We start from the raw sequence: 72,089 nt of genomic DNA, 5'->3' as shown, positions 1-72,089 counted from the left end.
CTCCCCCCCTCCCAGTAGCAATTTTCTCTTATGACTCTTCAGGAGCATCCCTTGGTTGATTCACATATATTTTACAGAAGTGTTTGTTTTACTGAAAATATTCCTCAAATTCCGGGAATTTATCAACTAAGTAATCTTGCATGTACTTGTATTTACATGTCAATGTTAACTCCAGAGTCAGTCCCAGGAGCCTGGAATTAGAGCTGAATGTCAACAACACATCAAAACCTGAAACACATCTGTGAAACAGTGAAGTCAGGTGACCTTACACCTCTTTTTTGGGGGGAAGGAGAGGAAATGGTGTGGGTGTGAGGAGGCTTAGAGTTTTATTCAGCAGTCTCAGTGACAAAGCACCAACTGATACAATTAGAAATCAGTTCTAGTGTTAGTCTGATAAACAAAAGCCAAGATTATGGGGCAGTAGGATACAATGAAAACTTCACAAACATTAAAACCCTGAGAAATCTTTCAGTAGCTGTTTACACTGCACTAATGACGAGAGGTTGCCAGGCTGTTCCAAAGAGCTTGAAGAGAGTAGATGGAAAGATATTTATCAACAAAACTGTCATTTAGCTACTGAAAGTTAAGTAGAGACTTTGGTACGAGATGGGAAAAACGGACAATTATTCCCAAAGGCAGAATCAAACTCTATGGGGCTCTTCCAAAAGGATTGGAATGCTTGCCTGTATCCATGGGGTGCTGCTGAACCCCATTATAATCTAAATGAAAGCACAGAGTAGGACTTCATTGAGATGAAGTCCAAGCCCCTCACTTCACATCATCTCACCGAGGATGTGCGTGACTTATCACTGGGGTCCTGTGCCCTTTCCTTCTGGGACATTGATGTTTCTCTTTAAGTTTCTTTTTGCATATTTGTTTTCAGACAGGACCTCACTCTACAGCCCAGTGTAGCGTAAGCTGTTCTAGAATACATAATGGTGCCATGTTCTGGTCTCCAACTCAAGCAATCCTCTTGCCTCAGTCTTCCAAGTGCTAGAACTATCAGGATGAACCAACACTCCAGGATGTTATAATTTTTTATTTATTTTTGGCTGAAGAATTCCTTTAGAGAATAAGAAAATAAATGCCTGGCTTGATTTTTATGCTTCTTAAATTTCAAGATATTTAAATGTGAAAAAATTAAAATCTTGTAATTTCTGATTTCATATTAGCAACTCCTAAGAAACCAGTACAAAGGGATGTTATCTTAGAAAAGTGCCTGACAGATAACTAATACCGAGTAAACATTAGCAACGACAGTATCTCATTTCTGTGATGGGGAGATTGTGGAATGGATTTAGTGTGTCTGCCAAGGTCACATGGCATAAAACGGATACAAATTCAGGCTGCTACATTCTAAGTGCTCAATTATTATTCCAAACTGTCTATTTTTGAAGCAGTCTTGGTCTTTAACCTAAAATGACACTGGGCATTCACACTGCTCTTGGGATATCATCGTTAGTAGGCTCTTTAGGGAGAAGCTAGAAAACATAGTAGTACGCGCACGTGCACACGCGCACACACACACACACACACACACACATGCACACACACACACACACACACACGCACGCGCGCGCGCACGTGCGCTCACACACACATATACAATGTTCTTGTGTCTTACTCTTTCTTTTCTCTACTGTTTCTTTAGCCCTTTCTTTCCTCCAATCCTCCCTCCCTCCTCCTCCCCCTTCTTCTTTTTGACAAAGTTTCACTATGTAGCCCAGGCTGGCCTGAACTCCTTATCCTCCTGCCTCGATTCACAAGTGCTGAGTTTACATCAAACTCAGCCTCTTATTTATTTGTCAGCTTCCATGTATTTTCTTCTTCACTGAGCACTCTAGCTCTCAACATTAATTTTCCTTTGAGCTCTTCCCTACATTAAATATGAAATACCAAATTAACTGTGTTTGAACCATACTTATCCACAGCTTACCTAAGCCCTCTGCATTCACTGCTAACAGTCAGGTACCTACCACCAAACATGTACAAAGCAGATCGCTCTTTCTAAGATTATTTAAGTGCATTGATTTTTTTGTATGCTTTTATTTGAAGTTTGAAATACATCAATTTGTTTATATTTAGATGCAATTTGGAGTTGATCTCTTAAGATTTTGTTTTATTGTTCAGGATATGAAATTTTAACATCGTTCAAAAGTCAGTGGCACACTAAAATGCAACGGTCAGCAAATCATTATCTCAACTGTATTCCACCAACTTCTTCCTGCCCTCTCTGGAGAGTGGTTATCCTTGTACTATAGATTCTTCCTGATTCCACAAAAAACTACTTTCTTATTTCTTCTCTGTTTTTCTTACTTATGAAAAACAAAATATTGGAGTATATGCTATTCTTTGAACGTTATTTTTTTTTTAAATCAAACTGGAAGTCCAGTTACAATAAACTAGAAAATGGAGAAAATAAGATATTTACAAAATAGCCTTGCTTGGTGCACCAGCACTCCCGAGGAACAAGAGTCCTGAGTTCAAGGCCATTTTTGAAATGTTAACTGGAAGGTTAGAGAGCTCTCCATGTCTACTCATCTTAATGTTTCCATAAAAGCCAAGTGCAGTGTTTAACTAAATAATATTGTTATGACAAAATTACTACACGCCTGTGAAATTTTACAAACTTAAATGTTAAAAAACATAAAATAATTGTGGGTAGTTTTGTATTTGGTTTGAAGGTGAAAGTGAGCATCTGGTAAAACTGAGCATATTTCGTGATCCTTAAGGAAGTGTTACTCATCAGTATGTCAATGACCTGTTCCTCACTACTGTGTGGACCAAAGCTGGCCTTGAACTCATGATCCTTCTGCCTCTAGAGTGCTAGGTTAGCAGACCTGCATCACCATGTTGTTTATTCTGTGAAATGTCACATTTTCTCTGTTTTCTATTTTGTCATAGCTGGATTTTGAGTACTTTTAAGAATGTGCTACCTACATATATTGTGTCTTTTTATTTAATGAGTTATCATTGCCTTCTGCCTAAGAACTCTTCTGGCTAGCAGCCTTCAAGGCTGAGCAGAGCTCCTTAGAAAGTAAGTCAGGCTCTATTGATCCAACCTTAGAGTTTCCAGTGTGATTCAGGACCTTCTCAAAAAACCAAGGCCATGTAGGTTCTTCTCTTGCTGGTCCTACATGATGACTAATGTCTACATCAGTTATTGATTTTATTACTTAACTGCAAGTGAAAGTTCCTCTGTTTCTTTAACACAAACTGTTTTCTCATCCCATTATCCATGCCACATCTTGTATGTGTTGGAAAATACTATTGTCCCGTGAAAGAGCTCCATATTGTCAAGTCATTTTAGTACTAAGTGTGTATTTTGATATTCTGCTTCTTTGCTGTTAAACAAGGGATGAGACTCAGCATGTACTTCTGAAGATCTGAGCTGCTGAATGTGTGTCTTTATTTTTATGTAATTATAAAAAGCTAATATTCTGTAATAATAAATAATAAATTATTTTAAGCACATTAAATGGCAGAAGCAGGAACTAAGTAGAAGACTCAGAAGTTAAAAGAAAAGGAAATTGGTTCCCAGCACCCACACAAGGTGTCTCATGGTCACCTCTAACTCCATTTCCAGGAGAATCTGGTACCCTCTTCAGGCCTCTGTTGGTACCTACATTCACATACCAATACACCACACACACACACACACACACACACACACACACACACACATACACACAGAGGCACCATAAATAAAAATAAAATAAATCTTTAAATGGTAGAACTAGCATAAATTTTTATAGTCATCATTAGTTTAGAAGAAAAGAAATAGTCCTTACAGTAAATGTCATCATCCGCACCAGAGCCTCAGTGAATTTCCAGAGTGAGGGGGATGATAAATCCTGGCTGAGAGTTTTTTGTGTACTGAAGTTAACCCTGAGAGTGTCTGATAAAAAACACTTTGTTGTTTTCCCTAGTAATCCAGTGTCCTGTTTGTAACAGTGAATTCCTGAGGCACTCATGAAAGCTCTCTAATTAACATATAATTTAAAGATGCAACCTCCAGTGCCAGAAAGGGCAATCCAGTTTCGACACCGAATGTAGCGCCAGTAAGGGCAATCCAGTTTCGACACCGAATGTGTTGAGCCGGGCTCCCGTGTGAATGTTGTTTGCTCCTAGGTGCAGGGGTAGATGCTGCTTTAATTTAGACCTCCTTCTAGCATTGCTGTCATCCTGATGAAGGATCTGTGTATTTGGAACAGGGAGTTTCTTTAAAAGGCCTTTTCTGTGGACCGATGAGGGATGGATGCCCTTAGCAGGGTCTGGGGAGTTGAAGGCTTGGCTTAGCCTCAGGCCCTCCCTTTGAAAGCATCATCTGCACGCAGCCTATGAAGCCACAAAGCAGCAACCAGCCAGTCTTTTCTATTCCTCTCTTCAACTCCCCCCCGTTAGGATGCCAGGACATTTCTATCAGGTTTCGTCCACAGGGCCCTTTCAGAGCACAAAGAAAGGAATGAATACTGGAGCTGAGCTCTCTCCCATTCAACTTTCAGCTCTGTTAGCTTTCAATGCCAGAAACGGACTTAAAAGTGGCTGAGGTTAGGTGCCTCTTACATAGCAGTGTCATTCAGCTGCGTAGAAGAGAATACACCCATATATGTGAAAAGATTTGCATTACAAATGAAACCAATTTACTACGGAAATGTTGCAGTAGGCTGGAGAAACAGAAGGCCAGAAGAGGGTTCGCTGTCACCTCTCCTGAGGACAGTGAAGTTGGAGTTCTGAGACACTAGCTGTATGATTTGGGTGCAGTCTTTAGTGTATACTGTAAAGAAGCGCTTTCTGATGAACCTGTGCTTAGATTAGACTACAATGGTACTATGTCACAACAGCTTTGAGGAAAAAATCCACCCCCACCCCCCCAATACAGGGTTTCTCTGTGCGACAGCTCTGGCTGTCCTGAAACTCACTCTGTAGACCAAGCTGGCCTCGAACTCACAGAGATCCACCTGCCTCTGTCTCCTGAGTGCTGGGATTAAAGGCCTGTGCTACCACTGCCCAGCTAGGAAAAGTCCTTTTAAAGAAACTGTTTTTTGAAAGTGTGAAATCCACAGAAATAAAGCTACATGAAGATTTTTCAGGTGTTTGCTGTACATTTCTACCCCGCCATGCTAGGATAAATGTGGGGTTGATAGGTCATCTTCAGCCAGGAACCTAGGAAAGATCATAGATGTGGAAGATGCCAGACACCCTGAGGTGGGACATTTTTCTCCCTCCTGGAGGCCTTCTTGATGATGCATTTTTCCTTCTTGGGAATGGGCTGGCTCCAGAAGAACTATCTATAACTGGTCCAGATTTATCAGGCAGGGAAGATAGTGGCTTTCACGCCTTGCTAAGGTGACTAATTATGTATAATTCTTTAGGACATGCTTAAGGAACTTGTCTCCCTACAGAGATCAGATTAGTGTGCAGTTACAGTAAGCTGTTATTTGCCTTTCTTTGAACTTATTTCCCAACAGCTCCCAAGGTGAACGTGCAAACAGCTCATTGTTTATAAACAAACCAAACTTTCTCTTTGACAAACATAAACTTTAATGAGTTAGTTCAGCAGTAGCTGGGTTAGGAGTAAAAAAAAAAAAAAGTCATAAATGAATTTATTTGGCTCCGTATTTATTAACAGAACTTTTGGTCTATGTTTTTAGATCTTTTGGGTTGAATTTGGTTTGATTTGCTGCTAGTTAGTGTTATACTGGAGGAGCAGGAACTAGAAATGGAAGGTTAATGCCAAGGGCTTGGGGCTGGGGAAACGGCTCAGTGGCTACAAACAAGCATTTGGTGCTCTTGCAGAAGACCTGGCACCCATACGGTGGCTCACAACCATCCGTAACTCCAGTTCCAGGGCATCTGCCACCCTCCCTGGCCTCCTTGGTCACCAGGGATGCAGACGGTTCACAGAAATACACGAGGGCCGGGCGGTGGTGGCACACGCCTTTAATCCCAGCACTCGGGAGGCAGAGGTAGGCGGATCTCTGTGAGTTCGAGGCCAGCCGGGGCTACCAAGTGAGATCCAGGAAAGGCGCAAAGCTACACAGAGAAACCCTGTCTCGAAAAACAAAAAACAAAAACAAAAAAAAAAAAAAAGAAATATACGAGGGCCAAACAGTCATAAATACAAAATAAAATATATAAATATTTCTTAAATGCATGGGGTTTATTTAAACCTATATTTAAAATCATGTAAAACCTGTGTGCTGCACATCAGGCATTTGTAAGTATAAATACATGTATGAGGTGTGTTCATGTATACAGGAATTTTGTCTCTGGTTTGCTCCTTTCTACAGTCTTAGCCATCATAGTTATCAAAACTGACGTGCTGGTGAGATGGGCTAGTGGGTAAGACTTTTGCTCTGCCTGCTGCAAAGACCTGAGTTGGAATCCACATACCCATGTAAAAGGCCAGGCACCTGGTTTTAGTCCTGCTTTGGGCAGTGACACAGGAAGATGCTGAGGGCTCCTTGGTAGCCAGCTTAGCCAAAGTGGTAAATTTCTGGTTCAGAGTGAGCCTCTGTTTCCAGACAATAAGGCAGATAGTGCTATAAGAGGACACCTGACATCTAGTCTAGCTTCTACAAACACACACACACACACACACACACACACACACACACACACACACACACGCACACTCACAAGATAATGGATTTAATTATAGGAATATTTCTGTTTCCTTCAGAAAAATAAATGATTTTCCTAGGGAAAAAAGAAATTTGTGAATATATTCAGTGTAATTGTCAGTGAACATGCAAATACTTTTTGCTAAACATGAAACATAAAATTCAGCATATTAAAAATTATGCACTATATATTAATCTCAGACACTTGGCAAAGCCTAAAGACAAAGCCTCAGGTGTGTGGCAGTGGTGATATTCCACAGTCTATAATATTTGAAGTGATTGTATATGCCTCAGTCAATGCTACTTTATAATGAGAGCTGAAAGGTTAGTCTGTTTGCCATCCACCTATGGAATCTGAATTTTACAAGGCAGCCTTTTCTCCAGGAACACAAAACCCATTATTCTACAGCAGGAAACACTCAAGCTTGAGATTTCAGCCTGAAGCATGGGTTTGCACACACAGATCTCATGTCCTGCTGCAGCCTGAAGCATGGGTTTGCACACAGATCTCATGTCCTGCTGCAGCCTGAAGCATGGGTTTGCACAGACAGCTCTTATGTCTTGCTGCAGCCTGAAGCATGGGTTTGCACACAGCTCTCATGTCCTGCTGCAGCCTGAAGCACGGGTTTGCACACAAAGCTCCATTGTCCTGCTGCAGCCTGAAACATGGGTTTACACACAGATCTCATGTCCTGCTGCAGCTCTCTCTTATTCCTGAAGGATGAGAATAGCTGCCCTGTCTCCCAGAGAGATGGGGGTACTGTGCAGAAACAGATATTCTAAATACTTCCATGAACTTCAATTAATATATAATTTGCATCTGTTTCTCAGGCACCATAATAATTTTAAAGCAGCAATAAAAGCATTGAATAGAACCTTCTCATTGTGAGTAATGCTTGAAATCAGTTTGTCCTAAGAACAACAGTGGAAATCGTGGCTATGGAAGCAAGAGACCATGGGCGAGTGCTTGGAATCACCTAAGTACAAGGTTTCTGCAGAGCCTCCTCCTTTTGACAGAGGCACTTTTTAAACATGGCAAAACGAAAATGATATTTTTGTTTCTTATAAAACATGCATGCTGACTTACTAATTTTATGCTATATTACAAACACAGCAAGTCTTCTTTCCTACAATGATATACTGTTTTGTGTGAGCCATTTAATATTAAAGGCTTCTTATGCATGCAGATCCCTTCTGTGGATTACAAATAAAGATACAGTGAAATTAAGTTATTAATAGCTCAAGGACAGGAAAATAAATGCTTGATGTTTTAGCTGCCTTTACCATGCCCTTAAATTTATTAAACTAGTGTCTAAAAGCACATAATGAGGAAGACATGCCATAGCTACCAATCTGCGCCCTCGAGACAACCATGAATAAGAAAAAAAGCGCTCATATGTCCTATGGAAGATGTTTTAAGAGGATATGTGCCGCTAAGTTAGTGCAATACATCAGGCAGGCAAATTGGTATAAATAAATAAAATGATCAAGGCAGCAGAGCCCACCAAACAGAATGCTACATTAGGTAGGGCCAGGGAAAATCTCTTGGCAGAGAAAATATTTGGTGGAGATGTAAACGAGAAAAGAGGGGACTTTAGAAAATCTCAGGGGAAAGCATTCCAGATACCAAGCAGAGAAGTCTGGATGCTCTGAGGAGGGGCATCCTCACGTGTAGAGGATGGAAAAGGTGTATGTTCTTAAACAACCGAAGTAGAGATGAGGCAGGCAAGGGGAATGTGGGAGGTAAGGTACCTACTGTGGGACAGCGCTTTGTGACCACAGGGGCGATGCTGTAGAGAGACAATGAAACAGGTTATCACCACAGACAAGATACCTCACTGTCCACAGGACAAAGGGAAAACGTTCAGAAGTCTTGCTTCACGGTCTAGCTGCCAAGACCTCACTCACCAAGGCCCCCAGCTGGATTCCTTAAACAAAAGCTCATCATCTCAGGGTCCTGGGAGCGGCGTGAAGATCAGAACCAGGAGCACCAAATTACCCGCTAGAAGCTACAGAGAGAAGTGGGCCAGCATCTCCCTCTCAGCCCTCAGAGGGGATCCACCTGACTGGGCACCACCTTGGGACTTCCTGAAACCACCGCTCATTTTGACGATTGTCCTCACCTGCGATCAGCTTCAAAAGATCTGTCAGGTTCTTAGTGACATCCCTCTCCTCCTCCTCCTCCTCCTCCTCCTCCTCCTCCTCCTCCTCCTCCTTCTCCTCCTCCTCCTCCCCAGTGACATCATGAATTCCTTTGAGATCCAGCTTATCACACTGCTATCCCACCCTCTTCCCTGTATGTTCCATGCCAGCAATGTTTGATCACACTCACAGAACCTTCAGGTTCACTGTTGACATCTTATCTGATTATGGGACTTTGAAAATCAGAGTCTAACCATGTGCCTGGGGCATGTGCTCCCCAACTTCATCACAATTGAGAAGGTCCGTGATGGAGTTGAGATAAATAGGTTTGTTTGCTTAGAGCAAAGATAGAAACACAGGAGAAAGGTATATAGTTTTCACATTAGAGTATTAGGATTATCTGCACATGAACTATAAAATGTATATGGTGCAAGCTGTCATTGATACAGTATGCTTTGTGAGATTATTACTTTACTGTGAAAGTGATTAAGATTTTAATCAAATAAGATGAGTAGGAGAGTTGGAGTCTTGCTGTCACCCACTTCTTCCTTCATGTCCATTTGTTACTTTAATTATTAACATTATAATATTATCTTTCCCTTGGTTTTCACACTGTGCTATATCCATTCTGATCTTCACCAGAGTAGGATATTCCAAGGATCTTATATCTTGTAGTTACTTTTAAAGTTCTTCAAGATTAGATTTCAAGAACTGAATCCTGACACACAAACTTCTATTTCATACTTGTTCTTAATTTGCTAATGCAATTTCTGCCAATGTGGATGGGCAAATTCTCATAAGGCTTCCCCTCTAGATGGAGAGCTACAGGTAGCTGATGGTTCCCGAGAGGGACAGTCACCCTGTTAGTTAGCCAATCCCAAGGAGCCAGCTCTGAGCACATAGGAGCAATATTAAATGACGTCAGCAAGTTGTGTTTATAAGTGCAAATCTATATGTATACATATATGTACAGACACATATGTGTGAAATAATTATCATTATAGAATAAGAGAGCATGGATTTGAGAAGGAGTTGGAGGGACATGAAGGTGAGAGGAAAGTGTAGTTCATTTCATAGTTGAAATTTATCATCAAGTATGGAATAGAAAGAAGTCCCAGGTATGATGCAGAAAGCTTTGAAGCTAGAATTATGAATCCTTCTACAAATAAAAGCTTTAAGTGCAGATAATATTATAATTATATTAATATATAAATGCACTAAGATTATACTAACTTACTAAAATATACTAATATTATAATATTAGTATAAAATGTTGGTTTCTTGAAGGAATGTATTAAGAGTCCAGTGTGTTAAGTGTGGGGTGAGATTTAGAAACTAGCATTTTAAAAATAACTAGAGCTGGACCATGGTGGTGCACGCCTTTAATCCCAGCACTCGGGAGGCAGAGGCAGGCAGATCTCTAAGAGTTTGAGGTCAACCTGGTTTACAGAGTATGATCCAGGATAGCCACCAAAACAACACAGAGAAACCCTGTCTCCAAACAAACAAACAAACAAACAAAAAACAAAAATAACTAGAAGTTATTTTAGTTCAATTGGTGATTGCAGACCACACTTACAGTCAATGACAAAACAACTTTCATGTTCAAAACCTGGTTGAAAGTTTAGAAGAAAAGAATCTTGGAAAACAAGAACATAAACATTATGCTCTTCATGATGATAATCCAGAAACCAGAGTTTATGGACTATCTCCACATCACTTATCTTGAAGTCCCCTTAAGAACCCAAGCCATGTCCTCATCACTACCTCCTTACTGGCATATCACTAAGTTGAGAGAAAGTTGGCTTTACAGAATTTGGATTTAAAAACTTTACTGAATTCTATAAATTTCACTATCTTGCTCATGACACTTTAAATGATTTCTAATGCCTGTGTTCACAAACATGTAAACAGAAGGTTTTATTTTAGTTTTGGGGAATTTCTCATACGAGTGCTGCATTTGCATCATTCCTCTCTCCCCCTACTCTTCACTCCATGTCTCTCTCTCTCTCCTCAAATTCACAGCCTCTTATTTTCTAACCATAATTGTTATGTGTGTGTGTGTGTGTGTGTGTGTGTGTGTGTGTGTGAGTGTGTGTAAGTGTGTCACTTATAAACAATTTGCTGACATCATCTAATGTTGCTCATATGCATTCAGGGATGACTCCTATTGGATAACCACCAGGGACATTCTTTTCAGGAACCATCAGCTGCCCATAGCTATCCATCTAGAGGAGAAGCCTTGTGAGAATTCCGCCATCCATGTTGGCATGTAAATTGATGTCACTTTTTAGAATTCTTTTTAGTTTCAATTGTATTATTAAAATTATCTGGGTGTATTTAAAGTTTTTCAGTGCTATATTGGTAGACAGAAATATCACATGAAACCTTTGTGTGTGAACAAAGATAGGCCTCTGTATTCTCTGGCACCATGTTGGAGACCCAGATGAGTGTCTTCCTTCCAACATGACTGGTTGGGATAATATATAAATGTAAGAATCCAAGTTAGTCAGCTCAACTCTACTTGGCCTACATAGACCCTCCCTAGGGATTCTAAAGCATTTTTAAAAGATGCAAAGACAGCTTATCCCTCTTTTCAACTTATATCCTTGGAGGTGCTGCTCTTTCTCTGGTAGACATTGAAATACAGTTTTAACATATGGCCCATGTGCATTTCTAATTAAAATGTTTAATGTCAAGTACCAGGGATTTCTCTTTCCATAAATCACTTCACATTGTCCTTGGGTTCCAAGCTGAGAATTCTTGGAAACCACCACCTGAATGTGTACTTTCATTAGGGAACAATATTTTTGGCTCAGTGTTATTTTTATTGATGTTAAATTCTTGGCTTTTACTGAGGGTAAGAAAGTCAAAATTGTTATCAGTAGTGTATATGAATCTGGGAAAATGTACATGGCCAACCACACCACCATGATGCTAGAGGAAGGGGATTGAAATGGAATAGTGTGAGCAGAAGGAGGCTGAGTTATTTTAGAATTAGAAATGAAAGCTATGATCTCATGAAAGATGTAATCTTAGAACTGAGTGTGGACTTGTATTTACAATGTAAAAAGTTAATCTCCATAGCAGTTGTGAACTCTCTACTTTAAATTTACATTCTCTACTTATTTGTTCTTACTACTTTTTCATCTCAGCTGCTACCAAGGAAAACATATTAGCCTTAGCTGTATATTATTTTAGAAAAGTAGTCTTGTTTCCTATTACTTTAAGCAATGGGCATGGGTATAAGAGTAAATTGTTATTCAAACTCTAAAGGATGTTACAAAACTCTTTAATTTGTTTTAAACTCATCCACTAAAGTAGGAGAGGTACAGGAATTGAGAAGAGCAAAGTGAGAGGAGATATATGGGAAATGACAACATTAAGTACGAAACAGGATGGCAAGACATCAGGAAGAGCCGTGGCCACTGACAGGGGTACTCATTCAGTCACTACTTAGAATAAAATTATATTTCAAAATTTAAACCATGTGGTGTGTTGAAATCTAATCAATTAAAAGAGTAACAGGAACTTCTTATGGCCTCTTCCTCTGGATCTTGGTGAGCACTCTTCTCTGTTCTGGAAATTAGATTCATTTTTCCTTCCATGTTAGATCCTGGTTTCTGCCCAGATTCTGTTTAAATGTCCTTCCCTGATCTTAGAGTTTGAACGCACAATGGACCTGCGTGGTTCTGTTATCAAACTTCCTTAATGTGGGTCTTTAGAACAACATTGCCAGTGACACAAAGCATGGAATGCTGGGATTGCTTCCCAGTCACAGAGGATGCCCTGATTGCTTCCAGAGGCTTGCCCTTCCCTCACACTGCCTTCTCTGCAGGAGACTTCTATTCCTTGTGTGACATTAGAGTTCTTGTTTTGTTCTCTGTTAAACTTTAGAAAATATCATTAGCATACATTAATATTATCACACATTAACTGTACGAAGTGTCTGCAGAGAGCAGTCTAGAAACAGCTACAGATTGGATCAAGGCCCTTTTCTCTCTCTCTCCTCTCTCTCTCTCTCTCTCTCTCTCTCTCTCTCTCTCTCTCTCTCTCTCTCTCTCTCACACACACACACACACACACACACACACACACACACACACGACCATTACAACTTCTGTCAGTTTCATTTCTGTAATTTTCCTAATAATGCCTTCAACTGGGAACACTCGTGACATTTCCTCACAGCTCAAGTATCTGCTGTCATGAACTGGATGGAGGCTTCTAAAATGCTGGTGTTGGAAATCCTGGAATCTGCAGGTGGCCTGTGCTTGAAATTTCAGTTTATTTAAATTACACATGGTGAGTTTTAATTTTTTCCAGTTACATCAGTGGGTCACAGTGACTACTGCCATTTTAGAGACAGAGAGGAAGCTGTATCTCCAGGCAGAAGCACACGTGGCAGAGGGAACAGCAACTGAGGTCGTGTGCACACACGTTCCTGGAATAGAAACTGACAAGACTAAGGAGGTTTGTTCCTAGAACCTTTAGGGAGAGCGTTTTCCTGCCAACACCTTACGTTCTCAGATTTTTGGTTTCCACACTGGTCAGAGAATAAATTTCCATTTTTTTAATGACACCAAATCTGTGGCAACCAATTGCATTCACCTTGATGGAGAGATAAATCAATGCACTGAAACAATCAAGAGTATATAGGGAAGAAGTGTTATTGGGGAAACCATCATTTTAATAATATAATTAAATAATAATGTAGTTAATATTTGAAGTTAGGCACCCAATAAGAAAAAAATTGTATGGATTAAGCAGCAAAGGGTTTTACTTGCATTTTGCTTTCTTTCTTAGAAGTTTTTATGGAGAAAAAAATGTTTGAGAAATATAGCTGGAAAAGAATATTGATAGTAGATATAGTTAAAAATTGTCTCGTGGATACCTGAATAAATACAGACATATCACATGAATTAGATCACTTATTCTCTGCAGTTACCAGGGAAAATATTTTGTTATTCAGGATGCTGGTGTTTTGAGCAGTCATGGTAAGATTACCTTTTTAGGAGAAATGCTGTAAAATATATATCCCTCTAAACTGTCCTGTGTATTTTCATGCACACTCCTTCATGTTCATCTGTGAAGATGAAGGCCAAAGGTTCAATATCCCACCAAGGTTCTACTTGGTGCTAAGTCTTGGATGTAGAATTTAAGTGCCAGTCTAGCGGACTTTCTGTTAGATCAAGGTTTATTTTAAGCCCTGATCACTTTGCTTTCTTTACACGTTCACTTTTAAAGGGAATACTTGGTGGTTTATTAGAGGTTGCTATAAAAATTACCAACGGGATCCAGTGAAATGGCTCAATAGCCAAGAGCAGCATTCAGTTGCCAGCACCTGTGTCAGGTGGCTCACAACGCCTGGTAACCCCAGGGGACCTGATGCCTTCCTTTAGACACATGCACACATTACAAACATATAAATACAAACAGAATAAATGGTACAATGCTCTGTTCTCTGAGACATTTCCTTATTTTTATAGCTATATAGATGTAATTCAGATGCAAAAGTCAAATCAAACGTGTTTATTTAGCTTGAAAGGGATTAATGGGATTCCTTTCTGATTATTTGAAAAAGTATATGAAGAGACTGGGCATGGTGGTTGTGTGCCTTTAATACCAGCACTTGGGAGGCAGAGGCAGTAGGATCTCTGTGACTTAAAGGTAAGCCAGGTCTATATAGGGAGTTCCAGGACAGCCAGGACTACATAGAGAGACTTAGTCTCAAAGGGAAAAAAAACTCAAGATAAAAGTATATGAAGTGAATCTTCCAATATTTTTTAATTTTTTATGAATATATCATTCTTTCCTTTGCATACCACACAGGTGGAAAACAAGTACGACTGTACTTTGTATGACTGACATCACTAAAGATGGTCTGTATTTTTTTAAGTAGTTCAGATAGAGAACCTGGGTGTATTTATTGTGTTAGAGTATTTGCAGTGTGTGGAAGCCAACCTGCCCCAGAATGCTTCAGAACAAAAGGCAGAACCGGGCCTGGCATTCTCTGACAGAGCAGAATTACAGGCAGATTCATCAGCATCTTAGTATTTTAGGCAAAGAACAAAACTTCACATTTTTTTTTCAGTAAATACCAAGGACAGGTGCCAATCATTCAAAAACACTTAGTCAACAGACATTAAAGAAATATGAATGAGAGGCGATAACCTGTGGATTCTTGACTCTTTCTCTCACTCCCCATCACTCCATTCCCTTACCCCTTCCCTCTTCTTCTCCATTTCTTCTCTTCCCCTTCCTTCTTTTCCTCCTGCCCTCCTCTCCTCTCTTCTCTCTCCTCTCTCTCCTCCATATATATGCAGGAGATTTTTTTCTTCTAATAACCAAGCCTTTGAGCCTGATGCTACCAGCATCTGCCACAGGCTAAACAATTTTGAAACTTAAAAACAATCACACCTCACTTTTGTCTGCAGGATAAAATAGATCTCATCTCCATATCCCTTTTCTGGTCAGCTTTAGTTTTTACTATTTGATCTGTTTTAAATGGTATTGTGATAGGAAATAAAACATTTAAGTAAAGCAAGTGTTGTCAGTAGTGAAGAAACCACAGTGGAAGCAAGCAAAAGTAGTCATTAGCATTTGTGAATCCTGAGTAAGTCCGAGGTACTTTGTTATATATTGTATATGGTCATAGTAATTTTCAACCAATTTCAAAAGGACCCAGAGGGCCCAAAGAGATGACTCCAAGGTGAAGAGAACTTATCATTCCTGCAGAGGACCTGGCTTAGTTCTCAGTACCCATATAGTGGCTCATAATCACCTGTAACTCCAGTTTCAGGATACCCAACACTCTTTTCTGATCTCCTGGGTACCAGGCACACATTTGATACATAGACACACATGCACACAAACAATTCATACAAATAAAACAAAAATAAATCTAACAAACATTTTTAAAGGAGCAACAGTCTAGCATATTCAATGACAAATTCAAAGCTGGGCATGCTAGCTCAGCAGGTAGAGTATTAGCTTAACATTTATGAATCCCTGGTTTGATTGCCCGCACCCTGTAACCTAGGCATGGTAGAGCATATTTTCCACACCAGTACTTGTGGAGGAGAGCCAAGAAGATCAGAACCTCAAAGCCATCCTCAATAGATACTGAGTTCAAGGTAAGCCTGGGCTAAAAAACATGTGATGTTCAAGGTCATGTAGCAGCTAATTGCTTAAGAGTCCATGATTGGCCATTAAACTGGGGAAGCATATGGGATTTTATAGCATTCATGCCAGACACCACTAGGTATAACTGTAACTAATATACCTCATATCTAAGTCTGAGGACTGTCCTGGTGGTCCCCTGAGCCATATGAAGATATTCCCAAATAACATGAGAGCCAATTGTCCAGAAAGACAATCATTAAATTATTACTGGGGTCAACAATGCCCTTCTTCAGCAATGTGCACAAAAGTAAGATAATCCTTGCAACAGATAAACATTAAACACCTATTCAGATTCTGCACACACACAAAGAACATTATCTACCAGTGTGCATTCATTGATTATATACCCAAGCACACATTAAGCAATGACCACATATTTCTATGGGTGTACCTGTGTTTTCTGCATCTATGGATGCCTGTTTTCATGTATGATTTCATTCCAACTGAAATTGCCTAGCTTATGAAGATAAACTAAGGCTCAGAAACTTTAACTAATATACCAGGTGCTATTTGCCTGGTTGAACACTCTAGAGATAGTCATTTGGAATGAGATACTTTCACTTCGAATATTTTTCTGATGACTGGTGTGAAAATTTCAAGATACTTAGTAGTTTCTACCTTAATAACAATATCTAACTTAACTAGATTAGATGAAATGCAAACAGTAAAATACATGAAAGAAGATATAACATTATATGAGGGTTTTCCCCCACATAGTATGGAGCCTGCCTTACACAATACAAATTTCCATTATTCTATGCATCTTTGCAGAAAAGGCCTAGGTCATGAAGAAGACAATGATGCTGGTCACAAATGACTTCCTTAGCAATCAACTTGAGTGAAAAAGCTCCACCGTGCTCTTTTCTGTGCCCTTTTCTGAGGAACATGTTTCCACACATAGCACATCCCCTCCAGAGCAAAGCTATTCCTTGACACCAGCTTCCAGCTCTGGAACAGTGGTCAATTCCTTTGTATTTTGCAACAGGTGACTAACCTAAGGGTCCCACAGTCACCTTCTCAGTCTTCACACTCAACTACATATTCAGAAACACTGAGGTCGTCTCCGGACCTGCCGCCCCAAGAGCTTCAGTATCAAACACAAGGCTTGATAGACTCTGTGATCCTTTGAAAGCTGTGGCATAGGCACAGTTTGCTGAGATGGAAACACCAATAAAACAGGGTCTCAGAAGGAGTTCACTGTTCTCTCTACTGAGTTTTCAGAAGAACTACCTCTCATTAGTTCTGATCCCCTCATGGCTCCCAGCTATGTTTGCAGAATTTGAAAGCAGGGTCTCGGACTACCTGCCAAGGAGTAGCCTCCCCTCTCTTCAGAGGCCTGCTCATCACATGACGTAATGGTACATCTGTTTGGACTCTCTGAGCTGAGATAGCAGATGCTGCTGCAGATGGAATATTTGGAGAAATAACAACAAAAATAAAGAGAAAGCAGCAACTTTTCAAACAATCCTCCATCGGCACTAGTCTACAGGCTCCTGCCAAAAACTCAGAGTTGTCTGCACAACTCAGAGGCGAGGTGTGGGAGGAACACACTGATGCATCCCAGGTCTCAGGGCCAGCTGGGAGGGTTGTCTTAAAGGATACAACTGACTTCTTGCATTATTCAGGCATCTAGGATAATATTCTTAACTGGTATAACTTCTGCAAATAGCAGCCCTCTCTCCATGGCTGGATTCATCAGCAGAGGGCTGAAAGTTCCAGATATCACTGCATCTCTACCCTTCAAACATTTCACCCTTCTGGAAAGTTTGTGTTCTGTAATTGAATTCATTTTAGATTGGGGAACAGCCTCGTTATCTTAGCTTTTTAATCTGCCCCTCTCCCACACCCTCATCCCTCTATCCAATATACTCCCCACCATAGTAAGTCAACACACTAAATATTTAGGTCTGGTCTGACTTCTTAACTGTATTACATCACATTATGTGTTTCACAATATTTACTCTGTTGGTATATTCATGATTTACTATGCAAGCAGAGAGTGGTTGCCGAAGTAGGTTCTAATGGATGAGAACTGTTGTCTGTATCCATGGGGAATTGAGCACACTGCCTTTCCCACAGACAAATGCTATTTTTGCTCTAAGTGTAGGGGGATTTTTACATTTGAGCTTGTCCTGGTTCCCCTATTCTGACAGGTAACCTTGTATTCAGTTTCTCATTTATTCTAATAAAATGTTGATGTATGTACATGCCATCTTGGAGAGGCACGGCAGCCTCCACATGGCATGCTAAGTTTTTCTGTGGCTTCCAGTTCTCACCTATGAACACATGTGCAATAGGGTTTTCATCTCGGCAAGCCTTTCCATGTGTGAGGAACAGAAATGATAAAATCACAGGCATCCTTAGCCTCATAACCCTGACAAGGTAACCCAGAGGAAATGTAGAATGCATGCTGGTCTAGAGGGAAGTCTCAGCAATGCCTGTCTGGGGCCTCTCACTGGGTCTGGTCCCCAGTGGTGAGCAGCAGAAGGTGTGGTTGTTGTTGTTTGTTTTGTTTGCCTGTTTTTGTTAGTTTGTTGACACATTTTCAGTCTTACTAAGAAAGAAACAAGTGAAGACCCCAGCTATCAGTTAAGAAAATGCCAGAAATTCAGTTGCTTAAATTAGCCGAAGTATCCACCTCATAAACTCCCTTCCCCTCAAACCACAAAAACAAACTTTATTTTCCTGCTCATTTTAAGACAGTTTTGTTAAAATTCAACCTAGTTAAGGACACCCAAGCACAAATCCACTTAAATAGTCCTTTCATATACACCCCAAATCTAGGAAGCATCATGTTCCTTGCGGGTGTCCCAAATCTGTCAAAATGTTGGGAAGAATCTCTATAAAAAAGCATTGACAGGGCTAGGAGATGGCCATCAGAAAGTGCCTGCCTTGCCAGCTCGAAGGCCTGAGCTTAAGCCATAGAATCTTCATAAATTCTTATTGTAGTGGCATGCTCTAGTGATCTCAGCTCAAGGCAATGTGGAGACAGGCAGATCTCTAGTTTCAACAAGGAGAGAAGAGATCCTGTCTCCAAATGAAGGTGAACAAGTTCCTGAGGAACAGCAGCAGTTGTCCTCTGGCTACCACAGGCATGTACTCAGCACATATGCACACTTATCAGCACACACTTCCACTTCCACACAGGAATGTGCCACCTTCCATACACATCAGTGATTAACAAATGGACACTGGTAAATAAAACAGAGCCAGTGTCCTCCTTATGTGAAGATAACTGGACCCGGGAGATCTGACTACCACTCACAGAGCACACAAGCACACCATGCTGGTAGGGTGGAGGGAGGGAGGGACACAGGACCAGAGAAGTCCCTCACTAGTGAGTTAAAGAGCAATCAAGACAGGCTGATGCAGCTTGGGACTTGTGCTGGTGCAATCGATGGAAACTGGACTTTCTTCGATTGTTCTGGCAGCCCTTTTACCCAATGTGACTTCAGGTGAGAAAGAGATGGCCACCACCCTTCCTCATAGTCTTCACCGGCAATGGGTCATACTATCTGGATCAAAGAAATTGTGAGGTATTTGTTATGGCTAAGTAAGCCCATAAGCTTGACGCTGAGGTTCACAGTGGACACAGGAAATAATGGAGAGACCAATGAGTGGTCAGGGAGCGACACACAAGCCTGGAAAGAAGAAGCCAACACAAAGCCAGCACCAAGGACCCAGCACTTATACATGAATATGTATGTATATTGTGCTGGGGGTCAAACCTAGAGCCTGGTATACGCTAGAAAAAAAAAAATTAACCCTGAGCTACAGCCTCAACTCTCCAAGTGGAATTCATCTGCTGCCAAAGACTGTTTATGTATCCAGAATACTGTATTAAAGATTGCCTCAGAGTATAGGGCTTTTCTGTTGCCTGAGAGATAATGAAGCTGTCACTTTGCCAGCACTCAGCATGACCAATGTGGCAAATTATAGGTTAAGCACATGTGAAATGCTTGTGATGAGTGAGTGATGAACGGCTTTGTTGTAGCTCTTACAAAGGCTACTTTCTGCATTCTTGTATAGTTGCTGATAGACACATTATATAACGTAGACCTGTAATTATACATATGCACATATATAATTACTTAGCTTTTTTAATGTTGTAATAAATCCCTTCAAGCAGAAGACACCAAGAAAAAAAATGCTATGTTTAATGAAAAATTTAAGAATTGGAGTTGAGTTGTTCTTTTTTTAGGGAAGTTGATGATGATTTCTTTGAAAGTTGACAAAATATTTGTTGACATTTACCAATGAAGATAAGAGAGTCATTGACAGCTTAATCATAATTACACTAAGTTTTGCTTTCAAGCAACTTTTTCTAAATCAGTTTTACTAATTTTCATTTTAAATGTGCATGCTGACATACTAGCAATGAATTCATTAACTTGATGAGCAGGGTTTCCTATCTGTATCTTCTTCCAAAAGAAGAGCCTTCAGCTGTTGAATTCTAATAGCAGTGAGCTTTATCCTGTTCCAAACTGAGGAATCAATGTTCTCCGTGAAAGGCTGGTTCTCCAGCAAGTCACTCTGGGGTCTCACTATGTGCACTCTCATGGACTCAGTTCAGAACTCTCACGAAGATGTTTTATCTCTCTGCATTGATCATGCAAACATATCTTCAGGGCACAGTGTCAGAGTCAAAATCATGCACTTCTACACTGAGAACCTGGAGGTGATTTGGGGAAGCTCATAACTCATAATATCTGCCATTAAGGAAAGTTCTAATCTTCAAAATAAATAAATATTGTTCTGTAAACAGTTAACGTGTAGTTTTTAAAACTGAAAACAAAAATTCATAAGTACTGCTTGAGGCTTTCGAGGTGCTCCAACTGATCCACCTGCTCAACATACCTGGCTTTCACTTTTTAACAATATGACTGAGCAATTGTACCATAGGCACATCTAAGAGAAGGTGGGTAGATGTAGTATGTTCTCCAAAAGACTGGAAAAATAATATTCTCACAACTGTATTCCTAATATGCAACAGTCTAAAGGCCATCAGCAGAAGAATGGGTGATATGAAATGTGGGACCCAAAATAAGAGCCAATATTTTTGTGCGTTTGAAAAGAATGGGTGGTGTGATAATGTTAGAGGCTTGGCCCCAAGTGACTATTATGTAAAGCAGCAGTGGTCTCACTGCACAGGGCTCAAAGACCAAAAGCCATATCAAATAAGAGTTGGTTACAGCTTCATCACACTGAGGACACATTGCAACATGAATCTTAAAGGTACTTACTAATAAAAACAAACCCGGAGCCAGGTATTGAGGTGAATGAGTTGAAAACCAGCCTAGTTCCTGATTTTTATGCCTTATAAACCTTTCTGCTTTCTGCCCTCACTCCCTGGGATTAAAGGCGTGTGTCACCATGCCTGGCTTTTTCCAATGTGGCCTTGAACTCACAGAGATCCAGATGGATTTCTGCCTCTGGAATGCTAGGATTAAAGGCATGAGTAGTACCATTTTTTAGCCTCTGTATCTAGTGGCTGTTCAGTTCTCTGACCCCAGATAAGTTTATTAGGGTGCACAATATTCTGGGGAACACAATACCACCACATTTCCCCTTTTTTTGTCTAAAATTTAAAAAAAGCTTATAACTAATACAAGAAAAACTATCCAATAAGTATATGTAATATATACAGTCAAGAATTACATTAACAATGTCTAGTCCATTAACATTTGACAGATTCAGATAAAAATTCCATTATATATATTAACAATGTCCAGTCCAGTAACATTTGATAGACTCAGACAAAAAATTTTCATTACTTATTCTATGTAAAACAAGTAGTTCCTTTTTAAAAGTCAATTCAATAATTGACCTTTTTATCTTATCATATCCATATTCTCTCTATTTTTTTTCATAATAGATTCAATAATCTACCTTTTGTCATTTTTATATCTTCCCTTTTTCTTTTTAGAGTAGATTCAATGATCTATCGATTTATCTTATTATTTCTGTATCTTTTTTCTCAGATTACATTCAATGACCTACCTCATATCTCTATTCTCCTTTTTCTTTTTCTTTTTTTTTCAAATAAAAACTCTGAATCTAATCTCCTTGTTCAGCTTTTTTCCTGACTGTTAACAATTAACAACTTGTAACCAACCATCATAAACAATGACGATTATCCATAACTCATTAAACAACTAAAAACCTCCCATCCCACCTCTTGGAAATGTGGACGTTGTTTTCTTAAAATTACTTCCTGCTTTCTGGGGGTAAAGACATCTATAAGGGAATCCTGAAAAGAAAATTTTTGGGTTAATTGTCAAGTCCTGAGAGAGTTATTTGTATTATTTGTCCAGTATCTGCATAATGGGAAAGTGTAGGGCTTGTCTCAAGTCCTTGCTCAAGTAGTCTGTGAATCTGGATCATCTCAGTTAGCCATCTCAAAACTGTCCTGAGCAGTTTGTAGTCCAAAGCAAAATGTTTGGTGGTGTTCATCAGCTTAATGGCTTTATCATAGTCCATGTGGCATCATCTTTGTGGGGTCTCATCATCCTTTTGAAGATTTCAAAGTTCTTATTAGGTGTGGTCAGGGTTCCCTGCAGATTTTTTTTTTCTGTGCCTCCTCTGTGGTTTGGAGCAATCACAGTCTGATAAATGGCTGTCTCTCAGAACCGTGAGTGTTCTTCCCTGGAAAGAAAATCTTCACAGCAATTTCTCCCCACCATTTGTCTTGCCAAACTTTTCCAAACTGACCTTTGCTGATGCTTTCTTGTAACATGTTGGTCTTGGCAATTGTTCTCTGAACAAGCAGCAGTAAACCCTTAGTCCCAGGTAGCAGCGTCACTGCAGTCACTAACACGATGAGAAACAGCCAGCAACTCAGAGCAGCAGCCTCTGCCTCTATGGTCCCACCACTGTTTGTGGATCAGCCTGGGCCGAAGCTTCTCCCACACCTCCTAGGCCAGCCTCAAACTCGGGATCCTCCTGCCTCCACCTCCTTCAGCAAATCCTGCTGGCTTGTGGCACCACAACAGGCTGAGTGTAGCTTGGGCCTGAGGCTGGGGCCCCGAGCAGCTTTTTCATAAATTCGTATCACGTATGTTGGGCGTCAAATGTAGCAGGAATCTTAAAAGGTATTATCAATAAAAACAATCCTGGAGCCAGATATTGAGGTGAATGCTAGAAGATCAGGGAAGCAGAACAAGCCACAGCTTCCTCACCTTGCCAATTTCTCAGGTGATCCTGTTTCCTCAGACTGGATGCCTCTCTGTCCTCATCCGAATGGATCTCAGCTGAACTGCTTCTCAAAAGCCTAAAAGCTTAACCAGCCTAGTTCCTGGTTTTCATGCCTTATACACCTCTCTGCTTTCTGCCCTCACTTCCTGGGATTAAAGGCATGTGTCACCATGCCTGGCTGTTTCCAATGTGGCCTTGAACTCACAAAGATCCAGACAGATTCCTGCCTCTGGAATGTAGGATTAAAGGCATGAGTGCCACCATTTTCTAGCCTCTGTTTCTAGTGGCTGTTCTGTCTCTGACCCCAGATAAGTTTATTAGGGTACACAATATTCTGGGGAACACAATACCACCACAGACATGTGGTGGGGGGCTCCTTATCATGTGTAAGGAGAGATCATATGGTGAGCATATACCTGCCTGGGTACCTAGGACAGTTGTGCACATTAAACTGTGTAACTGTATTCATAGACATTTCTTTATGAACACAGCAGTAAAAGTTCAACAATGACATTATTCTAATTTCTTATTATCTGGGAAAAAAAGTGAACTTTTGTCCTAGTAGGAAAAGATGTGGTTGTCAAAACAGTATCATTAGTGGTATTACGCTTGAAAGTGGTTTGACAGTTGGGAGAAGAAGTATTAGACCCTTCTTGGTTGTGCAATGCAGAGTATTTGTCCCTGAATCCATACGCACAGAAATAACAGAAATAAATACAGGTTGATTTATATGTGTGTGTCTATGTAACAAACAGAATCAAAGAAATGTCAACTTGAGAATTGAAAGGGCATGGGAGGGATAGCTGTGAGGAAAGAGAAAGGAAATGGAGGGGGAAAGTGATGTAATTCTGCTTCAATTACAAAGAATTTTAAAAGAGTTGAATCATTTACATAAAAATGTGTAAAATACATAAATGTATTGTAACAGATAGCTTCTGATATTTTGCAGGCACTAAGATATTTTAGGAGGATATAAAATTTATATATATATATACATGTACACAACTCTTCAAAATTATTTCTAAATAGGGTAATTTAAATGCTATAAATGCATTAAACTATTTTCTTAACCGGAAACTTATCAATGGCTGTCTTGTGTTCAGTGCTTATTAAGAACACACTGTCCCCAGAACTACAGGGCTGTCCCACTCTGATCTGCTGGGGCATCACTTAGTGTTTTCCTGGGGTTCAGCTGAATATCGCTTTGTCTAAGTGTTGGTTAAACATCCCTCTGTAATTCTTAGAGAGAGCCCCAAGGGAACCAGCTGAGGATGCAAGCGAACCTGTCATTCATTCACTGACACTGCTGGCATGTTTTGTCTTTTGTGTCAAGTATTGTCGGGGATCAGGATGGGCTCTGCTGAGCCACTGGGCTTCCTGGGTTTCTGTCTGATCTAGTGGCTGGACTCAGTCTTGTAGACCTTTTGGCTTCCGACAAACGAGTTCATTCTAAACTCCCAAGTTTAGTCATTAGTGATGCCAGCATGCATTCAATCTCTATGTTTATACTTTGAATAATGATTACATTAACTTCAAGGCTGCAGCACGCAGCATTTTCTCTCTGTTTTTGAAAGCTGAATCATAACTTTTTGGTGACAATGGCAACTTATCTTCCATTTTCCTCTACCAGGCAGTTGCTCAACTTTTGTGGTTAATTAGTCATAGAAATATCTTCCTGAAAATGGGAAACTACATGATAGCATTATCTTAGTGATGACTGGTCAATTAAGTTTTGGAATCAGGTGAAATAGCAGAGAGTTTGGGAAGCCAAGTAACGACGCTGGTTTGAGTCATGCCTCTAACACCAGTGGCTGCTTCCTGAGTTAGGATGAAACAATCAGCTGTACTCACATAGTTACTGCTCAAATTTTCACAGTTTATCCGTCCAAGTCCTTTCTATATCCAGCTGAGAGGGTGGTAACTCAGGCTTTAGTAGAGACAACTTGATGTTAAAAATTGCATTCTATGTCCTGTAAGAAATAAGAATATCATCAAGAGAACAATAGCAACAACAGAAAATACAAGTGTGATTTGCCTATATGCTCAGGAGTAAAACACTCACTATTGCCATGAATTCAAATTGCGGTGCTAGCTCTGTTAGAAGCATGGGTCTAAACTGATGTTTGCTTACTGAGCAAGGTCAGCGCTGAGAAGTTTCTGGTTAAGTGATGTATGTTTAGCAAGTGTTCATGAGAAAATTGTATGCACAAGCTCCTACCACAGGGCCAGCATCTCTGCCTAATATTGTCTTAGTAGAAGTCAATTCCTAGTTTAAAAAAAAAAAAAAAAAAAAACTCAGAATTTTTGCCAAGTACTGAACTTGAGAAAGGTTTTGGGGATAGGCATAGAGAAACACATGCAAATGTCAATTTCTTTGGTTTTAAATATCAATTTTGTTTCATTTTATGTGTGTGTGTGTGTGTGTGTGTGTGTGTGTGTGTGCCTGAACTACAGGCAGGCAGATGCCCTAGAAGCTTGAAGAGAGAATTGGAACTGGAGTTACAGGCAGTTGTGAGCCACCATGTGGGTTCTGGGAACTGAACCCAGGTCCTCTGCATGAGCAGCAAGTGCTCTTAGCCACTTAGCCATCTCCCCAACCTCATACTTTTTTTTTTTTTGTTTTTTTTGGAGACAGGGTTTCTTTGTGTAGCTTTGCGCCTTTCCTGGAACTCACTTGGTAGACCAGGCTGGCCTTGAACTCACAGAGATCCACCTGCCTCTGCCTCCTGAGTGCTGGGATTAAAGGCGTGCACCACCACCCGGCCCAACCCCATACTTACTCATTATTTAACACAAAGCATACGAACATTTAAGTAGTGTGGGGTCTCTTTTGTGTGTTTATGTGTCTGCGTGCTTATTTTGTAAAGATTAATGTGGAAAGGATTAAATTTTGATGACTGGAATTGATGCACAAATAATTTTCGTTACTGAAGGCAGAAACTAAGAGCAGCTAACTCTATAGGAATGAAGAGGCATTGAACAACACAGAGCACCACGACCGAGTCATGACTGAGGTCACTGTTGTGTCCCCTAAAGAGTTTGGTTTCTTCCCTGAGGCACACAGTAGGCTGTGTGAGCTGATCTGGCTGAGGCAAAGTGGATGCACATGATGTTTGCTGTTTCTGAGAGGAAGCTTCAAGGACCATTAAATACTTTCTTATAATCTTTCTTGTACATCAGTGCCTAGTAATAGTACTGATGTTGAAAAACGTCCACCAACCTTTGCTCAAGATGCATTTTCAAGATACCTTACTTTATATACCATGCACCTAGGTAGTCGAAGTGAACTTTTGCTTTTTAAGTCACCAATTTGAGATCATTGGTTTCTATCACAGAATCTAGCTGAGCCTGAGTTATAGAAAAATTTGTCACATGACATCTAGTGATTTAACATAAATGCTTCAAACAGTAGGTTGCATTTTCCAGACAATGTCAAGAAGGAATTGCTATATCAACTTTACTTGAAGCAGATTGACTAAGGGGCTTCCTACTGTCGTGTTCTTTTCTTTGAGGCAGAGTTATCTCTTTTAATGATCTGTATTCTTGCTTTCCCTGAATTCATTCAGAGTGTAAAGAAGCTCCACTCTAACTCCTTCATCCTTCCAACCAAATCTTGAACGTGACTCTCTGCATAGCCAGGCCTTGGCTGCTGAAGATTAGGATGGCTTCAAATATTATCAATGTTGTCTCTGAGGGTCTGTGACTTTCCCAGAATGCTCTAGCTTGATAGTTTATCAGGCATGTTTGTTTCTTTGTTATGGAAAAAGTAATCCCAATACTGCTTACTAACTCCGGTGTCTTTGTGAGTAACTACTACTTCTGAATATTTAAAATCCTGCACTGTTAGAGTGGACACTTTTCACCCTCATCCTCATCGTCATCACAGACGAGGAACAAACAATTGTGACAGCTGATCGTGTCAGCGATTGCCCCGGCCACACTGGTTCCCAGCAATGATAACTCAAGGTCCTGAGTGAGTAATGATCCCATTCCACAGTCTGCAGTCATCTGTTTCCTACAGCTTACCCATGGCACTGATGGTGGTCAGCTAGGTTGTCATTAAAAGATAGGTTGGAGTGAGACAGTGTATTGGGCAGCTTGTTCTAGCAGGCATCCGCAGGGCAGTGAAATAGCGATGAAATCCTATTTGTGACACACTGTTAAAGAGCTGCTACTGTGAATTTAGACTTCAGCTTCCTGGAACCTTCTTTGAGACCTAGTGAGTGCAATGTAAAACTTCTTCCTGGGGTTGACAAAGCTGCAATGTCCCGCTGTCTTTTCTTCTGTGGTCAGCTGAGAGCTGCCTCAGTCATCAACACCTTGAATGAGTTACTTTCTTCCATGCTGTGGCCAAATGCCTGGTAAAAGTAGCACCAGGAATGAAGGTTTTCTCATTCACTGTTTGAGAATAGTCTGCCAGAGCTGGGAGGAAGGCATGGGCAGCATGAGTGTGAGGTCACAGTGCAGCTGCAGTCAGGAAGCAGAGAAGAGATGAAAGGTGGTGTGTCAGTCTCTAACTCCTTTTGATTTAGCCTGTGAGGCCAGACACAGAATGATACCAAGCATGTTCAGAGAGGGTCCTTTCCTCTCGGTTAATTCTCTTTGGAAATACTCCCATAGGTTTACCCAGAGGTGTATTTCCTAGATGATTTCAAATCCAATCCAGCTAAAAATGAATATTAAACTATCATGCCACCCTAGCTGAAGGTCTGTAAGAGTCCATATCTGAAGACCACAGGTGCTTGCCCAAGGTGGCAAAGACTTTGAGCACTGTGGGGTTTCATGACATTTGTTTATTGCTAGTGTGAAGTATCTATAAACTAAACCAACACATGCAACTATTGATCTCTCTTTGACTCCACTAGCCGCGTACGGTTTTCTGGAAAACGAAATAAAAATTTCCTTATCACTTCAAGGCCCCTTGTGATTTTTACCCAACTTCTCAGTCTCCAGCTTTCTCTTACTCTTGTCTATGTTTTTTCTCAGATTTTCTCTCAGATAAGCCAGTTTCCTCAAAGCTGCCATCAACGTCTCTTGCCAAGGTTTATCACCACAACTGAGGAAGTGTGCTTGTGTTTGTGACCTTGCACAAAGCCTGATGAGCTCTTCAGAAGGTGTCCCTGGGGTCCGTCTTCGTCTTCCTTGTGGATGCAAACTAGCAGTTGCCAGCTCTTATCTCCTAAAATCTGATCATATTTGGGCACCATTTGCATGTAACTCCGTGGAACTTGTAAAAGCTTATCCTTTCTTTTGTAAATGTGTTATAAACACATGGATGCCAAAAATAATACTTTGTACCTTTTAAGCCACTAGCAATGTATTGCCTGACTTTATGACCTCAACAAACCCACAGTATGTTCCTTAAAGAGTGATTGAATAAAAGAGAAGTATGAATCGCAGACTATCTACAGCCACAGGCTCCCCTGTATCCTTAAGGGCTCATTATTTTTTAAAACTGAAGTAATTATAATTATCAGTTGTAATTATCTTTCTTAAGAATTCTAGTCATCTATACATTAGAATTACATAAAGGACTATAGTTAAATGAATTGCCCTTCAATTTGGAATTCAGTGGAAGTAGACCGAGAAACAGCCATGATCTAATGTGGTCCAAAGCTGGTTGAAAAAAGCACAATACAAGGATGTGGGAATTGTATTATGTATTTAGAGAAAAGATGGGGTAATGCCATAGTTATTTTATTTAGTCACAGTTTCAACAACGTTTTTAATCAGATTGGAATCAGTTTTAATCAGAAGCTATATTCTACTTTGAATTCCCAAATCCTGAAAATAAGCCCACCAAAGTCTTTACTGCTAGTGCATTTAAATATAGACTTTAAGATTACAAGTTATTTTAACAATTAAAGACTGCATCTTTACCACAACTTCCTCCCAGGCCCTCAATATGACTGACACAGCTTCCTTCCTCTACAGTTAACTTTTCATTTTAATTTTATTAATCATGTTTCTATATAATTTCTTATTCCTTGACACATATAAAATATTTAATCATCATAAAAATGAACAAACAAGTGGACAGCATTCCCAGAGTAGAACATTGTCATCCTTTTTTAAATTTTGTTTCATCATGTGCTTTCCCACACATGCTGAATGGCTTCTTTGGCGTCAACATTGCTTTAGCCTAGCAACAATAAATATCAACCTTCCTTTTGTAAAATGGCACCCTTTCATTTTCTTTCACTTTCCGTTCACATGGCCCCGATATGAAGAACTATAGGCTGAGAGGAGGACCAGAGAGAAAACCAGAATTGCTAAGGCAGCTGAAGAAGCTGTCTATCACTTCCCTCACATAGCTATCTCCATGCAGGCTCACTGTCCAGCAACCAGTGAATGGGCACAGATGGCAGTTGGCTCACTTGACCTGCAGTTCTGAGCTGAGGAAGAACCTCAGCCATTCTTTCACACTCAGCCTCCCTCTTGGCACTCTATTATTACCCTGTAAGGATGTCCCTCATTGCTATTTAATAATAGTTACACTAAAGATAATTTTTTTAAAAAAAAATGTGTTTCCATTGGTATTGAGGATTGAAACTTTAGCCTTATGATGCCAGGACAGGGCTCTACCACTGAACTACAGCCCCAGCCCAAGGGGAAAAAAGTAACATTTTAATTCAAGAAGAAAGACACAAACCAACATAAAACTCTAAGTTAAATATATAGCAAACATGGTAATAAAATAATTATCCCGTTGACTTGAAACTTGTTTTTCTTTAAGCAAAAAATGAAAAACAAAAAAATTCTACGGGGATAGCATTAGGCTGGCATGTAAGAACAAAAGAACAAACTCCAACATTCCAAATGATTATATGGAAAGGTTTCTGGGAAGACAAAATGCATTATCTGTGCAATTTGCCCAATTTCATAAACATTAATTTTAAAGCTTTATTTCCTGCCTGTAGCCATTCGTGAGCTGCCAGTGGGTTGTGGCACTGCCAGTGACTGTGTGTCTGCTATTATCGTCCCTATTTTATGAAATCTTCATTTTACAGAAAAAGCTAATGCAAGGAAGACAGAGGCAGTTCATCATTGTTTCCTCTGTTTGTACACATAGAAGAAATGCTCAGATGATTTGATTTAGTTAGTTAGTTATTTTTGAGATTGCTCACTATGTAGCCCTGGCTGGCCTAGAACTCCCATGTGGACACTGCTGGTCTTGAACTCACAGACAGACTCCTTATGTCTCCTGAGTGCTGGGGTTAAAGGCACATGACACCATGCCCACCCAGCAATGGTAATATCTAAGGCGTGCTTTCTATACTTTACATTCTCTTCCACTGAGTGTCTATCCTAGAAATGCTGTGTTATCTACATATTCCTTCACACTTTTCTCTAAACAGTCAGAGTTTCACATGCATACCAGGCATCTATTCACATGCACATATGTATTTACAGCCATGGACCTCTGCCTTCCACTCAGTGATCTTCAGTCTTTTCCTGATTAGAGCTTATATACTTCCCAATAATACTTTCTTTATGATACATATTATTTATTCTTTTAAGATTTAAAATCTTAAACCTCTAATGAAAAGTTAAATTAAATTAGGGGTTAGAGAGATGGCTCAGAAATTAGAAGCACTGGTTGCTCTTGCAGAGGAATTGGCTTCCGCTCCCAGAACCCACATGGCACCTCACAATCATCTGTAACTCCAGTTCCAGGGGATCTGATTCCCTCTTTTGGTCTCCATGGGCATTGGACACAATCAGATCTTCTACACACACACACACACACACACACACACACACACACACACACACACAGAGAGAGAGAGAGAGAGAGAGAGAGAGAGAGAGAGTGTTTCTGGCATACTACATACACACATTTAAATAAATAAATAAATAAATAAATAAATAAAATTAAAATTCTGTTCAAGACCTGTGGCTATTGTAATTGTTGGTGCAGATACAGAAAAGCCCCTCATAGAACTTCCTGCTATTGTATATGACCAACTTTCACGTGAAATTTAATGAATGGAATGTTTGTTGTTTTCCATGTAACATGCATTTGCTGTTGAATATGGATCTCCTTGCTCATGAATTAGAAATAATCCAGAAACATATGTTTTTATGAAAATAAATTAATGTAACTTTAACACTTATTTTCATACTAAAGAATGCACATGTTTGTACTTGCATGTATTTCTTTATGTAGCCAGTTACTAACAGCACTGTAAACATCCTAAGATGCACCATGACACAAATGCTTCAAATCCCAACCCCAAGTGCATATTCACTTTGTATTAATGGTAAAAGGGACAATTTGAAAAGTGAAGCTAAATTAACTAAAATAACTTATGATGAAGATAAACAAACAAACAAAACAGTCAAAACCCAAACAAAACCAACCTCCAGTGAAGGGTGAGCAGGGTTAAGAGAAACGTCATCCAGCATGCTCATAGAACTTTTGATTACTTGAAAAAATATATGATGTTCTGTATGAATAGAACTGAATTCAGAATCACTATGGGTAATGATGCTTTTCAGGAGAAGAAAGGTTTGTGTTTCTTGAGGTATGAACTTTGAATGGGGATATTGGTCACTTGAGAAATCTAAAGGTCATGTCAGTAAATTACACACACCTTCATTTAAGTTTGACACTGTACAGGGCATGTGAGTAATAGATGTTCATGTTCACGCAGAAAATAGAATGTAAATATCAAAGCAAAGAACACTGGCGTTTGCTCCCATTGGGGGTGAAGTTACAATAAATTCCATTACTTTTTAATGTTCTTTTGCAAAAGAATGCAGATGCAATATTGACAGGTCATACTTCGGGGTTTTCCAGAGCCTGTAGACATCCCACTGCTGCTCAGGCCACACAGAAGTACAGAGCTACTGATTGTAGGAGGAAAGTTAATGGATGCTTTGCTAGATCAAACCCAGATGATAAAGGTTAATACCAGGGTGGCCATCTATAACAATACAAAACACACTGCTTACAAAGCCAGAGTGTTTAAAGGGCTTCCTGGGATAAGAAAAAGGAGAAAATGGAGTCCTAGAAAGCAAAAGGACATTGGTTAGTAGGGGAGTGGGTACAACAAGTATTACTATGCTGTTGAAAATATTTTTTTCTTCTGAAATTCTTTGTGTGAAGAGTGATTTCCTTTACCAACACCTTTAAACTCTAGAATGGACCTCTTCACTTTTCCATCTCTGAACATTCTATCGCATCATTTGGTGTATGACAGTTTTGATTCTGGGTTATAAATATAAAAAATTAGGTCAACCCAGCTTACACACACACACACACACAGAGAGAGAGAGAGAGAGAGAGAGAGAGAGAGAGAGAGAGAGAGAGAGAGAGAGAGAGTCATAGACACAAATCAGTAAGTCCACTTTCATATGTATAGTTTTATTTGTTTTTTTTGATGGAATTTAAGGGAAAATATTAAGAGTTTTCTGGACTAGAACCTGAATTACACACTGGAACAATAAAACTCTGAAGTATACAGTATGCTCTGGGACTCTCCCTTCTCCCTTCTCCTCTCCGTCCCCCTTTCTTCCTATCATCCTGGTCCCTCCACTCTGGCACTTAAAATTCTGCAGATGAATCTTCTGTTACATGGTTCACACTGCAGAAAATGGCTGCCCACAACTCTCTCTCTTTCTCTCTCTCTCTGTGTCTCTGTCTCTGTCTCTGTCTCTGTCTCTGTCTCTGTCTCTCTCTCTCTCTCTCTCTCTCTCTCTTCTGTTCCAAAAACCAGCCACTGAGACATGCACCTTGAGCTTGCCAGCTCTATGAGCCCTGAGTGAGCCATTACTCCATGTTTCAAGACCCCAAATAGACTTGCAGGAAGTTTGGACATCAGCTGTGACAGATCATGCCTAAATGTCCTTTCTTTATGAGCAAGATGGCCAAAGCAGTTTTGAATTTTGTCCCCAGTCTCCTTATATTAGTTGAGAAGCATGTAGGTGTGGGTGGGGACATTTAAGAACCTGTGTTTTAGTCTTGAAGCACCTAATGTAGGTAACTGCAGTCCAGGGCACAGAAGCTGCTGGGTTCTATAACCATTCTGAGATGCATCTGAAATTTGTTCCTGTGAATGTGAAAATGACTATTGGGTACCAGAGAAGCAGCTTGTGTACTGAGAGAATATTGGCTGATCAAATCCTAGTAAAGCATTTGTCCTCAGAAACTGTTTTACATGGTTCCATCATTTCCCCCACCATATTGGTTTGGGTTATAAGTGGCGTCTGCTGTTTTGCATTTATGCAAATGTAAAGTGTAGGTACATTTAAATGCCCATTTATTCAAATGAAAAGCTGCTAACTGGTAATTAGGCAACCAGCTGAATTCAGCTGCCTGGACAAAGATTTCCACTCCAAGCTATCGCTGATAGAAGCACATTTCTGCAGCCTTTCTGTCTACTTCAACCTGCTCTAACCCTTTCCTACCTGACTCTGAAGACCTGGCTATAAAAGACTAAATATGAGAAAGCTGGAAACAGAATGTTGCTCACAGCTGAAGGTGGGAACTGAGTGTGGGTGTAAACTGTATTTCTTTATTAAGGTTCTGAAGAAGCGTGTGCTCCCCGAATCTCTGCTTTCAAAGTGAACTCCCATTTTAAGCAAAAGGAACAAATGCTTGACCACTGTGAGAAAAACACACACTTTAAGAGGATTCAAAAGTACAAAAAAAAAAAAAAAAAAAAAAGTAGTCACACACAGAGAAATAAACCTAAAACCTGAGATTTTTTTTTTTTTCAAATCCAAAAAAGTTATATACATTTTAAAAAGCCACGTACTGGGGCTGGCAAGACGGCTCCATGAGTAAAGGTGCTTGCTGCCAAGGCTAGCACACTGAGTTCGATCCCTGGAATCAACACCAGTAGGAGAAAAACACCTCCTGAAAGTTGAGCACCACATGAATAGCCTGGCATACACCCACAAGAGTAAATAAAATATAATTAAAACAAAAAGTATGTGCTCTTTATTCTTATTTTTCTTAAATGCTTCTCCTGAAAAGGTAATTGGTAATGATTAAATTAATATGTATGAGTATAAATAATAAACTTCTCTGAAAGATACAAAGATTTTTGTTAAGTGTACAATTTAATATTTCTCATGCTTTATAAACTCTGTGAACTAAAATAATTTCAGATTAATAGGCATATAGGTCTAGAAATGTTAAATGTTATATTTCACTGTACAAAAGTAACAAATTGGTAAATATGTAAGCCTTTGTCTCCTGGGTTTCATTATAGGAAGTAATAAAGTATCTTCCAAATATTGAAAAAAGTGTTCAGATGTGTCTCAGACAAGTTCTATCCATTTCCTCGTTATCCTGTGTTTTAATTGTGGTGACTTAGATTAGCAGAGACAACACCCACTAACTGCCACAGAGATGCTGAGTGCAGAGGCCTCTGCATGTCAAACTTATCAAATGATTAAAACTTTCCAAGGGGACTACATGACAAGGAAAGCCTGGAGATCACCATGACATCAGGACTGAAAATGTTTTAGTGGCAATTACTATGTTTTATGATAAAATCTAAAACACGGTTGGCAGCCAGGCTACCAACTTGGAATTCAAAGAAAATCAACTTGGAATTGGAAGAAATCTGACCCATCTGCACAGGTGATTAAAACCTAATGAAAGTATGTTAGAAGATGACACCAACTGGTCAAACAGATTCAACTGTGCTCACCCTTGGGCGGTGACTGAAAGATGTCTCAAAGGAAGACTAGGTACCTTTGGGACCACACAAGCATCTCAGGTAAATCACATAAAGTTCGTGAGAGCAAAATGAAGACACACGGGGGAGCTTGCTAACAGAAGGCAGTTAATGTATAAAGTTTCAAATATAACAAAAACTAGATTAAATAGCAATATATGTTATATATACGTATCACTTTGAACAGGCAGGCACGCTCTCTGACCAAGTATATTAAATATTATATCATAGAAAAATAAATTCACATTTTGATTTTGTTTTCTTTGATCCATTGACTTTCTTAGAACAAGAGGGTTAATTATAGCTACTGTGAAATGTCACAGTGTTTTCCAGAAAATAACTTGCAGTTGACTTAGAGGAGACACCTCAGTCTTTCCTGTGTGCAAGGCAAAGACCTCATGTGTCAAATTGGGAAGGAGTATCAGTTTGCAGATGTGTGGATAAAGTTAGGTTTGTAAAATTGTTTTATGAACTGCAAAACACTACACAAATGGTGACTTTATTTGGTTAACTATGATCTGGAAATGACAAACAGGGTTTCTCTAACGATCTGCTCAAACAAATCAGCACAATCATAGGAGATATATAAATGTTCAGTGAGTTATTCTGAATATGCCGGATGTCCTGGTTGTTTGGTACTCAAGAAGTGTGTGTGTGTGTGTGTGTGTGTGTGTGTGTGTGTGTGTGTGTGTGTGTGATGTGCATACATATGAGCAGGTGAGTACACAGAGGCCAGAGGAGGCTTTAGGGTGTCTTCTCTACTGATCTCCACCCTATTCCCTTCACACAGGGTCTGTTGTGGAGCCCTGAGCTAGGCTAACAGCAGCAACCTCCAGCATCCTGCCTGTCTCCATCTTGGGACTGTGCATGCTCATCTATGCCTAACTGAGTCTTGGGAACTTGAACTAGATTTTCCTGTTCACAGTAGTAAGTGCCGTTATCTGCGGAGTCATCTAATTCCAAGACTTTTTATTTTTGTGTAAGCACGAAATAGCCAGTCCAAAAGATAGGGACATATATAATTAAAACAAATAAATCAATGTCATAGATTTCCATAAGGACGGCAATAATTTTAAGTACATGTTCCTCTTAAGATTTCAGCTTTAGCCGGGCGGTGGTGGCACATGCCTTTAATCCCAGCACTCGGGAGGCAGAGACAGGCGGATCTTTGTGAGTTTGAGGCCAGCCTGGTCTACAGAGCAAGATCCAGGAAAGGCGCAAAGCTACACAGAGAAACCCTGTCTCGAAAAAACAAAACAAAACAAAACAAAACAAAACAAAACAAAACAAAACAAATAAAACAAAAAGATTTCAGCTTTAATTTTGGTTGCTACTGATGTCTCTAGTGACGTTTTACTCTGTAACCTCAGCTTAAACTGCTCCTCGGCAACATGATTGTAGGTGGGGAATTCCTTTCTGCATTCATCTGATCTAGTTTTTGTTATATTTGGAGGCTTATATGTTTTGCATTTTATTAGAACTTTCTTTGACACATAGTATGATAATAAAATAAACCATGAACTTCCATAATATATGTGTTAAAATATGATTTTGTTATTTAAGAGAGACTAAATTTTCTTGAGAGATTTGTGAGCTAGTGATGAATGTCCACTGTAAGAATCACAGTCATAATATTCACATTGTGTGCAGACTCTCCATTGCTATGATGTGGTTCTCCTTTATGCATTTCGTTCATAACTTTGTCCACTTATTTATTCACTGACTAATTCACTCCCTCTTTCATTCATTAATTTGTTCCTTCATTCATTAAGACAGGGTATGTCTCACATAGCCAAGGCTCACATCAAAGTTGCAGTGCTGAGAATAGTCTTGAACTCAGGATTGTTCTGTCCCCACTTCCTAGTGCTGGAACTACCTCACCACACCTGGCTTCATTATGTTATTTCTGTTCTTAACAGGTTATGGGATGTGAGGAGGGAAGAGAAGATGGCTCAAAGGCACCAGAAGCTTTCTGTCTATCTATTTTTTCTTGAACTGAAAATAGACTCTCTTCTCACGTAACATATCCTGATTAAGATTTCCCTTCCCTCTACTCCTCCCAGTTCCTCCTCCCCTCCCCTCCCCTCTGGATCCACTCCCTTTCTATCTCTCATTAGGAACAACAGTTTCTAAGGGATAATAATAAGATAAAACAAAATAGAAACTAACACACTAGAATTGGGCAAAACGAACGAACAGAAAGGAGAGAACCCAAGAGAAGACACAAGAGTCGGAGAAGCACTCATTTATACACCCGGGAATCCCATAGAAACACTAAACTGGAAGCCTTGACATATATGCAGAGGACCTGCTGCAGACCCGTGCGGCCCCGAGCTTGGTGCTTCAGTCTCTGTGAGTTCATATGAGCTCTGCCCATGGTGACTTAGAGGATTTGGTTTTCTTGGTGCCCTCAGCCCCTTCTGGTTCTTCACTCTCTCCCAGGAGCTTTTTAACACTGGAGCACCTTTATGTGGTTTCAAGTGGAGGTGGAAAATAATTCTATTGTGTTGCTTTTATTCTATAGGAAAGAATAAATAAAGTTTGCACTCAGAGTCTGAATTCACAGCATTTTTAGGAACCCCCGGAATTTGTTCAGAGTACATTGCACATAGCAGATGCTCATTAAATATTTGTGGAACAATTAACTGTTCACTCACAGCAAAGCAGGCTACTCACTGCGGCCAGCCAGCCAGAGACTGCCACTAGATGGCAGTACCACACAGAGAAGCCAGCTTGGCATGGGCGGGGTGGGATCTTTACATATAAAATTGTGTGTAAGCCAAAACCTATTGTTTTTATACAATGTCAAAAAAAAAATCTTAAATAAATATTTTGAGTTTAAACCACTTCGGGTTCTATATTTTCTTTTGTAATTTGTCAGGTTTTGTTTTGACTTTTTAATCAACTTTGACAATTGCAAAATTATATTCCAGAAAATGGTTATTGCTTGGGCTTGGGTCACTTGTGTGGTACTCGTTCATGCGGTAACATTTGTGGGCATGAAGCATGAACAAAGCAAACACCCAAGGCCGTCCTTCCGTTTTCAAACACCCAAGGCAGTCCTTACATTTTCATGGCACACTGACTGTGTGCTTGCTCCCACTTCAGGACAAACACACCAGAAACTAGACTTATGTCCAAATATTTAATATTATTGGTCTGAATGTAAGTATCTCTGTGTCTCCAGACTATAAATAATCAAGACAATTTGTAAATTTCCTCATACTTACTGGGAAGTCCCAGGCACCAGCACACCATGTCAGTCAACCAGCCATTACCGATTCTGGCTGGTGCCCCACCCTGTGACTATTAACCATGTGAGTCTCTTTCCTTGTTAGTTATTTAGATGAATTTCTAAATTGTCTTATTAAATAAAAAAAAAAAAAAAAAAAAAAACATGGAGCCAGAAATTTGAGTTAAAGCCTTAGAGATATTCCGGTAGAAAACCTCACCAACTCTGCTGCTTCCAAATTTTCTGTCCTCTCATTGACTCTCTTAGCCCAGCTACATCACTTCTTCTTCCTACATAGCTCTGTCACTGTCTAGACAGATCTCTAGGTCTCTATGGTTGGTATTGGGATTAAAGGCGTGTCACCACGCTTGGCTCTGTTCCCTAGTGTGGCCTTGAAGACACAGAGCCCCTGCCTGCTAAGTGATAGGATTAAAGGTGTGTGCTGGCTGATTTCTTGTTTACTTAAAATGGCTGGCCTTTCCCCACTGATCTCCAGGCAAGCTTTATTTATCAAAGCACAAATCAAATATCACCATATTTCACACAAATAAAATATCACCACAAGTTATCTACTGCCATATAATCTAATTGCTTCAAGCTAGCAAATCTCTCACCATTTCTGGGACTCTGGTAGTGGACAGAGCTCTGGGTGTGGCTTCTAACTCAGAGTGTCCTCATGTGTGACAGGGATGGGTGGGGCCTGTAGGAACATGTAAATGTTGGCAGGTGTCACTGGTGTCCCCAGTGCCCACTGTGGCTGTGTGGTGTCTTCATGGGCTTTGGACTATAGCAGTTTTCTTCAGAGAGGGGAGACAGGGAAGGCATGGGTGAGTGGACAGAAGCAGAGTTCATTCTCTGGCTGGAGACTCACTAGGGTCGTTTTAGAAGCTCTGTTCCTCTGCTTACTGAACTGGCTGAGGCTCCAAATTGCAATGTGTTTCCATCAAAAGGTATCATTGCAAAGAAGATAATTTAGTAATTATGAAATTTTTTTAGAAGAAAATCTATATTGTCACATAATATGTTTACTGTGGTTTGTGACTATGACATTGGGAGACAGGAGGTAACAATGTAACTTCAGTCAGCTGGAGATAAAGTTGGGAAAATGTTCTATTTTTGGGTGTCCTTAAGAGCATGAAATACCGGTGCTCTTTGCACAGGTTATTAAAATGACTCTAGACCTCACTGATATCATCTCACTTATATTGTATAAATTTATCACAAACTCAGATAGAAAACATACTTTTAGAGTTTAAGGATTTTTTGAAAACATTTCAGATTTAAATAATAAACTTTAGTGTAGACTTTCAAATATGGCTCTGTTTTCATGGACAAAAGCAATACATTAAGTGGAATGATCAGCAATAAAGTTTTGTTGAAATGGCGGGTTTGTGATTACTTGAACATGTGCAGAACATATGGGTTTTATTGATTACCTCTGTGAGTGTGTTGCTCAATTATGCTGTTGAATGTGAGAGATGAGATTAGGCTTTTAGCTCTAACTCTTCCCAATCACTCTTCCCTGTCACTCTTCATCTATAAATACACCTCAAGGGGGGACAGCCAATGGCTCTGTGTAAAACTCTGAATGTCACTTCTGAAAAGCAAAGACATAGAAATTGTTACAGTAGCAGAGTGAAATGTTAGTTATCTATGTATCTAGTATTTTTTGTGTGTGGTTTTTCAAGACAAGGTTGCTTTGTGTAGCTCTGGCTGTCCTGGAACTCTTTTTGTAGACCAGACTAGCTTTGAACTCACAAAGATCCACCTGCCTCTGCCTCCCAAATGCTGGGATTAAAGGTGTGCGCCACCACTGCCTGGACATTTGAGACCACATGTGCCTGAGTGGAGAAACCTTGGCTCTTTTATTATCCATGAATGTGTCAAAGCCTGATGAACACACCCTTCACTCTTAGTAATTCTGAATTGTGATACTATTCTCATGGAATAAGGTGGGTTTTTTTTTAATGTAGGAGTCAATAAATAAAAATAAAATTGATCTAAAAGAAGTTTGAATGTTGAATGCAAAATTTCAGGTGTTGACTTGGCATACAACAAATTCAATTTGCAAATTCAAGAACCATCTCAGCCTTGCTTTCTGGAAGATAAATGTGTAATTTATACAACAATAAGGAACGTCCTTGGCCTATAGTACATTTAAAAAAAAAAAAAAACATTCACAAACCAAATCAAATCAGGAGCATCAGGAGTGATGTAATAAATACCTATCATCTAACTTCACGGGCCATGGTCATGTAATTCCTGTTCTTTTTTTTTTAATCATCCCACCTGATTAATTGATGTTTTACTATTAATGGTGACATAGATACAAATGTGATCCATAGACATGCTGAGATCCAGATCATTTACACCATACCAACTCCTTATCACCGATACAGCTTGTTTCATCTCCCGCTGCTCTAGACACATCTGGAGATGTCCTGCTATGCGTCATGGCTGGAATTGCTGCTTCCTCTTCTGAGTCTTGCTTCATTTCAGCGATGACACCTGCATTTCACCTTCATAATTTTGTATCATTCACTTCTTTTTTTAAAATGTCTTATTATGTGAATGTCCTCTGATTTCTGTATTTTATATTTTCCTTTTAACAGCTGATTTGTTCCATTTTTGGATTATTTTGTAATTAACTTTCCCTGAAACTTTCTGAATTTGGCATAATTTTGTATTGTGTGAAGGTTTTTTCCACCTATATCCTCACCAACACTTAGAATTGTTAATCTTTCTTCATTAATTGTGGCAATCTGGTGGTGGCATGTTGCTGTAATATGACTTAGTTGCACATGACCTGCTAATTGAGGATGTTGAGTATATTTTAATGAGTTTATTTCCAGTCATGTGCCTTTGTAAGTATTCAAGTTCATTGGTATTCCACAGCCCATCTTATTTTGACTGACATGCCTTCTCACTGGATAATGATTCTTTTGTATATATCTTTCTTCCAGTCACCTCACAGTGTATACCTGTGTGTTACAGCCCTGTATACACCTGTGAGACCTTACTCTCAGCCTGCAGCCTTCTCGTCAGTTGTCTTAAGTAGAAATGGTGCCTTTATTTATTGTTTATTGTTAACTTTCATTGAAGATATTTATTGTTACATAAGTGGGTTTCATCTAAGCATGTATTGCATGTAGAACCCATAGTCCATATCCTCCTCTTTCTCAGTCCTTTGCCCTCCTATTTGCCCCCTGGCTTCTGTTTTCATGCCATCTATACACACATATTTATGTATCTAAATAAAATACTCAGAACCACAGGAAATTCACATCATCTTTAAGGATATATGGAAACTGCTCCTTGAAGAAGTAGGCGGAGCCAACCCCTGCCAGAGGTCCTGCAAAGTCACTAACCCAGAAACTTTGCCTTTGCTGCACTCTGGCCCTCACAGGCTGTCTCTTCTAGTCTTCATTGGTGCCTCGAAGTCCCTCAGCAACCAACACTGAAATGTTCCACCTCCTGTGGACATTCTATCTGCAGGTTCTCACAGTTCCCGACTTCAGATTTCATGTCCATATTCAGGACTTTTTATTTAAAATGCTCTTTCATGTCATACTGTTTCATTATTTTATTTTATTTGCACTATATATTGGCTGTACCAGTCTTTCTCACATGTGGCATAAGAATCTTAAAGTTTTATTCCTCAGCTTTTCTCTTTCTGACAAGCATTTTGTACACCATATGTTTAAAAAAATACACATTCAGTTCTTATTAAGTTTTCCTTAACCTACATATTGTTTTAAACTCTAAAGTGTGTGAAAGCATATTTTACTCACCATTTCTGGTGGCCTTCATTCCCCTCTATAAATGCAGATTACCCCCAGAGATTATGTTCCTGATGACAAAGTCACCTCCATAAGCTTGTGCTTCATGGAGTCCTGCTGTAGACACAACTTCTCACGTGTTGGCCTTAGAGTGTTGATCCAGCCTTCATCTGAGTTACTCAAACTACTGGAAATTTTAACTTGGTAATTGTTTTTCCCTTTCAGTGATTGACAGATGTGCTTTCTCCAATGTGGTGTCGTGTGGAATTTCCTCTCCCCACCCCCATGCTTGGGTTCATTCGGTACCTGTTTCTATTTCTGATTTCCAGTGATAGGGTGATATCATGCCTTAGAGGTGTTTCATTCTTATTTTCTTTTTCTGTTTGGGTTCTGTTGTCCCATTTGAGAATTCATTGAAGATCATCTTTGTCCTAAGTGAACTCTTGACTTCCATTTACTCAGATATTTTCCAGCTCTCCCTCTTCTTGAAGTTCAGATTCAGGTCTAATTAGCGCTGTACACTGGCCTCACCAACTTCTCTTCTGGACTTGGATAGTTGTTAGAGAGATATCATTAAACACACTGATCTTTTTTGTTACAAAGCCGATCCTGTGGTTAATCCTACCTCATATATTTTCACACAATGTTTTGCAGTTTTTAATCTATAATGTTATTCTGGTGCCTTTTGTATGTTCATTTCTTGACCATGTGACACATTTAAAAAGACCTGTTTTAATATTCTTTTCTCTTAGTTATCCCTCCCCCCCCTATATTTGTCATTTCTGCCTCTGCTTCTCTTGGTTGGGTTTTCTTTAGGCCATGTTTGTTTGTATGAATGCTAACTTCAGTTAGTTACCAGACATAAATGAGGATATTGAGACCTGGATTTTGTTTATTTATTTGAACAGTCTCATCTTTTTTTCTAGGAAGTAGTTTGTATACTTGGAATCCGTATCATTTCTTTATGGCTTATCCACTGACTCTTTGAGAGGAGCCAGAATTGACCTTTAGTCAGAGGCTAAACTTAGCTACCTAAGCTCTTGGAACCCCGCTCTCCTGTGTCTTAACCTTTCTGCTCTAGTTAGTGTGCAAAAAGTTATTCTCTACACAGAAACTTCTAGAATTATCCATCTTACTATTTACCAGTGGTTCCTCAGCCTTAGCTTGACTATGTTCTAGGAGAACCCTGCCTGTTCCCTTGGGTTTTCTGGCACTCACAGCTCTGATGTACCTTCTTCTCTTGTCACTCATACCTCAGGTACCTGGCTTCTCACACTGCTGGCTTCAGGTCCTTACAATCAGGTTACCAATCTCTGACTGGTTTCTTATGCCCTATTTAATGACCCAGAAATTTCTCATAAAAGATAAGATTCAGTTTTATGTTTCTTCAGATAGCTTCGTGTGTATGCCACAGTAAGATTCTTAAGATTGCTCTCACCCTCAGTTTGGCTGGGTATGATCTAGGAAAGAAGTTAAGAGAACCACATATTACTTGAGCATTAATATTGCTTACAGCCCTGCTGCAAGGCAGGGAGGTGGAGAGGTTTAAATTATTGCACAGTATTGAATGCAGAACAATAATGATGACTATCTTAACAGCAGCTTGTAATACTATAAGCATTGTGCATGTGCAATTAGATTTCTGCATTTATTATGTGCTACTTTCACATACAAAGAAACCCTTCAAGCTCTAATCATGTGGTTAATAGTGCCCATGCAGAAGTACATAGAGCCAAGCGAGATATCTGAAATTTGCATTGAATTGCACAGAAAATAAGACTAACCTGTGAACTGAAAGTTGAAATGAGATGCTACAGAACAATTTTCATTAAAATGCTGAAGTCAGAGCAAAGACGGTACATGGCAGGCTAGCTGCTCTCCAGTTGTTTCCCCTTTATCTTGTGGTAGAAATTACTTCGTCAGGAACCATGCGATGGGCTGGGTGAATGCATGCATATTCACTGCAGAGAAAGATGTCAAATCAGGATGAGGGCTAAAATGGTAGCCGCTCAGGCAGAAGGAAACAGTCAGGCAGAGATTTCGTGATATGATTCCTTCATTTTAAAACATTTCACAGATCTGCAAAGTGAAAATTAGCTGAGACTCTGGGGTAAATTTGTGGGTGTTTGAAGGAACTCGCAAATCCACTGAACATCTGCAAAGTTACTTTGGGTTCATTGTGCAATATTCACAGATACATTTTCAATGACTGAGACAGCTTGCAAAAGCTGGAGAAAAGCAAGTTTAGGAAGGAAAAAGTTGGTCCATAAATGCACTTCATCAATTTTGAATATGATGTGCTTACATAACTTTACTCACTGAATACTGAGTATATGGGGATTGCATGTTGTATGCTCTCTAGCTGTGATTATTCCCTTTAAAGGGATGGTTAACAGAAATGCATTTTGGTCAAAAATAAGAAGATATTAGTGATAAGCCATATTATTTTATAATCATCTATTTAATTTAGTATCTCAGAAAGTGTTGCACACTCGGGAAGATGGAGGCCTCAGAGGAGAACCCACTGATGAGGTTTTTTAAATGGCAATGTGGCCGATCTGCCTTCAAAATACTTGTGTTTATACCTATAGGTATGTGCAGTTCCCAGCCTTGGTCAGAGACATTTCTTATTGCCTTGGGTAAAGGTTAAATGCAGACGCATAAATGGTGTACGTCCAGAGAATAAGCAAGTGTGGGTGCTCAGCCATAGATGAATCAGCGGTATCTATTCTAGACCCAAGACTCAGGGAACATCATGGAAGAGGGCTAGAAAGAAGGCAAAAGCTGGAGAATGGGGAGGAGAGCAGTAAAATGTGTCCTCTAGATATGACATGACTATGACACCCATGAGCTCACAGCAGCTGTGGTTACCTGCACAAGACCAAGCCCGTTAAATCTCAGCATTCAGATGGGTAGGAATCCCAGGCCCCATTCCCCAGCTGAGGGCCTAATGGTATCTTTTAGCTGTTAGGAGATGGAAAGTCACTTTTCTTTGGGGTTGTAGACAATGGTAAACTTCCCACATCCCAGTGCATGGCTCCACACCCATCACTAATTGGACTCAATACATTAAAATGAAACAAATAATTTAAGAGTGAGAACATGAAGTTGGGAGGTAGACATGATGGAGGAGGGTACTGATAGTGTTGGAGAAAGGGTACTTATGGATATTATAACAAGTATATATATTTCAAAGAATTAAAGAATCATGTTGTAGACTTAGCTACTAGGGCTGGGATCCTCATAGTCAGATGACCTCTACACCATGGCCAGTGTGGTTTTCTCTAATGGTCTTTGTTTGTTGCGAAGAGAAGCTTCTTTGATGAGGAGTGAGAGCTGCATTTATCTGAAGTTTCAGGACAAGGATTTAGAATGCACTGAGGAATTATGCTGGTGTAGAAAAGTGGCATGTTGCAGAATATTTAGGTACACTGTGAAGATGTGTCTTTGCCAAGGTGCCTTCTGATTGGTTTAGTAAAGAGATGAATAGCCAATAGCTAGGCAGGAGAGTATTGGCAGGATTTGTGGGGAGAGAAAGGAAGAAAAGGAGGAATCTAGGTGTGGAGATTTTGCCAGCAGACTCGGAGCAAGTTGGACGTGCCGTACTGAGGAAAGGTAAAAGCCATGTGGTAGAACATAGATGAATAGAAGCAGGTTAATTTGAGCTATAAAAGCCAGTTGGAAATAAGCCTAAGGTAAAGGCTGAGGTTTCATAATCAATAATAAATCTCTATCATTTTTTGGGGGGTGGAGATCCACAGATAGTCCGACAAGAAAATCAAACTATAGTGGAAGTCTCAGGTTTTACTATAAGATCCATAGCCTCATCAAGCCCAGAGAGTTGGCTAGGTTTCTTGTACAAGGCATGGCTTCCTTCACATTAAACAGGCCTTAAGTCCAGTTAGACAGCTGCATCTAAGTTTCAGGGGTCATCATAGAAGAGGGGGCAAAGGGAGTGTAAGAGCTAGAAGAACAGGATGCCTGCTGTGAGACTGTGACTCTTAGAAGTGGTGTGAAAGTTTCACTCATGACTCCTCAGTAATATGGCTGCCTAAACAAGGCCTAAACAGTGATAATATCAACAGCCATGCTATCATGGAGGAGGGAAATAGCATAGGTTTCTACCTGTCTTAGTCAGTGTTCTATAGCTGTGAAGAGACACAATGACCAAGGGAACTCTTATAAATGAATAAACTTAATTGGGGTGGCTCACTTACAGTTTCAGAGGTTCAGTCCACTATCATGATGGCAGGGAGCACGACAACATTCAGGTAGACATGGTGCTGGAGGGGTAGCTCAGAGTATTATATCTTGTTGAAAACAGGAAGTTGACAGAGACACTGGGCAGTGTCCTGAGCATAGAAAACATCAAAACCCACTCCCATAGTGACACACTTCTTCTAACAAGGCCAACTCAATTCCAACAAAGCCTCACATCCTAATAATACCACTCCCTATGAGATTATGGGGGTCAATTACATTCAAACTACCATATTCAACTCTCTGGCTCCCATAAGCTTGTAACAATATCATAATGCAAAATTCATTTAGTTCAATTTCAAAAGTCCTCATAGTCTATTACAGTCTCAATAACGTTTTAAAATCAAAACTTCAAAGTCTCTTCTGAGATTCATGCAATCTCTTAACTGTAATCCCCTTTAAAATCAAAATAAAAAAAACAGATCATATACTTCCAATATATAATGGCACAGAGTATATATTACCATCCCAAAACTCAGGGAAGGAACACAGTGAGATAATACTAGACCAAGGCAAGACCAAAAACCCACTGGACAAACTTCAAACTCTGCATCTTCATGTCTGATGTCAAAATGCTCTTCAGATATCCAAATCCATTCAGGTTTGTTGACTGCAACACACTTCTTTCTCTTGGGCTGGTTCCACTCACTGTTAGTAGCTCTCCTTGGCAGGTATCCCACAATTCTGGTATCCCTAACATCCTGGGTTCTCCAAGGTAATCCAGGCTTCAACTTCATAGTTTCATGCAGTAGACTTTCTACTAGGCCTCCATTCAGGGACACCCCTGACACATGCCTGACCTGAGAGGCTTTATTCCATAACTCCTTTCTTCTGTTTTTAACTCTAAAGACAGAACCATGTGGCTGAAGCTGCCAAGTTCTGCTACTTGCTAGGACTGGAACATGGCCACCTCATTCAATTACATCTTCATCAACTTTCTGTCTTTTACTGCCTAAGCTTGGCTGTCCTGAAACCTGCTCTGTAGTCCAAAGTGGTCTCAAACTCAGAAATCTGCCAGCCTCTGCCTTCTCAGTGCTGGCATTAAAGGTGTGCCCCACCACATCTGGCTCTAAGCTTTTAGTTTCTTTCCTCAAGTTGGAAACTAACCTGGGTGGAATCTTGGCCTGAGGTCACCACTCCCTTTATTCCATTTTTAAGCCATTTATCTCCTTGAACACAGGATTTAGCTCCACTCTACTTTCTGGTCCCCTTTTCTCCTCCTCAAATAATTTTCTTTGCTCAGCTTGATCCTTCTCATTATATACCTCATTAGGGTTACCACTAATAACCACACAACAGAGTCTATACTAGGCTGTTTTGATATTTCTTCTGCCAAAGATTTTTTTTTTAGGGGAGAGAGTTTTTTTGCAGCTTACAATTCCAGTATATAGTCTATGATACCAGGGAAGTCAAGGCAGCAACTTCAAACAGCTGGTCACAGCCAACACATCCATAGCCAAGAGCAGAGGAAAATTAATGCAGGCATGTTCACTGGCTTGCTTGTGCCCAGCTCCATCTCTCCACTTTTACACGGTCCAGGAGCTACTGCCTAGGGAATGATGATGCCTGACCTCTCTCCTGTCCCTACACTTCTGCACTTTCTAGAAAATGATACAAACAACTGGTGAGTAGACATTCCTTTGTGCTTCTTCCAAGCTGCAAAGAGCTTATAAGATTCCTATGTGCTGCCGAGTGGAGGAAGGGGTTTCGGGGGATGTCTGGTCTGCCTAATGTCCTGGTGTTCCTCTGTCACACTGAAACAAGCCAGCATGCTTCTGGGCAAGTTTTAGAGGTTCAGTTCATTATCATCATAGCGGGAGCCTGGTGTCTGCCAAAGAAATTAACCCAAACCTTTTAATTTTAACCTTAACTTTAGCCTCAGGTAGACTCTTCAGACAAGGGCAAAAGGCAGCCTCTTCTTTCACCAAAATATCACAAGAACCATTTCTACGTAACTAAAAGTCTTTTCTGAAACCTCTTGGGTGAGCCCTGACAATTCAAATAACTCTTAGCATCATTGTCTTCCATGCTCCTACTAGCATAACCCATTAAGTAATACTTAAGGGGTTCAACTGCTTTTCTAATCCACAGTCCCATGCACAGTAGATCCATATCCCATCAAACAAAAGCAAGATCAGGCCTATCACACCAATACCCCAGTTCCTGGCACCAACTTCTGTATTAGTTTAGGTATTTATTGCTGTGAAGAGACACTATGACCACAGCAAGTCTTATAAAATAATATTTTATTAGGGTGGCTTGCTTACAGTTTCAGAGGTTTGGTCCATTATCATCATGATAGGGAGCATGGTAGCATGCAGGCAGATGCGGTAGTGGAGTTGAGAATGTTACATCTTGCAGGCAACAGGAAGTCAACTGACATACTGGTTGGTATCCTGAGCATAGGACTCTTCAAAGCCTGCCCCCACAGTGACATACTTCCTCTAAGAAGATCATACCCACTCCAACAAAGCCACAGCTCCTAATGTTGCCAATCCCTATGAGATTATGGGGGCCGACTACATTCAAACTACCATAAAACATTATGTAATCTAACTAAATCCAGGCTTACAGCTGAAAATCAATATAACAAACTCTTCACCATTCAGAGATCAATACAAAGGCAGACAATGTGCAACACTCCTTTACTCCCAAGATGAGTGGGGCTGAGACATGAGTTCCAGGTTAGTGTTGTGTACCTCTTCTCAGAAACAAAACAATGAACAACATAGGACATAAAACTACTCCAGAATTCTGGCAGACAAAGACATTTTGAACTGTGACGTAGCACCATGGCAGTGTCATTTATTTTGGAACAGTAGTTTGTCGTCACCACTTCCAGGTTTCTTCACTCTGAGTCTATCTCTACAGCAATAATGTGAGGGAAAATGAAGCTGTGTTACAAAAAGGCAAATGAGTAATGAGAAACAACAAACAAAAGATTAAAGTGTAGTAGAGCCCAATTCACAGCTCAGTGATAGGGCAGTTGCCTAGCACATACAAAGACCTAGGTTCAATCTTCAGCACTGCAAAGCACAATATATTAGAATAAAATTTATTTTGAAAACATGGTGATTCAATTTTCCCAAAAAACACAATGCAAACGTTCCAATAAAAATGCATTTTCTAATAAAGAATACTTCCTTTGTTCCCTCCCACTGTCACTGTTCTCTCTAACCAGCACTGCACACACAAAGTAGCATCGTGAGTGGGAAACCCTACTTAAGCCGTAAACACTAAGTGATATCTGTCATGTAGATTCGCTGGGGAAAATGATCAAAAGAAAGTTGCAAATAATAAATATCAATTGGTTTCAGAATCACTGAAGTTGAGCTCATTATTGGCCCAGTATTCTCTTGGATTTATTTGGACTTCAGATGGCTGGACAGCTGTCACCCAGCCCTCAAAACCCAAACTCAATTTGTGTGAATAGGCATCACAAAGACTTTTGTTCCAGGGGACCAGAGAGATGGCTTAACAGTTTAAAGATCATTGTTTGCTCTTCCAGAGGACCTGGGCTCCATTCCCAGAACCTACATGGTGGCTCACAGCCATCTGCAACTCCAGTACCAGGGGATCCTATGCCCTTTTCTGCCCTTTGTGGGCACCAGACATACATATGATGTAGAGACATACATGCAGGCAAAATACCCATACATGTATTGGTGAAATTATTAAGGCCATTCCACGTAGGTTAAAACGGAGGTTTATTTTGTGGGGTAACTTACAAATGAAGGGATAGGTATTTTGCAATGTAGCCCAGTCCGGCGGTGTTCTCTGGAGAACTCTGCTTGGTCTACCTCCAGCGTCCAGGGTCCAGGAACCAAGAGAAGTGGTGCATCCAGATCTCAGGTCTTCAGTGTTCTCTCTTGGTCCCACCTTGCAGGCATGACAGCTACTGAAGCCTCAATGGGGGTTGGAACTTCAGATCAAATCTGGAATGGCTACCCACTACACACATGCAAAAATAATAAATAAAAGGTTTAAAAAGTACTTATTGCAGAAACTAAGTAAACTTCATGACACTGACCACTTTACTCAGTTGTTAGTTATAATTAATTATAGTTCTATTTATTTTATTTTTTTACTTTCCCATCTTATATTGAGTCTCATTTATCATTTTTTGACACTGAATAAATGTCTGTTTTATCAGAAAAACATTTTCTTCTCTCAATGGGGGTTTAAAAGTAAAATAGAATAGGCAAGGAAAAAATCACACTTTCTTCAGTACTTTACAAATGTCTTAATTAAATTTTAATGGCAGAAGAAGAAGGCTTGAGGTAACATTGGAAACATATTTTCACCTACTTTGTATTTCTCAAGTCAGCCACAGATAAAAATGCAACCAAATGATTCTGTCACACCTTGTGTCTTTGCAAACATAAATGGCCATAATCTCTACCCTGATCTTACTGCATGTCCTTCACAGTCCACAGACACATCACCTTCCATGTGTGTCTACATGTCAATCCACATTCAGTGTGGACACCTGGGTGTATTCCATCTGGCAGGCTATGGTTTTGTGTTTGTTTTTCCAAAATAAAAAAAAAATCTTTGATCTCTTTTACTTATCTTGGATTATTGATGGTGGAATATCATTCTGTATGTGGTGAATGTGTGTTGCTCTGATTGGTTGATAAATAAAACTGTTTGGCCAATGGTGAGGCAGAATAAGGTTAAGTAGAACATTCTAACTAGAGAGGAGGAAGGGGAAAGGCAGAAAAAAGGAGATGCTGCTAGCTGCCACAAGGAGAAGCAAGATGTAAAGACATAGGTAAACCACAAGCCACATGGCAAAGTATGGATTTATAAAAATGGATTAATTTAAGATGTAAGATCTAGCTAGCGAGAAGCCTGAGCCATTAGACTGTGGGTGAGAGATTTGTCCTGACTGCCAGCAGGCCGGGACACAGGAAATCTTCCAGCTACAGAAAACTTCTGCAATAGAAGTCCCACTCTTTCCAAACATAAGAAAATATGGTAAAGATATATGGACATATAGGGATATTCCACCATATACAGCTGACATTTTACTGGGGTAATTGCATTCTGGAAAGAAAAATGAAAGTGTAAGGAATAAATGTATTGGTAGGTCATTTATTTGTAAAATCCATATATAACTATAAACAATCTACTGGAATTACTGTATAAACACAGAAACAATATGAATTGAAGACTAGTGTGCTAAGACACCGAGTGAATGAATGAATCTATTTGCACATATATTTGTATATGCGTATATGCGAATTGGATTCAAACAATTGTGTTCTTCATCTATTTAGGATCCCTCCTTAGCTGAGTCCAGTCATTTTACTTCTCTTTGGGAAGCAACTTAGCATTTCAGTGTTTTTCCACAGGATGGTTTCATCCTTTGTTTGATGGATTTTGAACTCCTGAGTGAGCATAACAGTGGCCACTCATGCCCTGAGGCAGAGGATAGCCTTTGGCAGTATTATTGAGTTGTTGGAAAAGATAAACTCCTACCTTTAGATACAGGCTATGTGTTTCTCAAAAAGAAATCCTGTCATCCTCTCCCTTTCATGTTGTCTACAATAGAAAATTCGCCTTCCGGCTGGAAAGAGTTAAAGACCTTTTTAGGAGTTTGAAAGGAGTTAGAGATGGGGAGAGTGGATCAAGAGCTCACATATTGCCCTGTGCCTCCCTAGTGGGGTTTCACAATTAGTCAGTAATGAGGGTCTGATATTAAAATATAGAGGTTAAGAAATCTTTGTAGTTCCTTCTTGGGTTGGGAGAGAGAAGAGTGTAGAAAGGCAAAAAGGTGTTTTCTTTGAGTTGTAGTGAACTTTTATACTAGGAATCGAATCTGCATTGAAATCAGAATTTTCCTGGCCACAGAGAGAATCACATGGATTCAGCCAGTTAGATTAAACAAAATGGGGCCTGCTCCAGTCCTTGGGTATGTTAACAATTGTCATGCACGAGGCTCAGAAGATCCACCACTGGGGAAGAGAAATCCCTTTTTCCTTTCAGGTCAGGCTTCATCTTTTAAAGAGAGGAGTCACCACTCTTTAATGACACACTTATTTATAGATAGGGCATGGGCCTGTGCTGTGGGATGTTCTGTATGTCCTGTGGGAGCCCTTCTTGGGTTCTTTGTGGCATTACCCAGCAGGTCCGTATAGAGGATGATTAGGACCATGGGCCTGAGTGCAGGTGTTTGAGATGGTCTGCACTTGGCTGTGCTGGGGGATGGTCTGTATGTCAAGTTGTTCTAATTGATCAATAAATAAAACCTGATCGGCTGTGGCTAGGCAGGAAGGATAGGCGGGACTAACAGAGAGGAGAAATAAAAGGACAGAAAGGCAGAAGGAGACGCTGCAGCCGCCGCAATGACCAGCAGCATGTGAAGACGCTGATAAGCCACCAGCCACGTGGCGAGGTATAGATTTGTAGAAATGGATTACTTTAAGGAATAGATTTATGGAAATGGTTAATTTAAGATAAAAGGAAATGGTTAATTTAAGATAAAGGAACAGTTAGCAAGAAGCCTGCCACGGCCATACAGTTTGAAAGCAATATAAGTGTCTGTGTTTACTTGGTTGGGTCTGAGTGGCTGTGGGACTGGCGGGTGACAGAGATTTGTCCTGATTGTGGGCAAGGCAGAAAAACTTAAGCTACGTTGGGCGCCAGATATAGATGTAACCAACTGTTTTATTAAATAAGAAACACAGAAACAATGCGAAAGAGAAAGCCGAGAGGTCAGAGCTCAGAGCCAAAATCTCACCCTTCCGCCTGCGGTGTCCCAGCCTCCCGAATGAGAGCCCTATTTTCTGTCTGTTCATCTATTTAAAGAGACAGAACAAGCCACAGCTATCTCACCTCACCAGTTCCTCAGCTGGTCCTGTTTCCTCAGACTGGAAGCTTCTGTGTCCTCATCCCAATAGCTCTCAGCTGAACTGTGTTGCTCCAAAGCCTGAAAGCTTAACCAGCCAAATGCTTCTAGTTTCTGGGTCTCACGCCTTATATATCTTTTTGCTTTATATCACCACTCCCTGAGATTAAAGGCTGGTTTTCTGGGATTAAAGGAGTGTGTCACCACCATGCTTGGCTATTTCAAATGTGGCCTTGAACTCACAGAGATCCAGAGGGATTTCTATCTCTGGAATGCTAGGATTAAAGGCATGTGCCACCACCGCCACACTCTTGCTATAGCTCTAATAGCTCTGACCCCCGGGCAACTTTATTTATTAACATACAATCAAAATCACATTTCAGTATAATTAGATTACCACCACAGGCCTGAGAAGAGGAGACCTTTGATTGAGCAACTATAATCCAATAACTGGGCTGACCACATCTCAAACAGGAATGGAGAGACTTTCAAAACTGAGCAGAAAGCAAAATAACCTTTGTCATTCATTCATGGTAATTTGGTCCCTGAGTGCTCCAGCAGTGGCAGAAACATGAGTTAGGATTATCATCATCATCGTTGTTGTTATTTATTATTATTATTGCTGTTGTTATTATGAGCCTTTTTGCTCCTTTTATGTTTGTTCTTTCATTCCTGTACATCTCAGTTGTTAAAGTACTTAGCAGCTAGGTCTAAAACTCTACTTTGTGAGGTCTGAGCACATCATTCTAATCTAGATTCCCACAATCTGCATCTAACAGCTGAAGTGGATCCGGCAGATTGGGGGCATGACCAGGGGGGATTTACCCTAGGAGAGCTGGAGTCAAGGTTGGTAGATTTTTGAAGTCTCAGAGGTGAGTTAGGAAAAGAACACGATTTTTATTGGAACCTTGAGTGACCTTCTGCATTTGGTAATCATTGGTGCATTTTGAAATAGCCTCTTTGTAGTAGGTAGCTGTTCCAGCTTTGACCTGGAGGTACTACCTCCATTGAGGCTTTCAGTAACTGTCATGCCTATGAGGCAGGGCCAAGACAGGAGCCCTTAAGATGTGAGATCCAGAAGTACAGGTTCTCTTGGTCCTGGATCCTGGACACTGGAGGTAGACCAAACAGAGTTCTCCAGAGAACACTGCTGGACTGCACTACACCTTCCCCAGACCCTGTAACTTATCCCTTCACTTGTAAGTTACCCCACAAAATAAACCTCCCTTTTAACTACGTGGAGTTGTTGTAATACTTCCATCAAAATCTGGAGCCTGACTCAGCCCTCCTGTTCCCAGAATTCTCTTCCAGGCTTGTCCCTCTTATACTTCCTGCCTGGCTACTGGCCAATCAGTGTTTTATTTATCAATCAATCAGAGCAACACATTCACAAAATGCAGATAGACATCCCCAGCATCTCTTCATCTTCCATGAGATAAGACAGCATAGAGTCCTCTTTGAAAGACTCACCCAAGGAATCTGTTAATTCCACTGGAGGCCTGCACCAGGGACACAGGTATCCCCAGTGACATAATGGGACAGATGCCAGTGAACTACGAGTGGTAGGTAGAGACAGTTCTGATATGGTTTCAGTTTTAGAAATATCAGACACATTAAAAAGAATATGAGTGCGGACAATGTCCTACTCTTAAAGAGGTACTTGGTTGGCACTTGGACAGACATCCAGAACAAGTACAGGCAGGGGAAGTTCTGCATCATGTGCTAGGGGTGATGTAGAATGGAGAAAGGGATGTGGAGGAGGCTGAGAGTCAAGCATAGCAGGGATTCTCCTGGTCATTAGGAGAGAAATCACGGTCAGAGCTTGTTGGAGCTGAAGGAAAGGGGCAGGTTAAGGACAGAAGAAAAAGAGAGGTTGGAGTGATAATTAAGCAAGCTTTATGAAGGCCTGAATGTAAGGAACTTCATTTTGGGCCAGTTATTTCAACTTCCTTTAGATTTGTACCCATGAGTGATGCAGGTCAATCACACAGTAGTGATCTGAGGATCCTCCACTATTGTTCTTGTTTTATTTTTTAATACTGTGTGTGTGTGTGTGTGTGTGTGTGTATCCACAGAGGTCAGAAGATGGTATTGGGTCTCCTGTAAATTGAGATAAAAAGGTTACCCAGTGTTAGTGGTGGGGACCAAACTCAGGCTCTGTGGAAGAGCAGCAAGTGACCTTAACTGTTGAACCTCCTCCCTGGCCTCCATTGATTTCTTACCAAAGACTGTATTAGTTTTCATTCACACAGGAAAGGATTTCTTCAAGCTTCTGCCACCATCATGGCTTACTAATATTTTAGAGCAGTCAATCTAAGCGGGATGGACTGGCCTCTCACTGTACTTTTGCCTCAATGCTCCCCGATGACTAATGGCCTTGAACATCTTTTTCATTTATTCATTAGGTTTTGTATTTCCTTTTTAGATACTCTGACCATTTTTAAAATTGGTATCATATATTTTATTTTTTTTAGTGATATTTATCTATTCCGGATATTAGCCCTGTGTCGACAATAGGAGTAGCTGGGGGATATTTTCTGAGTCTGTATGCTGTCTGTTCATACTACTGTTTTGTTTGCTGTGCAGAAACTTCTTAATCTGATGTGATCCCATTGGTGGCTTTGTGCTTGTTCTCTGTCTTTCTGTGGAGTTCTAACTAGAAAATCATTCCTTGTACCTATGAGCTCTTTCTCTTAGGTCTTCTAGTAGTTTCAGAGCTTGAGGTCAGAACACTTACATCTTTGCTCCATTTCTAATGTGATGGTTGTAAGGTGGGAAATGTCAGTCTCCTGCCTGCGGACTGGCAGCTGTCTCATGATTTTCACAGCACTGAGTGACCGATTTCTTGAATTTCTTCCCAAGCAACTGCTTTCTATGTTCATTTCAGTTACAAAAGACAGACACAGGAACAACTTGGATGCCAATAGATATTTGGAATGTTATCTTAAGCAGCAAGAGGCAAGAGAGCTGTAAGATTAAGAGCAGGAAGTGGGTAAAGATAACATGAGCTTTCATTACTCATTCTGCTGTTCTGTGTGAGGAAAGAGGCCTCAAACCCACCAGAGTGGTGCAGACAGACTGTTCCTGAAGCTCACTCAAGGGAAGAAGACAGGAGCACTAACCCGATGGTGGGTACATTTTAGGAAGTGTTAGAGTCCTCCGTGTGCCCCACAGGTGCTGGCGTGCAAGCAGGGTGTAAGTTCCACCTTCATGATGAGTAACAAGAGTTACATGTGGGGAGCTGCCTAATGTGTACACCACTGCCCGGAGTGGAAGCCAGCAGTATGAGGGACCACAGTGCTGGGTACCAGAGGTACACATCACCCTGCCCTGCCTTAGCTGAAAGCCCAGGGTGATGCCCAGGGACTTTCCTTCTCGAGCATCCCAGTATTTATCTTGCCTGCTCTGCACATCTTCTGGAAGCTGTTTGTACCTCCTAAGGTTCTCTTTTGGAAAGAGATCAAGTGGCAAACATTTTAGGATTCCATTCCCTCTGCTTCCTTCTCCTCAAGAGGTTCTTGTAAACGGTCTGCCTAGATGCATCCCTAATGCTGTTTAAACCATCTATAAATGTTTCATTTTTTTTCCCCAGAATAGCTGTTGGTCCAAGAATACTGAGTCCTTTTGGTGGGAAGTCAAAATTTAAGTATGCAATGGTAATTATAGAACAAAATATTACCATTTTTCCTTGATTCTTTATTCCTTCTCTTGGAATTACATATGTGATAAAGATACATGCATGTTGTGGTAGTTTGAAAGTAATTGGCCCTCATAAGCACATAGGGACTGGCACTATTAGGAGGTATGGCTTTTCTGGAGCAGCTGTGGCTTGTTGGAGGAGGTATGCCACTGTGGGGGTGGGCTTTGAGGTCTCATATATGCTCAAGCCAGACCCAGTGTTTCAGCTCACTTCCTGTTGCCTGCAGATCAAGTTAAAGAACTCTCAGCTCCTTCTCCAGCACCATGTCTGCACGCATGCCACCAAGTCCCACCATTATGCTAATGGATTGAACCTCTGAAATTGTAAGTTACCCTATTAAATGTTTTCCTTTATAAAAGTTGCTGTGGTCATGGAGTCTTCTTCAAAGCAACGGAAATCCTAAGACACACAATTTATTTAAGTTTCTTTAATTTCAAAAATTAAATGTAGCATGATATTAAAATTGAGGCATAGATAGTTGATTTGTTTGATTGGTCATTTACTTAATATTCTAAATTTTAAACCTTTAAATATTGCCCCAGGACAATAGCTAAAAATACTCACAATTATTAATACTTTGTGGCAGGACTAGCCTGCTTACTCCTGATCATTTTTGCTTTTCCTGCACAAATAAATAACAATTTCTAATACAAACCTGGCAAGTGTGTGCTGTAGGTTTCCCCTCTGAAGATGTACATGTCACATCCCTACCATATCACTGCTGTAGTCACCATATCACTGCTGACAGAGATGGGAGCTTGTCTCACCATTTGTTGGCCTAGATCTATTACACAAGAAGGAAGGAGTCTACAAACAGGGATGCTTTTGAACGTGGGAGGACAACTCTACAGAACATAGAAAGTTTTGACTTCTCCCTCTGCTCAGCCTGCATTGATTATCCACTCACAATAAGGCTGCTATTTCCTGGGAGGATATTACTATACTGTGTAATCTTCCAGAACTCATGATGCCTAGTAGAAGACACATTTGGAAGGGTGTATCTTTCAAGATTTGTCATGAGTGTGACTGCCTGACATGCTTAAATCAACAAACACAGCAGCAACCCGCTGACTGTCTCTTTTATGACATTTCTTGGGTGGACAGAGAAATGTCTGCTCACCCTGGATAGAGACAGTTTGCAGTGGCAAACTAAGATCAGATTCCACCCAAGTCCAGATTGGTGGTGTGAGTATATTCAGTTACTTACAGACATGAAGGACTCAAGAGCAACACCATCATTGAAAAGTCCTCTGAATTGAATAGCATTGAATAGGCAGCTCCTACCAAGAAGTCCCAACTCCCAGGCAACCTTCCACATCTCACATACTGTGGCTTCCATGAAATGACAAGCAGCTGGGACAAGTGGAAGTGGTGACTGAATTCCTACTGGTTCCCACACCTCTTCCAGGAGCCTCAACAGCCCTATCCTCACTAGCATAGACCTAGATATCAGGTTTGCTCTGCTTATCTCTTAACTGTGACCTTGGGACAAACCTTTGTGTGAGTTAGTCCATTAGCTCTCTTTCATGATGGTTGTGGCCCTCTGACTCTCAAAATAATTGCCCGTGCTACTAGCTCTATATCTTTTCACTGCATTGTCAGTCTAAATCAAGCAAGCAAAGCATTAGGACTAACCTCTCCAAGGGAGAAAAGCTTTTCAGATGTGCATGTCCTAAACCCATGAGAGTCCTCAAGAAAAGCAGGGGAAGGGATCACAAGTGAACCAAAATACAGTCTTACTTGCAAAGTTGTGATTATGCTTTAGTTTTTAACTTACAGTATTTAACTCATGATATAATCATCACAGATTACATCTAGGAAGTTTAATTGCACACTGAAGGGTTCTTGCACTAATATTAAAAATATCAGTGCAATACAGCATATACTAAACACTGATGAAGGACCTTGAGAGCAAACTCACCTATATAAGGTATAATGCACCAATATAAGTGTGGGCTGGTTGATAGGACATCAAGGACTCACTCTTTTGTGGGGGAGAAAATCACTGAATTAAACATGAAAATTTTGCCAAAGGCAATAACAAATGAAAGATCTAAATGTATTCTAGGAAAATACACCACTTCTAGAATAAAAGAAAATCTCTGTGCCTTTGGGTTTGACAACAAATTTTATACATATTATCAAAAGCACATTCCATCAAAGACAAAATGAGAAATTGTACTTCATTAAACTTAAAAATGTCTGTTTAGAAAAAGATATATTAACAGAAGAAAGAAAGGCAGAATACAAAGGGAAATACTTTCCAATATTAGAAAATCCAATGACGGGTTTATAGTTCAAACACACAAAGATCTCTTAAATCTCAACAATATGAAAATGACAAACCTAATTAAAACAGTAAACAATCTAAGCATTTGAAAACATACCACACAAACTATGAACTGCTGGCTCATTTTTAGCTGCCCAAATTTGGAAGTAACTGAAGTTACTTTGATGAGTAAGTGATTAAAGAAACTTTGATAAATCTTTGCAGTAAAATACTGTTGAGGGTGAAGATCACATTAGGCACCAAGCAACACATGGATCTTAGAAGCATATTGCAAATGAAAGGAACCAGCCTGGAAGCTCTATATACTCATGGTGGCAAGTATGTTATATTCTGGGTAAGACAAAATGTGGGGAGAGAGAGTGTGACTGCTAAAGACTGAAGGGATTGGAAAATGGATGGCTAGATGGAGAGTGTTCATCTGCTCCCCTAGAAATGCACAGTAAGAAATGTGAACCCTAACTAAAACCATAGGCATGACTTAACAATAATGTGTGAACATGGCCTTTTCATTTGTAAATGCACCACAGGAAAGTAAGATGCTCATATTGTTGAATGCACACACACACACACACACACACACACACACACACACACACACACACGGGAAGTTCTATGGAAGCTCTCAGCTTATTGTACAATTTGCTTTGAAACTTTGGCTGATCTGAAAACTAAAGCTTATTATAGTTTGTATAAAAATCTGTGCCCTCACCTCTTTTAGTTGTACACGCCATGGAGAAGTTGGGACTCACCTGAATCTTCTTCATGGCTTGTCTGGAGACATGAAGTCAGAGACAGATTCTCAAAGGCTTAGTGTGTCCTTGCAATTCCCAGTGGAAAGTTACTATGAACAAAGTGTTGCAGAGACTAATATCAGCAGAATATTCTTTAACATTCATTCCTTTGAATCTAGTCTAGAACCTGCTCTAGATGCTGAAATGAGAGAAACAATTCTATAAATTTATTGACTGACTGGAGACTCAACCCTCTGGCAGCATGCAGGAACTTCTAGAGCAGAGGTTCTCAACCTCTAATGACACTTACAGGGGTCACCTAAGACCATCAGAAACACACAGGTATTTACATTACAATTCATAAGAGTAGAAAAATTACAGTTATCAAAAAGCAATAAAAGTAATTTTATGGTTGAGGGTCACCACAACATTAAAGATTTGCAGCATTAGGAAGTCGAGAACCACTGTTTTAGAGCCTCATGGTGCCTTCTCAGTACCGCTGTGCTCTTACTCACTCCAAGGATTGAATGAGTTCCACACTTTTTACACTTCCTCCAAACTGCCTGCACTATTCACTCAGGATAATTGCTGACCACACTTAATTCTGTCAATAAGTCATAGCTTCCAGTTCTGATATGTCTTTACTGAATTATTCCCCAAATTGAAGACAGTGAAAAATAGATTTGCATATATATATATATCTTTGTTTCAAAGTGTTCTTTGGCCTTTTCTGAAGAGCATGAGAGAGGAAGAAACAAGTTTATAAGAGGCGTGTGTACCAAACTGTAAAACCATTAACAGTGCTATCACTTTAAATGACAGATTTCTAACTTAACTCTTGCATTTGTAAAGCAGCTTTCCCCTCTCTGGTTCTGCTCTGTAGTATTTTTCAACATTTTGGATTTTTCATTTGTCTTTTGCCCCCTTCTTCAGACAATGCATATCCAATTAACGGACTTTCAATTAATTTCTAGTGAAATTTAGCCACCTGCGACTCTTGGAACCCGTGACAGTAGCAGAAAGCATTCTGATGGCATATTTCATGAAAAAGCCTGGTACCACTCTCCCAAATTCATAACTGTTATCACCAGGCTTAAGCTTGACTTCACAATATTTAAAAATATTTTTCAGCATCCTCTAAGTCCACAGCTATCTGTGTTGGCTGGTTATATTTTTGGACTCTCTGTGTAGGGCCGCATTTTAACTACACAAGGAACCAATAAGGCGTCAGAGGGGATGGACCGTGACATTGTGTATTCATTATCATGCTACCTGGTGGGTAGTAACTTGTGATATGATGTGAGTGTGACATAAACATATCTGCTTGTATCAGCCTATAAACTGCAGATAGCTGATAGCATTGGTGTGTAAAGAGTAAGGCGCTCATGAAATGTCATCTCAGCACATGGTGACTGTCACCCTCATGCCAGCCTTGCAAATCTGCCCCCATACAATGTGTTACATCATTTCTTGCCAGTCTAATTCTTCCATTCTTACTGATATGGTAAGATGCTTTTTAATAGTTGACCTTTTCTTTCATGCATTAATATTTTAAGATAGATCTTATGTAATATGTAGTGGGCACATATTCTCAGCATTTCCCATTTAAAGTCGATGTTTCATATCAGCGGTATCTTATGCCTGGTAAAAACCCATTTAACATTTCTGAAGAGAAAGGTATCTTAGAAATCGTGGGTGTTTCATTCCTGTCTTTATCTTTTAAGATTGGATGTGGTGGTACATGCCTTTAATCAGAGCACCTGGGAGGCAGAGGCAGGAGATCTCTGTGAGTTTCAGGGCAGTCTAGTCTATGTAGTGAGTCCCAGGCCAGCCAGGGCTAATCAGTGAGACCTTGTCTCAATATTATTATTATTTTGCCTTTATAAGTTCTCATATGTTTCAGTGTTTGGTGGCCTAGGAAATCCATTGTATTTCCCCGTCACATATTTCTCACAGATTGCTGTTTTCAAAACTGTTACATTTCTGTGTGTGTGTGTACACATACATGTACACTCACATCATGGTACTCATATAGGGGTTAGAGGACAATTTGATGAAGTTGGTTCTCTCCTTTCACAAAGTGGGTTCCAGTGGGTTCAGGCTTGGCAATGGGCACCTTTACCAGAGCCATCTCCCAAGCCAGACTACATTCTTGTTTTTAAAGACAAAAGGCATCCAAGGAACACAGAGTCACACACACAAATACAGACTAACAAAAACTGAATGATAAGGCCAAACGGTAGAACCTGTGTTTTTTTAGAAATGGGTAATGGAGAAAGAGTCCAGAAGTAAAGTACTTGCTGTGCAAGAGTGAGGACCTGAGATTGATCTATGAGAACTCATATAAAATATCTGTGTCTGGTGGTGTATGTTTATAATCCCAGCACCAGAGAGAGAGGAGAAGCCTTTGGGCTCACTATAGCCAACCTAGTCTACATGGCATGACTCAAGCCAGGGAAAGACTCTGTCTTCAAAAACAAAACAAAACCCCACAAGGTGAAGGCCCTTCACACATACCAGCACACACATACATGCACACCCCACACACATATGCAAGAACACACACATATACATGATATACATGCACACACAGAACAGGAAATGAATGTTGATGGTAGTAACAATGATGATGTCTGCACATGAATGCAGACAGAAGAAACTTATGGCCAGTTCCGCTTTTTGCTCAAGCTCTTTGCTTGGGATCTGAAAATACCTTGCAGAAAAGCCTTTATTGATCCTCTGGCAACAGATATTCCATATAGCTTTTTATTCTAGGACAGCAGCAGCCTCATTGGATTGGAGATGGGCACAGTTTGCCACACACTTGAGTTCTTCACATGATCATGCCAACCATTTGTATTGACACAGACCTCGGGTATTGGCAAGCTCTCTTTCCATTTGTTTGCCCATATGTGATGTGTTGGTGACTTAGTGTAGTTAAAACTGGAAAAAAATCACCCATTAGATTTAATCCTCTGTGTGTGTGTGTGTGTGTGTGTGTGTGTGTGTGTGTGTGTGTGTGTGATGGATTGAAAGCAGAGGACTAGGAATTCTAGTACTTAGAATAACCTGAAAATATACACATACATATGAAAGTTTGAAAGTTCACTAAATAGTATTTCAAAAACCTCAACCATTGTTCAAAGAAACTCCTTTACAAATATAAAATACAGAGCACATCGCAGCTTGTCAATTGCTGTTCCCTAGTGGGTTTGGAGATGCTCAATTGTGATCCAAAGGAAGAAAAGGAAATTCTCAATACATAATATAATCCCTTAAGAAGCACTAGGCAACAGCATGTTCATAGCTCCACTGAATCCATGGGATGCACAAGGGATTGTGGGAGTTAGAGATTCCATTTCCACATCATCTACACCCCCATACATACTATTATCATAGAGGATTCACTAGAATGGCTTACATAGTACAAGATGGTTAGTTTAACAATGACTTCTGCATGCTGTAGATACTGAGAACCCTGTTCAGTCTACATAGTAAGATGCCTCAGCAGTTCCAATCTGACACACTGCCTGGAAGATTCCTGGAAAGTTGTTGGTCTTCAATCCATGTTGAAATGTTAACCCTAAAACTATTAAGTAATCAAAGCCATATTAGCTTAAAGTACCTCCACCAAGTCCCTCACAGAAAATGCTGACACATTCAGGAACTATCAGAGTCTGGCAACCAAAGTCATGCAGCTTTCATGGCAATGTAAATCACGCTACCCATGAGTAATTGCTAACATGCCAGTGTATGTGTCTTCTGGTGGATCAAACACATTTATAGGACTCTGGAGAAACAAAAGTGAAATGAAATGCATGTGGCAGAAAGGATTGATTGTTAGTTTTTTTAAGTTAGAAAGAAAACAATGGTTTTCCTTGTATCATTGCCCTACATATATGCCATTATAGCTCTCATTCATCCTCAAAAATTAAAATAAATGTTGTTTGAGGCAGATGGTTACTCTTCTTCACTGGACAGCCAGTAAAAGGACTAGATGGAGGTGCTCTCTCAAGTCATAATTGTTGAGATGAATAGAGCGTGCTGTGCAGTCAGAGGTAATTCCACCCTCTCTAAACTGCAATGGAATGAGCTGAGTTGAGGTGAAACACAAATCTAATGAAAAATCTCCATCCTAATCTGATAAACAAAATGCTATACAGTCTCTAGGTCCTTCCCCAGCACTAGAGTGGAGAAAACACTGGCCTGTTCATTTGTCTATTTCTTATTTGAAGTGGCACAATTATCATTTATTAAATTTCTAATAAAACCAGAGTTTTTATTATTAAGGCACATAGTAGATCTCATTAATATATTGCAAATGATTGATTTCCTTAATATAGCAACATCTCCACTGGTTGTATAATAGTGTAGTGTAGCATCAATTAGTCAAATACAATTTAAATCTTATTAATTAGCAACTAGAAATTTAGAGCTACTGTCTAGATATAAGAGAATCAGATACTATTGCATTGCAATTATTCAGTAACTGAATAGGTCTCTCAATGTGTGCTGTATTATGAGTTCATTTATTTGGGACTGAAAGGTGCATGCAACATCACCTGTACTTTCAGTGCTCATTGTATGGCCATAAGATAAGTGACTGACCAACCATATAGACAAATGCTGTCTCTGCCCATCAGGCTGCTTGTGTGAGTTACTCATTTTCTCTGGTAGTTGATGTGGCCTGTACATGTGTGTGGTGAAGCAGAACATTACATGAACTATTTTCTCTGTAAACTGCTGCTGCGTCTAGAATCACTTCTCTGTTGAGGAGTGTTATGATAGTCTACCTGTCATGCACATTGATATTGGATAGCTGCCATTCCACTCAGGCTTTTATTTCAGAGTTCTTGTATCTGTGTCTTAGCACACAGTCCAATGTTGCTGTGTCTTGACTGTGGAAGGTAAGAGACTAACAAAGTGTTAGGCTAGCTAATGGATAGATTTTCTAAATCAATGTTTTTTTTTTTTTGTTTTTTGTTTTTCTTGCTTCTTTCTTCCGTACACAGTGTTGGAAGATGGACTTGTATGGGCTTGCATACAGGTTTCAGTTAGTCACAGTCTACTGTTCACCCAGGCAAAGAAGTCAATGAATGTCTCTGCTGTTTCCCATGTTGAAGCAGTCACCCTTTCTACTCAGTGAATTCCTTGACAGAGAACAGTAGATTATGGTCTGCAATGTGTATTTTCCTATATTTACTTTAGAAAAAGCATACACCTTCAGGAGAAGAGTTGCAAAATATTTGAATAACAAAATAACTAAAAAAAATGAATTTCCCTTTTTGCTGTAGATAAAAAAGGAGAGCTGTTAAAAAAAATGAAGTGAAATGAGAATGTAGAAAACTGATGCCGCACTAATTAGTGCATTCAGCGTGCACAGAGAGGAAGGGCTGGGAGGAGCCCTGACTCTGCTCCAGGTAGTTTGGGTTCCTTAGCCACAGCATTTACAGGCAGCTTTCTCTGCTTTGATGCCTCTGTGTGCTTGCGCTTTCCTTGGTCCCACTTAGCTGTTTTGTACTCATTCAAATGTTTTTGGTCAAATCTGTGTACAGCCCAGTGTTCCCCCTGAAATCACTGTCCTCAGATGTGTAAAAGCCTTCCCAGCCCTTTCATTAGCAATAAAGGTATGGGAAGGGGTGGGAGGGTGGCAGGAGGCTGCTGGCTGCAGCTTTTACAGTCTGAAAGAGACTTGAAGAGAGGCGACATGACTATTGAAGCCTGTCATCGGGGCCTGGAGAATGCCTCTACACAGTAGAAAGATTATTCAGATACCGGGGATGTCATGTGTCACCTCGTCAGAATGGCTCAGAATGGCGACTCCCAGGCTCCAGTGAAGGATACCCCTGCTCTGGGGCCCCTGTCTTCTTCAATGCTGGCAGTGACCTGCACAGACAGGATTTCTCACTCCCGTGTTATCCTGGCGCTTTGTGGTTATGAGCTAAGACCTTCCGCCTCTCCCACAACATAAACCTTCTTTCTCTGGAAAAAATAAAATAAAAGAAGCTGAGCTAGTGAGTGCAGAATACATTACCTCATTCTCTCTGAGGCCTCATGATGACTCAAGATTAACTAGACCACCGAATAATCTCATTTAGCAATACACATGTACCTCAAGTTAGATCATTGTGGATTTCTTTTTCCGTTGTTGGTACAGAAGGGCTAGGAACAGAGCACATTGAAAAGAAATACAAGCTGTGTTATTTACATTATTCAGAATTGTCATTGTTAAAATAATCCCCTGCTATAATATCCTTTGGTCAATTTCAGGTTTTAGTATTAGGGAGCAAAGGGTTTTTATTTGTAGACTGAATTTCACATACTTGGAGTGAGAAAATATGTAAGGCATTCCCTGTGCTTATATTTCATAATTTCCATATATATAATATAAATTTCACACACACACACATATATGCATATACATACATACACACATATATACTTATTCTTATGTATACACACACACACACACACACACACATATATATATATATATATCAATCATGGCAAGTGATGAATGATATAAAACAAAGTAATTTCCTCTGAACATCAGCGCAATCTATTTTCATTTTCATAATAAGTTGATTATAAATAGTTTATTTATAATGACTTTATGACAGCTATTGAAAGTAGGAGATAATGTGTTCATATTTTTGGATTTATTTACTGTCTTGATATGTTTACAAAATCCAGAGCTTTCTTGGATAACACTGGTACTGACAATAAATCCCAGGTGAGGCTTTTGTTGGCAGTCTTAAGGCGAGAGCTTTAGCTGCATGTATGCATAAATACAGTTCATGCTTTCATGCACTCTTCAGACTAGCCAGGCCAATTCAAACTCCCAGCACTACTGTGTAAGTCCTCTCACATCTCCAAGGAAACGTATTAACTCATCTTCTAACACATGCCACTCCAATCAATGTAGCTAACTGTCTCTGTTATGCAGCCCATCCTCTTGGTCTTCTCTTCTATGGTCAAAGGGCTTGTCTTTGCTCACTGATGCTTTTAGCCCATTTTCTTTCTTTTATCTGGACTACAGGGGTTCTTTGTGTATTATAAGTACTAGCCCTTTGTTGGTGTTAGTTACTGTGAATGTTTTCTGAAAATTATTAATCGTGTCTGCCACATCCTTTTCTTGATACAGGACCTCAGGATATGTATATGTCAGTCAGTCATCTTGGTTAACTTTAAAATATTTAGATTCTATTATTCTCTCTTTGATTCCTTTGAAATGTTACATCATATATAGGGTGGGATAGAAATCTCTTTTATGTTCTTCCATTTCATAAGCCAGAATTCTTACATCACAAACTGAACATTTACGTGTCAGCGCAAGTATCCCACCACTATCAAACTTCCTAACCTTCCATCTCCTAAATAATAGAACCCAGAAGAAAATAAAATGATTTGCATAATATAGTAAAAATTTAAAAGAAATTTCCTATATACCAACCCAGATATTAATGAATGGGAAATATCGTTCAGAAGTGGGAAAATGACATTTCCAGACGGAAGGTCCTCATGATGTGTCATTGTCACTAGTGACCACTTTATGAACTATTCTTAACCTTGTGTAAGTCTCATTATTTATTACATGTGAAACAGTATACATAATATCAAAAGATAAGCTTTGATTATATATATATATATATATACATACATATACATATATGTGTGTGTGTTGCAACCTTATGTCACCCACTACATTTTCTTCAAAACAACAAAAAATCAGTCCACAGAGGTAAAAGACTCATAAATAATGCTCAATTAACCTAGAAGTAAAGTAGAAATAAAGAAAGAAAATGAGAATTAAAAATAATTATCATGGCATATTCAAAACAATCATAAAATTTTGATATATAATGGGAATAATAATAGTGGTAGTAACGGTGAATGATATTAAAATAACCAATTCATGCACAGGAGTTGTTAAATTGGATTAAAATAAAAACAAGTCTATGTCATTTACATGAAGTTCTTTTAAACATGAAGAAAGGAAAGGAAAACCACTAAGAGCAGCACAAGGTCTACCTGCATGTTATAAAGGGAACTGTATCTCCTCAGATTGCAAATGGTGAAGCCATAGTGTCCAGTGCAACTGTGTTAGGAGATGGGGCTTTTAGGAGATAAGCTCCACTGGGGTGATGCTTCATTCCTATAGGATTGGTGGTCTTTAAACAGGAAAAGGAGAAAAGATTGTACTGCAGGAGGGGCTACATGAGCACAAAGGGAGGAAGTGATCATTTAAAGTCAAGAGGACCAGAGCCTCCCCAGAGAGCAGTCATACCAACACTCAGAGTCTCACCAGAGCCAAATCACACCAACACTCAGAGCCTCCCCAATGAGTAGTCATGCCAACACTCAGAGCCTCACCAGAGCCCAATCATACCAAAACTCAGAGCCCAATCATACCAACACTTTTACAGTCTTTGCAAATGAATTTTTGTGTTTAAGATGCCTACTGTGTGTTATTTTGTCAAAAATAACTAAAAGGGATGAAAAAAGTCTATTGTCAGAATTAAATACAATCATTATATAAGGAAAAGTGGTCAACACTCCAAGATGGACAACACCTAGCAACGAAGACCCAAAATACTTTAAAAGGAAAGTATAGAACTGGAAAAAAAAAAAAAAAAAAAAAAAAAAAAAAAAAAAAAAAAAACATGGGACAAACTTGTAGTTACAGGTGGAGAATCCTTATTTTACCTTCAGTGATTGATAGAACAAAGGTGTGGAAAACAGTAGCCACACACCAGGCTTGAATAATACTATCAACTAGCTGATCAATTACAATAGAATACTGTACCTGACAGAAACAAAAATCCATTGTGATTATTAAATATGCATGTAACTTTCACCAAGATGCAGTGTGTTCTTGTCATAGGTCATGCAACAAAGAATGTAAAACATAGACAGTATCTTCCCAAATAATTGCTGAATTAATTTGAAATAAAGGACCAATAGATGAAAAACATGAATACTCAAAGATTAAATGACTTTCATAAAGCTGATGCAGGAGGAGCCGGGAAGCAGGCCAGTCAGGAGTTGCTTGCCACACAAGCATGGGAGGATATATCCTCAGTGGGCCTTGGTTCGCTCTTCAGTCCCAGCTGTCATGTGAAAGCTGGTTTGGGCTCTTCACACCTGCAGCTCCAGTCTGGGGTTGGGGAGACAGTAGAGTCCCTAGGTCCCTCTGCCCGGCCAATGGGGCCCACACAGTGCAATTCAGGCTTAATGAGAAACTGTCTCTAAAAATAAGGTGAGGGCAATTCAGGGAAACACTTATATCAACCTCTGGTATCCACATGTGTGTGCACACACATGTACACATATAATGTGATATGAAAACACACTGTGTAAAATCTGGGGGATGCTGTTAAAAACAGGGATGAGATTAACAACCCTGCATTAGAAATGCTGCCATGATTGTGTTTTGAGTATGTGAGACTTTATGATTATCTTTTTATTTTGTTTTCTGAATGAATTACTTAGTGGTTAAGTAACATCTCCTATGTGACTTCAATGTGACTTTTATGAGCTTTGAAATATGACAGCATATATTCTTCTGTGGTATGTATATTCTACGTGTGTTTGAAAGGAACACATTCATTTCGGCATTATGCTGTCATCTAGGGCTGGTGCAGGTTTGTGTTTTTTAGATATACAGTGTACCTGGCAGTTTGTTATCAGCTTGATCTACTTTTTAATAAGGGTAACTTACCAAATGTCTGATTTTGTGTTTTTATCATTATATATTTGTTTATTCTAATATGCACAATGAGGCATCCCAAGCTCTGAAGGAAACTTCTGTCTTCAAGTGGCTAACACAGTTTCCTTTATCTCCTCAAGTCCATGCCCCTCCTCAGCTTTGAGTTCTTGACATCTCTCTCTGACTGGCTTTCAGGAAGACAGATTTATCTCAAATTCGTCTTCCATTTGTTGCTGACCCAATGCCAGGCCCACCGATTATATTTACACATCTCCTAAGGCCCCACTATTTATTCATGGTATTTTTGTTTATACACACATTTGTGTATATATTCATATATTATTTATATTTCTCATTGCTGTGATCAAACACTTGACAAGAAAAAAACTTAAGAAACAAAGTTTATTTGGTTTTACAGTTCAAGGGTGTAGATATAGTCTGTTATGGCAGTGGGGGTAGTCACCTGGCATCCTCAGTCAGGAAGCTGAGAACAGAGAGGAAATTGGCCAGACTGTAAAGCATCTCCACCCCTGTGACCTAATTCTTCCACCCAGGTGACTTCTCTTGAACGTTCCATAAAGTTCTGAAACAGGGCCACCGATTGGGGACCCAGTGTTCAAGCGAATGAGCCAATAGGGTTTTTCTCATTCAAGCACTAGCAGTGTACACATACATGTGCATGAAAGCATTGCTCTCTGGCACTGATTTTGTCATATGTGTGGTTTACATCCTGCCCACTTTCTTTGCACACAGTGCGGTGACCTTTTAACTAATCTTTGTATGGTGATCTATTGAACGATTTGATAGAAAAACCATCAGGACTTAGGACTGAGCTTTCAAAGGTTACTGCTTAAACTTGTGGTTGGCCCCATGCCTCTCATTGTAGACATTTCCTGGAATCATAAGTAGTAACTGGACACTGGAGAACTGTTATTTGTGGGCCTTTAAGTAAATTCTGTTTCAACAAAAAGCCAAATTAGAGAGCTGGGGAAGGATATCTGGGAACATGGCTGGACTTATCTGACTGTAGTAGCTTTGTATGGAAAACACATTTCCTCTGTACCAGGGCATGGTATCTAATGAGTTGGCAGCATACATGGTCCTTCCTATTTCTGGATAATGTCACAGTCAGAGATAAGAAGCATCGTGTACCAGCATAGCACTGTGCTGAGTTCCTTTTGCTCATTTCCCACTATTTAATTTCATAAAATAATTTGATGATTATAAATCCATAGTTAGGATGAATAATATAGAGAAATAATCCCAAGTGTGGAGTTAGAAAGAAACGTTCTTGAAAAAAACTAAAGTGCAAGCTAATGGCACAGGAATTGAGAACTTCTGGGGTTTTTTCCAGTTCCCATTTCCCAAACAAAGAATCGTCTGGCGATATATCAGAACTGTATCAAGGAACGTTGGTGAGGAGATTTCACTATTCTGTTGCTGCTCGTGGATGCCTGGTGGCGACTGGGAATCTCAGGGGGAGGATATGGTAAGAGTTGGAAAATTGAAGGCAATAACTGAATGTTCATGTCATGAATGCTCATTAAGGTATTGTCTAGATATGTTTAGAAGAAGGAATGTGGGAAAATAGGAAGCACCACATACATGGAAATATGTGAACTCCATATCGATTGATTTAGTTTTACTTTGGGGAAAATAAAATAGTAGACCATTTACTTATTTGTAAGCTTAATTTGTATGTGTATAATTAGCAATAGCAATTGATTCTTCAAATCAATATTGAGGGAAAAAATGAAAAGTGCAACAACATATATGGTGTTCATGATTGTAGGAGTGCATGCATATATATGTGTGTATTTACCTGTGTGTGTGTATGCCCTAGAGGCCAGAGGTCAACCTCAGGTGTCTCCTCAGTTGCTACCCACTTTGATATTTTGACAGGGTCTTTAAGGGGCCAGGAGTTTACCAACTCAGAGAGCACCAGGGAGCCTCCTGCCTCTGCTTCTGCAGTGCTGGGAGCACAACTGTGTGCCACCAAGGTGGGCTCTGAGGTTTCTCCAGTGCTGGGAGCACAGCCATGGGCATCCAGGCTGGGTGACGAGGCTTTATTTCTCTTTGTGTCCTAGCAATTGTGCTTAGGTCCCAGTCAGCATTGTTCTTGCCAAGCCACCTGCCTTCCCAGCCCCAGGCTCACGTCTTTATGGTGTATCCACCTCAGCAGTTAGGAGGCAGGTGTGAATGGGGTAACTTGTTCAGATGACAGGCATCTACCCACGCTTGCTTTGCAAGCGTCCTCACTGTGGCCCTTCCCTTTGAAAATGGTCCCTTGAAGAGAGCTAGTACGGCCTATAGATGGGTGGTCACCACAGGAAACCCAGTCTTCCCAGTGGCACCACTGATGCACGGTGGTTCCCACTGGTATAATCTTGGTTATTGTGACAATTATATTTGTGCTGATTTGTCTGGGCAGTATTTCCTTGGTCTTTATAGTTTATTCCAAAGCATGTGGAAAACATTGTAATTTCTTTTGTGTGCATGCTGATGTTTTTCATTAATGACATATTTCATTAATAGTTCCAAACAAACAAACAAACAAACAAACACCTTTTAGGCACTATATGTGTTTCACTCTAAAAATTTTGGCACTCATTATTTTAGAGTTGACAGGACTCAAATACTTGGTCCTTCAAGCTTCAAGCCCCTTTCTGTGGGCATAAGGGAACTCTCTGGGCAT

The sequence above is a fragment of the Peromyscus leucopus genome, chromosome 6, assembly GCF_004664715.2.
Source record: "Peromyscus leucopus breed LL Stock chromosome 6, UCI_PerLeu_2.1, whole genome shotgun sequence".
Taxonomy (NCBI): domain Eukaryota; kingdom Metazoa; phylum Chordata; class Mammalia; order Rodentia; family Cricetidae; genus Peromyscus; species Peromyscus leucopus.
This window is presented reverse-complemented; position numbering follows the sequence as displayed.